The 52,190-nt window shown below is 53.7% G+C and overlaps 1 long non-coding RNA gene across 1 annotated transcript; it reads right to left on the bottom strand.

Moving 5' to 3' along the window:
* Positions 1-349: 349 nt before the first annotated feature.
* LOC118935598 (uncharacterized) lies at positions 350-31,320 on the bottom strand. The gene is made up of 4 exons (XR_005033912.2): positions 31,044-31,320; positions 14,840-15,391; positions 4,591-4,644; positions 350-716 (listed from the first exon to the last, which is right to left on the bottom strand). It is a non-coding gene; the product is annotated as an uncharacterized LOC118935598 (long non-coding RNA).
* Positions 31,321-52,190: the final 20,870 nt, after the last annotated feature.

Below are 52,190 nucleotides of genomic sequence, written 5' to 3'. Positions count from 1 at the left end.
GCTCCTCTTATCTGCGGGGGACACACTCCCCCCATTCAGCAGATGCCTGAGACCACGGATTATACCGACCCCTATATATACTATGTTTTTTCCTATACAGATACACCTATGATAAAATTTAATTTGTAAGTTAGGCACAGTGAAAGATTAACAACAATAATGAATAATAAAGTAGAATATACTGTAATAAAAGTTATGGGCCCATGGTCTCTGGCTGTCCCTAAACACCTTATTGTCCTGCACTCACCCTTCTTGTGATCATGTGAGATGGTAAAATGCCTCCACGATGAGATGGAGGGAGGGGCCTGGCATGCGCACTGGGACACAGGGTGAAGCTACTACTGACCCTGCAGGTAACTGAACCTGTGGAGAAGGGGGGACTGCTGCACCATGAAATGAACTTCAGAGTTACCAGGGTTCGGGTCTCGCCAGCTTTTCCACTGATGTCCCTTGTTCCAGGGTCCAGTCCAGGGTACCACACTGTCGCTGGCCATCCGGGTTTTAATGGATGAAAGAACGGAGGTGTCGCTCTTCATCAGGCAGAGCTCTCAGCGAAGCTGTCTCCACCGTGGGCACCAGATCACATGCCATCCGGCCCCGGCTTCAGAGTCTCTCCCATCAGGAGGTGGGTCCCCTCAGCTCATTGGTGCACGCACGTAGGGGCTGCCCTCGGCAGAGCTCTGCATTAATGAAGGATTTCAGTGGCTTCTCGCTAGCTTGGAGGTTGGAAGGGAGAGTTTCAGAGCTGTGGTGGACCACACAGATGGCAACTGGGGCCCCGAAAGCGTATGGGAGGCCCTATATCCCTGCTAGCTGGTGCAGGCACACATCCCCTGCCCTAAGTCAGGCCCTCCTGTAGCTCAGAGGGTGGCTCTGAAACCAGAACTCTCCCCATCCACCACCCCCAGTACTCGCATGAGAACCAGAAGGAGTCCCAGCCCGCCCCCCAAGCCCACACGGGTGACTCTCCTCTTAGATCCAGGTCATGGCATCTGACCCTGGGCACCTCTGGGTCCCAGCCTATCCCTGGAGCAGGGAGTTGGCTGGACCCCCAAGACCAGTGGAGGGAAGGCCCTGTTGCCTTGGGGGAGGACAGGACAATGCCCCCTTTTTCCGGCAGCTGGCAGAGCCTTCCAGGCCCTGCGCTTCTGAATGCCCTTTGGAGCCAGACACTGGACTCTGTTTCTCAGGCAGCCCCGTGCCAGGCCCGCCACCACCCAGAGAGAAGGAGCCTTTCTTCTCCGCTGGCCAAAGCCATGGCTCCCAAGAGAGCAGCAGCAGCAAGGGGGGCTGCCCTCTGTTCAGGAAACCGAGGCTTCCCGCCACCCCGCCCCACCTCCGCTTGGGAACCTCGGAGCTGGAAAGAGAAGTGTGTCACCCCCTTTGTGAGCCAGGCCTGCTCCCTCCTGACTCTGAAGCTACAGGATTCCCTCCCCAGCTTGGCTCTCAGCCTCAGCCCCCATTTCACCCCCTACCTATTCATCAGCTGCTCTGAAGACCTTTCACAAGGCTCATCCTGTTGGCCTGGAAAGGGGCTTGCGCTGAAGCCCGCTGAGGGCTGTGTTTGGAGGGAGGAAGAGCTTCCAATCGGAGCTACTGTGCCTTCTTTGAAGGTGGACCCGAGGCCCAGAGAGGTGACGGATGAGCCTGGGGGAGGAGCATGGATGGGGTGCCAGACCCAGTTCAGGACTGCAGTCCCATGTGGCTCCCAGGACGTTTTATCCAAGGACCCCCAGCTCCATATAAGGGGCTCACCAAGATAGCCTCCAGAGGGCTTGGTCACTGCCGGGGCTGTTGACAGCCCGATCTGGGGTCCGTGGATCAGCCAGGGCAGGGATTGCCGGGACTTCCCGCAGGACTGAGAGTCACTAGGAAGACAGTTTCAGATAGATTGTCAGAGACTTTTGAGAGAGCCAGGCTGGGGGGCACCCTCCACCACTGGGCCAACTCTGGGGACACCCTCGTCCAGAAAACCTGGGGCAGCACCACCCCTCGCTGTGAGCCCACCCACGGCAGCAGACCCTCCGGACCCCCAGGCCAGAGTGAGGTTGCAGGGATGGAGATGGTCACCACATATGGACCACACGCCCACAGACAGGAACTGGAGTTGCGCACAGAAGCACATACACCAGGACACAAAGACCCACAACCAACAGATCCGTGGAGACACGCAGATGAACCCCACAAACAGACACACAATGGATAACAGTTGTGGGGATGCTTGATCATCTCACAACACACCCCAGACAGACGCATGCCAGACACATAAAGAGACATAAAGACACACACACACACACACTGGAAACCCAAAGACAGACACCTCACATACTCAGACACAAACACACCCTGGACCTACAAAGATAAACATACCAAGGGGGTCCCAAGGGACCTGGTTTGGGGGCAGGCAAGTACCTCATCTGTAGAGAATTTAAAAACAATAATAAAACCCACCTTCAGCCTGCTTTTTTATTATTTATTAAGTCTGCACTGGAAATTATTTCCAGTGCAGTAACAAGATACTCCCTCCCCACCAAATTATCTCATTAATTCCAACAAATTAGAATTTGGGTCTTTTTTCACATTATTTATATTACAGTAAAATATACACAATATAAAGTTCGCTGTTTTTTCTATTTTTTTATTGTGACTATTTTAAGCACTTTTAGGTGTACAGTTCAGTAGCATTGAGTACATTCACAGTGTTGTGCAATCACCACCACTATCTATTTCCAGAACTTCTTCATCCCAAACAGAACTCTGTACCTGGTAAACATGAACTCCCATTCTGCCTCCCCAGCCCTGCCAACCTCTTTCTACTTGCTGTCACTATGAATTTGCCTCCTCTAGGTTTTTCATATAAGTCAGATCATACAATACATATCCTTTTGTGTTTTAACCTGTTGGCTTTAATAATAAATATGTAGACTTCAAGTCAGTACATTTTTATTATTTATCTCTATATTAACCCTGTGTTCTACGTGGACCTTAATTCCTGCTCCTAATTCCTATTCCAACTCCCAGCTCCACAGCTGGACCCCTCCATCCGGGGGCTGGAAATCACCAAGTGGCTTTCAGGAGCAGTTTGTGTCACCAAGCCCTAGCTCTGCGACACTCAATTTGTAGAAACGGAACTTGAGTTGCTTAGTTTTATTTGTATTTAAATTTTAAAACACTGAATCAGAGAGCAAGTTGTAAGGCCATAGTAATTTTGTTAGGAAAGTGCAAATTTTAGATGACACAGGAATTTGAATACTTTGTTTAAAATTGAAGTTTCTTCTTTTTAAGTTGTTGGTCTTTAATTTCTATTTAATTCTAATGTAATTTTATTCATTACTGGGACATATCAATATGTAGGTATGTGTTTCCCCCATTTTAAAAATAATGTAATTTAAAAGTATGCGTCCATCTTTCCTTTTTTTTTGTACCATAATGTTCATTGTATTTTAAATTTTATTTATTCTTGAAATGGCGTGAATGTATATACAAAATTCAAGAAAAGAAATTTTGGCTGTCCCCCATTTATTCTATTTATTGCTATTCATTTCATGATTATTACTGCCAATAATTTTGTCTTATAGAAAGTGGGTGGTGTTAAATATTGGCTCAGGGTATATGCTATCTGTGCCCTGACATACACAAGTACATCTCTCTCTCTCTCTTTCTCACACACATACACACGCACACACGCACACACAATATGTAGATAAATCCCCCTACCCCGCCACGCCCCCTTCCTCGTATTAAAAACCATTGTTAAATGCCCAAAGCCACTGATCACGAGGCGCTTAAGTCTCCCTGGCAGACAGCGTTCCTGGTGGTGGAAAAGTGGGTCACCGCCCACAGGGATCTGCCCAGGTTGGGCACCGCTGAGCAAGGCGGGGCCTGGAGTGAATGGGAAGGAGACCCCAGGAGATGTCTGGAGTCAGAACCCCTGCCCCTCGCCCCGAGGTTATCTTCCCCGCTGCACTTCCATGGTATACCACGAGGTGCCGCTGTGGCAAAGCGATCGCTGCCTACGGCCCTTTCCGAATCACTGGGCCAAGTTTGCAGAGCGCCCTCCCCGGTGCCTGGCACTGCGCCCGGCCCGGGGAATCCAGGAGAGTAAGCACAGCCTAGCCAGAGGGACTCACAAGGAAGCCAGCAGTGACGGTGGCCGGTGCCGGCGCTGTACACTGCATGCTGTGTCCAGGGCCAAGGAAGCTGTGCCTTGAGCAATGGCAGGCGGAGCCAGACGCCAGGAAGGATGCCCGGAGCAGAGGCAGAAGTGTGCACAGGCCTGGAGGTGGCAAGGAGGCTGGGGAGCGGTCGGAAGGGGGCTGGTCACCAAGGGCCTTTAGTCTCAGCCCGACCCCTTGGGACCCTGGGACATGAGAGGGCCACACAAAGACGTGGTTGGACGTAAACTTAGAAAAGTACTCAGCTGTCATTTGTGTTCAAAAAATGGAAGGGGCCCCACAAAAGAAAGAATATGTATGCATACACTCATGGGTATCCATAAAATATATCCAGAAGATACACAACAATAATGGACGTTAGTTTCCTCTGAGAATAGGACTCCTGGCTACACACAGGGGTGGAAGGAAAACTTACATTGTGTGCATTTTGTTTATTTCACCTCTTGAGCCATGTGAACGAACCACCTTTCTGAAAAATAAATGAAAATTATAAACTTGAAAATTGTCAAGTCTTTATAATTAAAAAAAATCAAAATCACTTTGGTTGTCTTGTGTTGGGTGAGTTGGAGGACAGAGACTGGGGGCAGGGTGTCCTAGGGAGAGGTGGAAGGGACCTGGGCCAGACAGGGAGGCTGGGGTGCCCGTGGAGGTGAGCTGGGAATCTCCAGGGTTCCACTTATGAGCTTTTCTGGGGCTACAAAAATACAAGGGGCATGCAAAAGTAGAAACCCAAATAAACAAATGTTTGAAGATATCTGTAGAATGGAACTAGTGCCAACCAGCCAATTGCCACGCAGCTCGCAGAGTAACATATTCAACGTGAGTGGTTGTTAACAGGTTCGACAGGCTGAGGAAGGGATGCATGGCTGTGGGGACCCCGGTGGGACTTGCCATTCTATACTCCAGGGCTGAAGCCAGGCACCAAGGGGCTCGGAAGTCACACCCAGACCAGGAGCAAGTTTCTGGGGCTACAGGTAGTCCTAGGCATCCTCACCCTACTCTGCCCCAGGTGAGGAGTCTGAGCAGGGGCAGGAGGAGGCAGCTCCCAGCAGTGGGGCGCTCTCAAGGAAGGGTATGTAGAGAAACAGCGGTGGAATATCTGCAGTGACAGAGAACCTGGACACCATGATGGTCAAACTTCCTCCTCAGACAGAGAAGGAAGCTGAGCACAGAAAGGGATAGAGATTGCCCCAAGACCCCACAGCAGTTAGCTGCAGGGCTGAGACTCACCCTACCTCCTCTGCCTCCCGACCCTCAGTGACCTCCACAAGGCCACACTGATACCCTACACCCCCATTCCGGAAGCCAGGAGGTGACTTCCAGGGGACCCATCAGGCAGAACGGTCCACCATTCACAGCTCCAGAAGGATTGTTGGTAGGGGTCACAAAGAACTCCACATCCCAGGCCCTGCAAATGCTGTGCCTTCTGCAGAAAGGGGTGGAGGGCAGGTCTTGCTCTAGACCTCTGGACATTTGCCCGGCCCAGGAAGGCTCAACCACCTGTGTCACAGGCCTCTGAGCTGGCCGTCCCCTTGCATGCTTCCCTCACATGTGAAAAACACCGGCTCGTCCAGCCTCACAATCCTGATGTACACAAAGGAATGGATTTCCAGATTCGATTACTTAAGCATTTAAAACTTATAAGGCAAAAATGCCTTATATGAAGTTAAAACAAAAGAGATAATTGGAAGAAAATGTTGACAACATAAAAAAGAGGAATAATATCTATATGAATAGTTCCTACAAATTAATTTTTAAGAGACGAGTAACCCAACAGAAGGCAAAGGTCCAGTGAGATAATAAATAGCAGGAAAGGGATTTCATATGGTGGGAGGAGCTGAATAAACCTGAGTATCCATGTCCTGGAAAAAATCAGGGAGACGGGGCTTCTTCTCTCTGTGGGCACAAGACCAGCCTGCCATTCTCTGCCTCCTTTTTCTTTCTGGCTAAGAGATGTTGAGTATTTTCTGTGCCAGTCAGAAACACACACACACACACACCTAAGAAAACTCTTTTGAGAGCCCCTCTGTGCATCTGCTAGGATTTTTCATTCCCAAGAAGGGACCCCAAGAGTAGACCATGAACCCTGTGAGAAACAGCTGAGCTTGAGCTCTGACGTGGCCACTCTTGGTCACCTCCCCTACCTCTGCTCCCTTCTCCTCCTGCTAACAGAGCTCCAGTTTCGTTCAGGCAGCCACCCTACTCCCAGCCAAACAAAGGACACCTGACAGAAGCAGACAAGAGACCTGCCAGAGGGGCAGCAATATCCTCAGGGGCATTTACATTTCTGTGGGACATTTTTGCTTGTCACACTATGGGAACACTGTGCTTATCTGGTGGACTGCGATGGGACTAGAAATCCTGATAGTCATACGTAACAAAGCTCTGGCCTGAATCCCACATGAACAGAGACATAAGTGAAAAATCTCCGCCTAGAACCTAGTCCCCCTTTACATGTTAACAGAAAGGTTTTTTTGCACAGCTTTAGGACAGCCTTGACTATATATACCACAGCACAACAGCCACTGTGTCCAATGAGGAAGCTGATGCTCTGTGTCATTTAGAGACTTCCCGAGAATTAAACATTTCAACATGATGACTACCTGTGGCATTTTAGTCACCAAAGCAATCCACCTGTATCTGTCTGCATCCATTGCTGCCACATTAATGGAGATTTTATATGCAGGGGAAGGCATCTGAGTGTTTCATTATGTCCTCTAGAATATTTGGGCCTGAACATATATCTTGAAATACATATTATTTTATTACACAGTTCCTTTCGTTCTTCCTTTAAAGTTAAGGCCATGTATTGATTTTTTTTGCAACAGGATGTGTAAGTGGGTTCTATTTTCCCACAAACATCATGAGGATAGTAATATTTGGTACGGAAAGGGTGTGCTGGGCCTGGTGAGGTTAGAAACAGCTGGTCTGAGCCAGTCAGTGCCATCTGCCCTGGTGATGAGTATGGGTCCATGGATGGGGTGAAGCATTTTCTCTCATCTCTCTTTGGCATGAACAAGCAGGCAATCGCATAGCCCTGGCAGCCACCTTATGGGCGTGAAGAGGGGATGTTCCTAAGGATAAAGCCCATGTGCAGGACAGAGCTGGAGGGCCCGGCTCCCTGTGACCTCACTGAGCCCTCATGCTACAGGGTCTCAGGGTGCCCTTCCTCTGGGCCTCTGGCTCTGTGATGCTCATGTTTCTATGGGGAAGGAGGCGGCAACCAGCCATGAGGTACAATGGCAGGAGCAGTGTGGGTTAAAACAGCACTACAGCCTCGTTTCCCCTTCAGGAGGGAACCACAGGAAGCAAGGCTACACCCCCATCTCACTGTTGTTACCAACAAGGCTGTTGGTGTTTCTGGCCTTTTAAAGGCCACCAGAAGCCATATCTCAGGAGAGGCAGCCGCTGCTGAGGACTCCTGCCCTAGGCTCTCCCCACCTCTCAGAAATGTTCATGGGGCTCAAAGGAAGTCTAGCAGATCCATGAGTCTAGATCTGCATAAGAACTTGAGCCTCATTATCACTGGGTAAACCAAGAGTAAACTGAGACCCAAGCCACAGAAAAGCCAGTTCGGCAGAAATGTGGCATGTTACACACATCTGGAAAGGTCCTGGGAATTGCTCGGTCCAGTTTCCTTGTGTGTCAGTCAGGATAGGTATTGTTATATGCTACAGTAACAAGCAACCCCTCAGATCTTAGTGGCTAAAAGCAACATCATGTATTTCTCACTCATGTCTACACACTCACTGCAGGTTAGGTTTGGCAAGGGGCTTCTGCTCATCAGTCACTCAGGGATGCAGGCTGAAGGGAGCCCCACACTGAGCTCCATACTTCCACAATGGCCAAGGGAGAGAGAAGTGAGAGCATGGCAAACCCCAAATTAACTGTCCTTTAAAGTTGCTCCTGAAAAATGTCACCTGTCTCTTTCACTCATGTTTCATTGGCCCAAACAAGTCCCATGCCGTGCCTGTGTTCACCAGGATCGGGACGTATAATCCTCCTGCAGGAGCATCAGTGGAGGGAGGGACCTGAACATGGGGGAACAGTACTACAGTCTCCTACACCTGGTTTGCAGTCCATGCGGCCATCCTGATTCTACCTGGGCTCCCAGAAGAACATTTCCATGACAGCAGATCTGACTGTGCCTGCGCCCATTTGAAGGCCTTCAGGGGGACCCCATCCCTGACCTGACACAGTTCAAACCCTCAACCTGGCTGCCAAAGCAGTGGCTCCTGCCCACTTCCCCTCCTCCTATCCTTTTCCCCCCACTTATTAATTGATCCTTAAATATTCACTCTGGACCTCTGTTAAACTGACCACTATGCCGAATGCTGGTCAGGAAAGCATACCCAAGACCACTCCTACGAGCCCCTTAGGGGCCAGGACCACCTGTTCATACCTAAAGACTCCCAACTCCAGCAGCCTCCGAGAGCTTCATACCTTAGGGCTTTTGCCTAAAGCCCTACCACCCTCCCTCCTCCCACATCCAGCCTGTTTCCTCCCTGACTTCTGCAAGCTGAGCCGTGCCATTCCTGGACACACCACGACCACAGAAGCTATGCAATGTGTTATTACATGAACTGTTTGCTTGTCTGTCACCCCAAGCAGATTGTGGGCTCCTCAAAGATTATCATGGGTAATCCATTATGCAAAATGACAACAATGTAAATGTTCAACCATAAAGGATTGTGAAACAGGTCATGGCCATTTATATTCTAGAACATTACAAAACCATTTTAAATGATGAGGTAATATTCTTTGAATTAGCAAGTCTCCTTTAGAACTGCAACCTCAGATTCAGCGGTGCAGCCTTATCTGCAGCAATAACCTAAGTGTCCACCAATAGGATACTGGTTAGACGCATTAGAGTCCAGAATTGTATAGAATGCAGCTCTTAAAAAAGAATGAGACAACGCCATACAGGCTGGTGTGGGACCATCTCCAAATACACTGTAAAGTGAAAAAAAATTAGAAGCAAAATGGGGGTGGGAGGGCAGTGTGCTAAATTTGTTGCACAAAATGCATACATGGAAAAAAATCTGTGTGCTTATACACACACAGAGCATGTCTAGACAGATACAAAAGAAACTTTTTGGGAAAGTTTGGTTGCCTCTTGGGAAGGGAACCAAAGGTAGGGGACCCAGGCAGGAAACATACCTTTTCTGTCTAACTTTTGTACAGATAGATTATTTGACAATGTGCTTTAAAAAAAAAAAAAGTCAGGAAGAAAATTTAACATCCTAGAAAAGCATTCAAGATATCTTGTTAGTTTAAAGAGATAAATTCAAATTTCAAAATCACAGGTACATTATGACCCTTTTTTTTGTAGAGTAAAATGCATCCTCAATCTCAATATATAAGAAAATGTTGCATTCTGTGCTATTTTAATTTGGCTTTATTTGACATCCTCCTAATAAAAGTTCAAAGAGAAGAAAAGGGTATAAACAGAAAAATATACACCCCTCTTCCCTCACTTCAGCTTCCTGGGCTTCTGCTCACCTCCTGTCACACCAAAAATATTAAGGTTTTAAGCCTGGGAGCTGGGTTGCAGGGGATATTTTATTTTTTGTGTGCTTTTCTGCAAGTTCTATTTTTTCTCAATAAGCCTAGATTACCATAGAAATAAGAAAAAAAAATACATACTTTTTAAGTGCTCAGAATGAAGCGAGGCCTTGAACCTCCTTCCTTCTCTCAACTCTAGGAGACAGGCTACTCCCGCCACTGCCCATTCAGACCACCCTCCCTCACGGTAAGAAGCTGAGTGGGGGGCAGAATTGAATTTCTAAGTTACAGGAAGGGCCCCCAGACCCATTTTTAAATAAAATCCTCCTTCCTTCCTTCCTGCGCGGCCCTTATCACCTGCACCCTCCCTTCCTTCCTCTCTAAACCTCCTTTCAGAGGCCAGAGTAGCACCAGGCAGAAGAAGCCAGTTGCCCTGTTGATTCTTCAGAGATGCTGAACCGAGGAGCTCCCCCCTGGCTTGTCCTTCCTCGGGGACTCTCTAGAAATAAATCGGAAGCACAGGAAGGGAGCAAGGGCACCAAAGTGAAGAATTCCTCTTTCACAAGAGCTCAGGTTAAAAACAAGGGGCCTTGTTAAAACCGCACCTTAATGAGGCTCCTTCTCGCCTAATTGTCGCCATGGCAATGACCCCTAGTGGCCATCTGTAATTAACTCGGAGTCAGAGCCACGGAATGAGCCCCTCCAGTAAATTGCCCGCCTGCCCAGGCAGTCACGCGGCCCCTCCTTGGTCCTCGGCCTCCAGCATAGGTGATGGGGCAGAAAATTCCCAGCCGGGGCTTCCCTCTCTACCTCCTGATTCTCCCTGGCACTGACAGGGGAGGGGCTCAGACCCATGGAAATAATAGCAGCGCTACTAATAGTAATAGTAGCTATTATACCAAGTACTTATGCTTTATGCCTTTTCATCTTTGCAGTAATCCTATGAGGGATGCACTATTACTGTCTGCCTTTTTCAGATGCGGAAACTGAGGCACAGAGAGACTAAGCCAGTGACAGAGCTAGGATTTAAATATAGGCACTCTGGCTCCAGAAACACCCTCATAATCCCTCGTCTAGAGATGGAGTTCCAGTGGGTCACCGGCTTCTCTTGAGGGCAGTAAACACCTGGAGTTGCCTATTGCTACTTTCCAGCTGTGCGACCTTAGACCACTTTGTAGCTCTGAACCTTGCTCCTTACCCAGAACAGGGAGAATGGTTGAAGTGAGTCAGAGGTTGGGGCAGGGGTCTGAACAGCCTCATCGGTTCTATTCAGCAATGAACTCCCGACTCCACCAGAACCTTCCTGTTGTCTTCATCCTGGTGTGGTTTCAGAGGGAAGATGGCCTGAAGGTTAAGAGATGATAAATGTGACCATCCGTGAAAAGCCCTGGGCACAGTGCCTGCCCACAGTAAGTGTTCGGTGAATATTAGCTGCTCTTATTTTCACTAAGTGGACTAAATGGTCTCAGCAGTCCAAGTGTGCAGATGCCCCTGAGGAAGACCTCCTACATAGAGCTAACAGTTGGGAAAGTGAGGAAAGAGAAGTGGTGGGAAAGCCCAATTTCCACCAGTTTTATAGAATACATGGACAGAAAGATCAGACCTTCTTGTGCTCAGTGTATTCTGTGAAAGAATACACTGGAATGGCAGAGAATAGCTCTGACCAAAGGTGGTAGCCACCGTCTTCCCTGGCCCTTCTCACTGAACACACTTACATAAACCTAACCAGATCAGGTCAGAAGGCCCAGGGGCCAGCCACCAAGGCACATTCCAGTCAGAAGGAAGCAAGAAGGATTAATAGGCACTTCCCTTCCCCCAGGGGCATCTGCCAGAACTTAGTCAATGTCCACACCTGGCTCCAAGAGTCCATTCCTTGCTCCTGGAAAGGCAGGCTTCATATGGGGCGGCCATGGGGATGGGGAAAGGAAGACAATCTGTAGGCTTTGCCACAAACCTCCAAGTCCTCCTCCACACCACCCCAGAGTCATATTTCTAAACTGCACTTCTGACCATGTCTAAATCCTTCAATGGCTCCCACTGTCTTTTGCATGAGCTCTGAATTTATTGGTATGGATCATGAGGTCCTGCAAGTCCCTTGCTTTCCCCTTTGCCCTTCATTCTAGCCACACTGGACCACTGGCCATTCTCTAAATCAGCCTTCCATGGTTCCATGCCTTTGCCCATACTTGGAATGCCATTTTACCTTTTTTTTTCACTTAGTTAGAATATTACCTTCTCTCTAGAGCTTTCTCAGGGACAGAAAAGAAGGGGTAATCACAGTGGACAGGAAATGCTGTGCATTCAGACATGGGCTGAGGAAGCATTCTGCTGTCCAGGAATAAAGAAAAGTCTGACCCGGGGATGTGCCTGCCTTATTTGTGCCAGCAGGAGGCCAGCTGGGGCTACCTTAGAACTTTGAGATGGGACGGAATCACAGATTTAAATTTGTTCTTCTACCTCCATTTGACAGATGAAGAAACAGACCTATAGACAGGCAGTGACTTATTTTAAGGTCACACAGTGGCAGAGTAGGGACTCCTGGTCTACCATCAATGCTCACTCCACACTTGCATTTCTAGGCTATAGCCTATATGCAGATGTTTTTATGGGGAGAGGGCATCACGCCAGGAGACATGGTTCATGCAGAGGCAGGATCAGCAGGGGTTGTTCAGAGGCCTCAGTCTCTCAGCAGCTCCCAGGAAAACATACACACACGTATGCACACATGAACCCACAGGGACTGGGATCAACACTTGGTCCAGCTCTGCAGTTCCCCCGTGACAACAGGAGGGGGAGCAGAGCACCTCACTAGAGGCCAAGGAGACTGGGGAGGCCGAGAACTTTCCAAGGAAACCATTTGAATCCATCTCCTGTCCTTAATCTACTTCACTTCTGCATCCCTGGGTGCCTGAGAGGGCAAAATTCACCCTTGTTTCCACCCTTGGTGCTTGAGAGGCATCGTCCTCCCCCAGTGGACAGTGAACTCTCAGTCATTGTTCCAAAGGTGAGCACAGAGTGAGACAGACTGCCTTTGCTTCTCGGGGCTGCTCATCAGGGCTGCTCAGGGATCACCCTGGTCCTAGGGTCCCTGCTGGCTGCAAAGGGACATGGCATTCCTGCTGATCCCAGGGTCCCTGAGAGGAAGCCTACGATCATCGGCATGAGCCACCAGCCAGGCAGAGCCAAGCTACGTTCTGGGATATTGTATCTTTCCCAACTTGAAAAATAAGTTGCAAAGAGGTATCCAGTGCTTTCTCCAAGGGCACACTTGGCAAGGAAGATGGTTCTGGGAGGCCTGGAGTCCAGGCATGTGGCCTGTCAAAGGGTATGTGATACAAGGCCACTCGGACTCAGACCCACTTGCTGCTGAGAGGCAAGAATGAGCTCTGGTGCTCCTAGTTCCAGTCTCAACCTGTTCCCCACAAGGTCAAGGGTCTGCAAACTTCAATCCCAGAAGGGTGAATGTCAAACTGGGATCCTGAGTCAAAATTAAGAGAAAAATGAAAATTCCCTAGAACATGTATACCCTGAACAACTTATTCAGTCAAAGAGGTTCTGAACAGGAATTTAGAGGCATGTGGAAGATTGAGAGCATCTAAGATCAGAGCATCTAAGAGACAGGTAAGTGTATGCCAAGAGGACACTTATCCAGAAGAAAATGTTTAGCCCAGTGCTTCCCCACCTCTTGGGGTTCCTTTCCTTTGATCTGCTTGCCAGCTCCCAGTCCAGTTTTCTCTTCCTTTGCCTGCTAGGCTATGTCAACACCAGCTACCATTTCCTCCCACTCTCTCTTGGTCTTCCCTCTAATCACCCCACTGTGTACTCTCATTTCTCAAAAAGGGCCTCCTTGAGGCTATGTCCAAGAGTCAATGCTCAGTGCTCATCCTGCTTGGCCTGTCACTGTATTAGACACTTCTGATCTCTTCTTGCTTCTGAAGACATTAGTTCCCCTGATCTCAAGGATGCCGCTTCCTTTGCTCTTCTACTCAGAGACTTACCCTCTTGGTCTTCTTTACTGACTCTTCTCATATTCCTCCCCTCAAAATCAAAGCACCCAGTGTTTGGCCTCTAGAACATTTTTTTTCTGTCTACACTTACTTCACAGAGATCTTATTTTGCCTCAGGGTTCTAAATGAGACCTACAAGGTGTGAATTACCAGGTTTTAAACTCCAGTCTGGACCTCTCCCCTGAATGCTAGGTTTATATATCCAGTTGCCTATAGGACCTCCCACTCAGCTATCTAATAGGCCTCTCAAACTCAACGTGTCTGGAGGAAAGCTGATATCCCCATCCCCAAACCCTGCTCTCCTACTTCCTAGTTCAGGAAATAGCAACTCCATTCTTCTAGGAGCTCAAGTTAAAACCCCTGCGGTCTTTCTTGACTCCATTGTTCCTCTCGTACCCCATCTTCAATCCCTCAGCACATCATAGCAGTTTTGTCTTCAAAATATATGAGAAATAAGTCAGTTCTCACCAATCTCTGCCATCCTGACAGGTATGTGAGTGCAGGCAGAGGCTAGATCATTGAGTGGGAGAAGAGGTCTCTTGACTGTGGCAAGAACTTTTAAGTTTTACTCTGAATTATATGGGAAACCATAGGAATACTTAAAAGTTGAGAGTTGCCTCTTTAAAATGCCACTCTGGGTGCCGATGAGGAATGGATTGAGGCGGCAGGCCTGGAAGTGGTGAGACTGGTTAGGTCGCTGTTGAAGTTTAGAGGCAGAATGATGATGGCACGGGCCGCTTTCCTTTCATAAAGAATCCCCCACCTCGATGACTCGGAGGAGCCCTCCTCACAGGTGGGAAGGCGGGCCCGAAGAGGCTGGGCGAGCGAGCTACGTCCGCGACCCCCGCAGAGGGGGCCCTGCGTTTCAGCACCACAGGGCGGACAGCTCCTGCCCCACCTCGGAGCGGAGAGCCCGGGGATTCCGCCCGCGCCTGCGCAGGAGCCAGCGGCTAGGTAAAGAGGCTCTGGACCAGGCTTAGGCGAATACCCTCCCTTTGGAAACCTCCTTTTTGCTACCCTCTAAAATGGAGGTAAAAGTGCCTCCGCGCCGCCTCACAAGGCTGCTGTGATCGCGGATGAGCCAGCCACCCATAGACTTTAGAAACACCAACAGAAGGGGCTGTCCTAGAACAAGGCCTCTTAAACAGTTACCTTCACAGACTCCAGAGTTTATTTCCACAACTTCAGAGAATAAAAAATAAAGCCAAGTCTGCACTGGGTTGGGCGAAGGGGCGTTTGGAAGCCTAATCTCGGAGCGTTTCCTGCGAAGCCCCCAGTCGCCTGCGCTACAGAGCGTCGCGTCTCTGCTCTGAACTAAACCGTTTCTCCGAGTTGGACAGTCAGTCTGAACCGTCCCAGATCCGGGGTAGATTTTCTCCCTCCAGTAGCGGAGTCCCTCTGGATGGGGTGGCGAGAGCCCGGCGCCCTGCTCCTGCCTGCCCCCTCAGCGCATGCTAACCAAATCTAGTTTCTCTTGACGCCTTCGAACTGGCTTGATTTTCTCATTTGGAGCTCGGCAGGACTCCTCCTGGGGTTGGGGAGCACCGACTGGGATCCGCAAACTGAAAGGACTTCGCTGTGCCAGCTCAGGTTCCTGAAGGTGTCGTCTTGCTGGGTCAGGGAAGACAGGCGGGGCCTTGGGATTTCTCTCTCTGAAATGATCTGTGTTTGAGGTCCCCAAAGAAGAGCTTTCTCTCAGTTTCCCTGAGGGAAAAGGGAGCAGAGAGTCGGATCCTGGCCTTAGGGATACCAGCAAACCACTGTGAGAACCCCCTGGGGCTCCCGCACAGGACCCATACTGCTACACCCCCTCCACCTCCTTCCTCTCCACCACTGCCCAGGTCCACGCGGCCACCCCACACCCACCTGGCCCTCTGTCCTTCCCTTCCCTCCAGAGTGGCCTCTGGGAGCCTTCCCTTCCCTCCCAGGAGGCCTCTGGGAGCCTTCCCACACGGGGAGGGGATTGTCCTTAGGCCTGCCTTTCTCTGAAATGGGGCAGGAGGCCAGGCTCCTGCAGGACCCCTGCTCATGCACCCCAGCCTCAGAACCACCCTGCACTCAAGGGGCAATGAAGCGACTACGGAGGTGGGGGGTGGGGAGGCGGCCTGGACTAGATATCTTGGCGTGAGGACGCCCGGAGTCAGACCTCCATCCTCCAGCTCTCTTCTCCCTCATTCACAAGGTAACTTCGAGCAAGTCACTTTTCAGTTTACTGCCCCCGGCCTCAGTTTCTCCACCTGTGAAAGGAGGGTAAGTCGTTCCTCCCAGGGGGGCTGCTGTCAGGAGTCACTGAGACAAAAATAAGCCTCTTATCACAGCCTCAATAAGTGTTGCTCTATAATTAAGTGGGTGACCTCCTTGGAAAGGGGGGTGCCTGAGAAGACTTCCCAGAATTAAGGGAGACGTTCTCCATCCCCAAGCGTCCCATTTTCTAGTATCTCTCTGGGTCCCTGAGACCTCAACCCACCCTCTCTTGGGGCGCCTGGAAGACAGGAGCCAGGCTCAGGACGAGACTGCTGGGCCAAAAGCCACGGCTGGCAGCCGGCAGGGCGGGCGAGGCTCCGCGGACCTGCGCTGAGCTGCCCGGGTTCCGCCGCGGGACGGCGCCCTCCCAGCGGCGGGGCTCCCGCCCGCCCGGTAGCCAAAAGAAAACTCTTCGGTGTTCAGTCCTCAACATCTTTCTGATTCGTGCATCTTCAGGACGAGAATCAAACTGGTTTTTAATTAGCCGCACTGACGGACTGTTGGCAGCTCTGGTATTTTTAAAATATCTATGAAAACAACTATTACGTACACATATATACATACATACCAGGGCTCCCGAATTAGCTCTTCTCTCGTCTGCAGAGCCGCCACCGCCTGGTAGTGGCGGAGAAAACGTGGCGCGGCCGGCAGCGGAACCAGGAATGTCACGATCGAGACCAGTTCCGCTGTGGCACCCCCGCTGTACCTCTTTCTGGGTCGGCGCAGGGGTGGTGTGAAGGCTGGGGGAGGGGCACGGCTTTCACCAACCCCTCATACCCACACCTCGAGGCTACATACAGTCTCCCCGCAACTCTAGGCGAGAAATACTGGGTACCTACGCCGAGCTGGGTGCTGGGTGCTGGGAGCGCCGCGGAGAGGCAGAGTGCTCTGGGCCCGTCACCAACTGGGCTTCCCGAGCACAGGCGCCTCCAAACCCGGGCCCCACTACAGCAATTCAAGAAATCAGGCCTCCAAGTGTGCGTTCGTTCCAGGGCGCCACACTGCGGCCCCCGCGCCCTCAACTTACTGGCTATTTTACGGATGCGACGACGCCCAGCTCTTGGCGAGTGCACTGCACACAGTAGGTGCTCTGTGGTGGGTAACTGCCTCCAGCTTCGCTTGCCCTAGCCCGTCACGCTGCGGCGCCTCGGGCTCCCCCTGCTGGCGCACGCGGTAATGAGCAGAGCCAGCACCTGCTGGAAAGCTGGAAAGCCTATTTTTTTTAGTTGACCCTCCAATGAGTCTCTGGCTATCCCCGCCCCATCCCCCTCTCCCGCAAAAGTTACACGCGAGAGCGTTCCAAGAAAATCTTATTTCCCGGTAGCTTTATCATAAACGCAAGCAAAATGAAAAAATGCATTCATTTACCCAACAAATATTTACTGAGTGCTTCAACCCCCACAGCTAACACTAAGCACTTACTGCATGCAAGGCATTGTGGGGCTTTTCTGTGTGTATTGCTTACTTAACTCTCACAACTATAGCAGGGTGGCACTCTTGCTATCCCCACTTTACAGTTAAAGACACTCAGGCCCTAAGAGAGGAGCTCAAGGTCACACACAGTTGTTAAGTATCTTTGAGCCTGGCTTGTCCCCAGAGCGCAGAGCCTCCTCCACTACATCACATCATGGAGCACCGTGGTTAAAGAAAAAAAGCATTGGAAGGGGCTTCAAAGCATCCCTTTCTCTAATTTCCCTGGGAAATTTCTCCTAGAAAAAGAAACAGATGAATGTTTCATCTAGAGAGAGATGTTAGGGTTTTCCAGGTCATTTCCTGGGTATTTGACCCAGGTGTTTGCTTGTAGCACCAGCCATTGCCAGAATAAGGTGGTTTCCCCACATTTTGAAGGAGAGGGAAGGTAAAAAGAAATAAATAACAGCAGGCAAATGAGTAGCAGTTTGAGATTCCTACCCTATCCCCTGTTCCTTCAAAACTGTACTCCTTCCAAAAGAGAGAAGCATGAGACCCCATAAGATTTAGTGGCCTGTTCTTCATGCCTGAGAAGCCAGAACTGTGAAGGAAGCTGACCTACTACGGTTTGACCAATCCCACCACCAACCAAGTGGACTCATCATACCGATTCTGAGCCTCTCGTTTGTTCTGGGGCCTGGAGTGGGCCTCAGCGCTGCCCTCACCTGGGCCTGGGCACAGCTTTGGAGCAGGGTGGTAGGTACCATGAGACAGGCACATGTGGGGAGTGAGTTAGGGAGGGGTTGCCCACTTTGGAAGGAGTGCCACAGCGAGACAGCCATGGAGCCAGACCAGGAATTGGAGAATCTTAGAGTGGAGAGAGGCCTTGGAGGCCAGTTGATCCATCAACACGAGGACTTTCAAGGTACCTCGGGCACAGGATGTTAGATGGGCCATCTTAGTTCCTGATATGAATAATCTGATGTGGAAACTGAGGTCATTACACCACTTTCCACTCTGCCCGCCCCATCCCTGTGCCCTGCCCCAGGGTAGTGGGTGTGTCTGGTTGCCCCTTTTGAGACTCTGCATGCCTCTTAAGACAGGGTTTCTTTTTTTTTTTTTTTTTTGGTATCATTAATGTACAATTACATGAGCCATGTTATGGTTACTAGACTGCCCCCATTATCAAGTCCCCACCACATACCCCATTACAGCCACTGTCCATCAGTATGAAGACAGGGTTTCTGCTCCTCATCGCTGTACTCCAAGCTCTGAGCACCAGCTCTGACACAGAAGAGCACCTGACTTAAATTCTCCTTTAGCACCCTGATGGGTGATCACCCTGCCCCTATCTGAATGCTCCCAAAAACGGGGCACTCACTACTTTCCCACCGGCTTCTCCTGTGGATCAGTTGGGTAATTGGGTTCTTCTCCCTGTAGCCTTACAGTCCTAGTATTACCCTCTGAGCCTGTCCTGAGACCTGGGAAAAGCTATAGATTACTCCAGAGAGCCCAGTACCTGCCTTCCATCTTTAGAGCCTAGTCCAAAAGGAAAATCTGGAAAAGGGAGATTTCTTATCCCAAAGGGCATGGAATGACCCATGTGAGCCCCAGAGGAGAATTCAGCCCACCTAGGGGCTGAGATCACAGCAGAGTGTATAGTTGGGTGGAGGCTTCCCCTTCAAGCCCACCTGCATATCTGGTCCTGAGTGTCTAAGAGAGGCTGTCCTGGAAAGGCCAGAATGCTATCATGCCATTTCAGTTCCATGGTATTTTCCTGAGTTTTCATGTGTCAGGGTGAGCTGGGGTGTGAATGTGTCCATGCATGTGTGTGCATGTCAATCTCCATCTTTCAACACAGGCTAGGCATGGACCCAAGAATGTGACCAGAAGTAAGCTTGTATCCTGGAGGGAGGGGGGAAGGGGAGGGCATCACCACCGTGTGCCTAAGCTGGTGAATGTCCTATAGCCACAGAAGAAATGGAGTCCAGATGACCTTAGGGATGCATGCATATATGAGTATATAGAAGTGTGTGTGCTCACAAGCAACCCCGAGTTCGGGTGGCTTGTGTGTGTGTGTGTATGTACACACAACTGCAAAGACAAACTGTGGCCTGGTTCTATGTCTAGGTGACAGTGTGTGGGGTATGTGTATATATTCACAAGCATTTCCCAACCTGGTTCTGTGACACTGTGATCTTGAGGCTGAGCATGCTTGTATGTATGCTTGTGTGTATATGTGTGTTTACAATGTAATCCCAAGCCTACATGTGAGTGACCGTGTTTGTGTGTTTAGATGTGAAGCCACATCTGAGTCAGGGACTGGATGACTGTGTACGTGGGCATTTTATGTGCACATCCCGCTTGGTTCACTATCATCAGAGCCCATGGGCACAGATGGGTGCTCTGACCACAGAGGCTGGGGCCAGGTGGTCCTGAGGCTGGCTAAGCATGTGGGGGACACGTACAGGTGACTGTTGCTTATGGGCAGCCTTGTGGAGCCTGTGGCTGGTGTCCACTCCCTATGGCCTCTAAAACTCCCCGTCCTGGAGCATCTTGGCTGTCCTTGCTCCCAGACCACCTTCCCTAGGAGTCCCTTTAACTCTCAGCCCCTTTCCTGGCCAGGGGGCTGAGAGTTGGGGGATATTCATCTCAGGGAGTTTTTGTTCCGCCTCATAAAAGGCCTCAATGGCTGGGAATACCATTCTAATTACAGGGAAACCCAGCTTATGTGGGGGACACAAAGGGCTGTGGTCTCATAGCAGCTCCTCCATCCGTCAAATCTGGCTGTCTAATGACGAGGTGCGAGCTGTGAATGCCTAAAACAAACTCAAAAAGGAGGGAAAATAAAGCTGCCGGGGGCTTAAAATATATTAAATTACCCTGATTAGGAGTCGCGGCTTTGCAGGAGCTGTTTGGAGAGGCCGGGGAAGCTGTGAGTCGTGCTATTCACGTGGGGGTGTGGGGGTCAGTAGGTCGGGAGGGGTTCACAGAGCCCTGGCCCATTCTCATGCTAACACCAAGGACACACTGCAGGCTTAGTGGGCTGGAAAATAGAAATGAATTTGCCATAATCCTCCTCCTCCCGCCAAGCCCAGGAGAAGTGTTGCCTAATTGTGGCCCAGAGCCTGCTGGGCATTGAGACAGGGCCACACCCTGGAGCCTGTGCCCTTCAGCCTTCTCACCCCATCACTCCTTTTGCCTGTGGGGCAGGGTCAGGGGATGGCAGTAGGTTCCAGTGTGTGTATGTGAGGTGGGTGTGCCAGGTGCACGTGCATGAGGGTGCACACATGCTCACCCCTTCTGAGGGTGCATTATTTAACTACCCCTTTACACAAACACAGGCCGTTCACAGATGCAGATACCCCTCACTGCTCCACACACACCCCTGCATAAACACATACATTTTGTGGACACAAATACACCACATACTTTGCAGACACATGTACCCCTTCGTGGAGGAATACACACTCCCCACACAGTCCTTCTCAGCCACATGCTGCCTCCCAAACATGGACACCCATGTGCATATCCCTTCAGATGTGCTCCAAAACCACAGACCTAGTACAATGTCAACATTTTACAACAGAGGAAACAGGCCCAGAAGACAAGGGACAGCCCTTTCCCAGAGCCACCGCCATCAGCCTTGTCTCTATCTGCTGCAAGACCTTGGTCCTTCCTCTACCAGGCCTCAGTTTCCTACTGTAAAATGAGGTACTTGGACTAATGTTCTAGAAAACCCCTTTCAGCCAGGAAATTAGGAGAGAACGAGTGTCAGGGGCTACTGCTCCTATCCCATCCTCCCTGCATATGCCTGGGAGTGTAAACAGACACACACCCTCCACAGGGCACATACGATGCTTTTCTCAAGTGTTTGCAGGGCTACAAACCAGATGATAGGTCCAGTCTTTGTGGCCTGCATCCCCACAGGTCCCGCTGCAGGTGGCGCCCCCACCCAGCCCGTGCTCCTTCAGCCACACACGTCTATGCGGTTCTGTCCCGGCCACACTCTGAGACGTGGGGAGTCAGGTGTGGCTCTGAATCACAGGGCAAGACAATGTGGTCCCTGGAACCCAGGAGAGGCATCCAACCACAGTCCTCCCCCACCCGGGGCTCCCTCTGCCAGCACATCTAGAACAGGTGAGCCCGGAGCAGATGGGGCGAAGGCGTGTGACCCTCTGACCTGATCCCACAGCGTCAGCGCAGTACACCCTCAGCATACTCAGCTCAGCCGTAGGAGTCAGGGAACTGTTCCTGGCTAGACTGGAACGGACACTGAGAGAGTAAACTGGGTAGGGAAAGGGAGGGAGGCAACTTCAGGGCCCTGTTCCCCTTATGGTCCCTAGGAACACCCCTCTCCTTCCAGCACCCTGCAGAGAGCCAGGGGCGTGGGTGCATGGAGGGCACCAGGGTAGGCACACCCAGGCCCCCCGCCAACCTGTGCCAATCAGCCTCAGCATTTCCCTCTGAGCCATAGAAGAGGGAGGGCTCCGGCAGCCAAAGAGTATGAGGGCAAAGTCCCAGAAAGGGCAGGACCTCCCTCCCCTCCAGCCTTCCCAGGCAGAGAGGCATGAAACCTGGAGTCCCTGGGCGGTGCTGGGGGTCAGCTGAGGCTGCTTTCTCCCACTGATCCCTGGAGGGTGGAGTCAAGGCTAGCTGCCAAAAATAGCGGTGGGACCCCTGGCTGCAGCAGGGGAAGAGGGTGCAAACGAGACCCTCCCAGCTTGGGGACCCAGGTGTGCTAAGTAGTAGTTGAACATCATGGAGGCAGAGCAGGGGGCTGGTGGGCCAAATGCCGGGGGCTTTAGGATGGAGGCCCTGTCATGTAAGCCGGGATTCTTTAATGAATTGAGGGGTTTCATAAAGTGGAATGGTGCAGAGATGGCAGATGCCACCCCACACCCTCCATGAGGACCAATGTGAAACATCCAGGGGCCACCTGTGCTCCAGAGGTGAGATGGGAGAGATAAAGCCTAGTTATGAGGTCAAATAACAGTTTCCCTCTCCCTCAGCTTTAGACAATCGCGTGGCTCCTTTCCTGTCCTGCACTGGATGGCCTTCACCAGAACTCTCATTTAGGGGGTTATCTAGATCAAACCCCACAAGCCCTCTCCAGGCTTCCCAGCTCCAGGCCAGGCAGCTCCACACACTCCCGTCATAGGGAGCAAGAAACTCCTGTGGGGCCACTTGTCTGGAAGAACCACAGTGAAGTGAGGCAGGAAGGAGACTGGTGGGGGGGCAGGTGGAGGACAAGCCACTGAGTGTGGACAGGGTGGCAGGGTTCTGCCCTTCAATGCAACACAAGTCAGGCCTCACCTGGCTCCCTAGAGTTTCCCAAACAGCTGCCCAGGCCTCAGGCCTGGCTGTGCCTGGTGGGTAAGGAACCACATTGGAGCTGTGGTGCCCTCCTCCAGTTTGATTCTGCTCCTCTCCGATTTTGTGGGGGAGGTCAGGTTGCAGCCCCGAGGGACACAGAAATTGAACCAAGGGTGTAACTGATGAGTAAAAATGGGAGCGCTGACAAGAGTGGCTGAAGCCCTTATTGATCCCCCCCACGCTCCAGCCGTGCGTCGGTGGCCAGGCCCAGTGTTTGGGGAGGATGCCCAGGCCCCATCCTCTCCTCCATCCCTCAAGACCTTAGTTACAGCCAGCCGAGCTAAAATCCATAAATTCCTGCGGAAGCACACACACCAGCCGCATAGGTATTCACCACAAACATACAAGAGCAACGAATTCGAATTCCAGAATTTTCTCCATATAAAATAATGCTTCATGAGGCAATGTTCAGCCTCTAGACCCTGAGGTGGGGAGAGAGTGCCCGGGGCCCGAAAGGGGTCTGTTGGCTGCCCTGTTCGGGGAGAGAACCCCCTCCATCCAACCTTCCCAGAGACGCCCAGGAAAGGGCCCTGCGGACTCCGTGGGCACAAAATGAGCCTGCCTGGGCTGGAGGCCGCCCAGGATGCAGAAACGCCAGAGATTTCCCAGCACAGGAGCCCCGGGGGTCTGCTGTGTGGCTTCGGAAAGGCCGGAGACATTTCTAGTTTAACATTTCTGGGAATTTCGAGCCATTCCTACCTAGTTTAACGCGTATCTCCCAAGGCCACCCTCACCGTCCCTGTGTCTGCCCTCCTGCAAATGGTCCGGCGCATCACTTACCTCCCTTCACACATAAAGAGAAACGGGAACGGGAACTTTTTTTTTCTAGCATATTCCCAAAATGAACGCTGTGCTTGGGCCAATTCCAGCGGAGTCGAGTTTTCTTTGGCACGATGGCGCTGCCAGGGTTCGGGAAGGATCTCCGCGGGGCTGGCGCCGGCACGGTGGTGAAGACCGAGAGGGGCTGGGGACTCGGGGCCACCAGCGTTTCGGCGGAGAACCGCAGCCCAGGGTTCCTGCGGCCCGCTCCGCTTTGGTGTCGGTTCTCCAGCTCAGACCCAGCGCACCCGCCTGCCTCGCGAAGAGAACCGAGTCCCCGCTGCAGGCCTCCCAGACCCCGAGCCAGGCACACCCGCCAACACCCCAAGGCCTGCCCAGGCTGGAGGCTGGATTTTCAGAAGCTGCCTGCGTTAAGAGCAAAGGAAACTGACTAGGAGAAACTCCAATATGCAGCGATTTTTCTAAATATCCCGATTGCCGAACCCCGCGTGACCACCGCCAGGAGCCATGCAAGGGCTGGGCGGCAGAGCCGGGCTTTCGGGCCTGGCTCCGGGCTTCTATTTGTAAAACACAGAATGAAATCGGGAGAGCGAATATAGACAAAGCCACTTTAAAGTGTTCGATTGGCGAAATCTCCACACTTAGCACACACTTTCATTTTCGAGCAGCCCTTGGCCGTAAGCAGGTCCAGAAAATCGATTGTGTTTCGGGGCGAATTCCACCCAGGGAGAGCCCCGGGAACGCCGCGTGTGCGTACGTTGGAAGGAAGGAATGGATATGTTAGCCCTCCGGATGCAAACGCACTTATAACCCCCGGCGCACCTCTGTGGGCATCTACAAATGTATGCCTGTTTACCCTGTTCTACACTCTCCATGGAATTGCCACAGTTGTGTGGGCCAGGCCGGCCACCCTTCTCTTCCTCCGCGCACGCAGAAAACTTAGCTGCATCGGCCGAAAACTACCGTTCGGCCCAGCCGGGACGAAGAGCCTCTGGCCTTGCGCTGGCCAGGAGGGCTGCAAACTGAGTTGTCCGGATTCTCATATCCTCTGTCCTGCACGTCTATGCCTTAAAACAGACCGGTTTGGAGCACCTACTGGAGGGACAGGGGAGCCCAGCGCAGGGAAGGAGGGTGTGGCTGGGGCCCACCCAGACAAGGTTGACAGGCTCCACGGGCACTGTGGGCCACCGTTTCCAATATTTTGCCAGTGTTTGGGGGCACCCATGGGGCTCTGCGCAAGTGTGTCCACAAGCCCCTGCAGCCCGAGCACAGGACGAGGCTTTTTGAAGGCCGTGCATTCCTCATGCTGACTTTGCCTGTCAATGGAGAGACGTGGGCTATTGACCCAGCGGCCTCCCCCTCTCCGTCTATTGTCGCGGCTCAATCACGCATTTACCGGGAAAAAAAGCGAGTTTATCTTAGCCTGGAGGAGCCTCGTGTTGCGAGGGGTGGGGAGACTATCCGGGGGAGGGAGAATTCTTCAGTCACGACTGTGCAGATGGGTTGAGGAGAGACATTTTCAGAAAAGCGCCAATTTCCCCTTCACAATGAGCGCTAAGTACCTGATAAATGGGGCTGGTGTTTATTCATGAGCAGGTACTTTGGAGATGGCGATTAGAACAGCCGCCCGCGCTGCCTCGCCAAGGTACTTAAAGCCGGGCAGGTGCAGCGCTGCGCGCGGCCCGAGCGCACAAAGCCCGCGGCCACAGCGGCGCGGGGAGGGGCGTGAAGGCGGCCCGCGCCGGGCCCCGAGGGGCGCGCAGCGCGCAGGCACCTTAGCCCTTTGTTCCCCGGCCCAAGGCAAGGCCACTTCACCGAGGGGCGTCCCGGGGAAACCTCCCCTCTAATTACCAAGAACTTCCCTTCGTCCCTCCGCCCGGAGCTCAGCCTGGCAACTGTGGGTCTGGCGGACGCGGGGACGCAGCGTGAGACCAGGCTCCGCGGATACGTAAATGCTGCTTTTGCGAAGTAACTAACTCGACAACTGGGAAGAAACAGAGCCCGGGCCTGGGAACCGCGCGGGCAAGCGGTTCTGGCCGCCCCGCCGCCGAGGCGCCACCTCTGGCAGTGCGGGTAACCTCGGGCTTTCAGGTTTTGTTTCAACTCCAAGGGGAGAAAATTGGGGTCTGTCTCTTTCCACGGCTTCCCGGCGCCAAGGTCGTGGGACAAACCCGATCTCGCCCTCAGAGCGGCTCCGGAATCCCTAGGAACCCCTTTTTTCTTGCCCACGATCGGCGGCCTCCGCGGGTCGCGCGCGGAGAGCGCCGCTGGCGCCCCGGCCCTACGGGACCGAGGGCAGCGTCCTCTGCGCAGATGCCCGTGGAGCTGCCCAGAGTTCCCCCGCGGCTCGGCCGGGCAACCCCCAGCCCGGCAGCTTCGTGGGTGCTTCGTGCACGTAACACCCGGACGCCCGAGGCGCTAGTGCAAGCGGGCACTCTCGGTCCGACTCCTGGGGCCTGTCCGGGTGGCCTTTTTTCTTTTAAATCTTTTCGAAAAACAGACCAAGATAATTTTTTGAGCAATTTCAGCACGCAGAATCAGAGACAAAAAATCTGTTTCAAACCGGCTGGATTCCTCTTGGGAGTGGGTGAGGAATTCTTTCAGAATGACCATAAAAAAGCGGGCAGGGACCCGAGGTGACCCCCCCACAAAGCAGGTCCCCCCACCCCCATTCTCCACCCTGAAGAACCCGATGGCTCTCCCGCTCGATCAGATTGACCAGAAGATTATAGAGATTAACGTTCCTTACAGATTTTTCTGGAATCTTAACTTTTGGGTTAGAATAAATTGCAGATAACAATAATCTCGGTTCCCGGGGAAATCTGACATCTAAAATGTGAGCGAAAACTGAAAGTAGTAACCCAGAGGCCCGGCAGAGACGCAGGCGGAGGCCAGCCGGGTGCCCGCGGCCCGGACGCCGCCGCCCCGGACGGGACCCGGGGCCAGACCCGCCGACCCCGCGATTAGTTCAAAGGGATCGCAGGAGAAGCAAGGCTTCCCTCCTTGTCTTCTGCCAGGACCTGAGTTAGGGTTGGAGGGTGAAGCGTTCTCCCGAGTAATAACAGTCTGCGTCCCCAGCCCCAAGGACACACCGTGGTACTGCGGGGACTGCCCGCCTAGCCGCGCGGGCCTGCGACGCCGGGTACGCCCCCCTCCCGTGCGCCGCCGCGTGGCCGCCACCAAGCTAATGGCTTCCCTGCACCACGGCCTTGGGTAAAAGTTACCGCGGGGCAGGACCGCGCCAATCCCCACACCCGAAAGGCAGGGAATCCGGACTTCTGGCTCTGGCAGCCAGCATCGTCGTGAGCTTGGCACGCACAGCGCGGCCCCCCTGGTCCCCACGGCAAGATGGCTGCCGGCCGTGACAAGGGGGCCCAAATTTAGGCAGGAAGTGAAAGATAAATTGGAATAGGTGGGGGGCAGGCGGCTGGAGATGACGCATAGCAAAGCAGTTTTTATATTTTCCATTCCACAGACCTTTAAGGCAAACCGAGAAGCCGCTCGTGGGATTAGGAGAAGGGCAGTCAATACTAACGTCCAGGAATGATTTCCTTCACATTACAGATTTAGAATAAATCATAAAAATGTAATGAATACGATTCTGGGGAAGGAGATAAGCCTGGGTGTAATCTTTGGCCCTAGAATCCGCAGGTCGGCTTCCCCAGCTGAAAAGTTTTTGTTTTTCTAAGAAAGACATCTGGACCAGTGCTTGGGCATCCCCAGTTTCTGACTTGTGCATCTCACTCTGGCGAAGCCCCACTGACCTCCAGCCTCTCTCAGCCCAGTGAGTTAGGCCCTGAGGTCTGCTGAGCAGGGGTCCTGGGTGGAGCTGCCCCCAGGTGCCCTGTTCAGACCTCAGACCCACCAGCGGTACACCCCTTTAACCCATAAAGAGCCTTATCTGTTTTTGGAGTCAGTTGGGCAGGAATGTCCAAAGGGCTTTTATTACTCCAGCTATTATATCACAAATGGCTTGTATTCACTTGGTTGGTGATAGTCTCTACCTCCTGAAAAAGCTGGGAATATCTCATCAACTTGATATCTTTCTCATCACCAGGCCAGTGACTGACGTAGAGTGGGCTCTACTGAATGTCAGTTCTGACCAGAAGGCTTCAGGCTAGAAGGCAGAGCCCTCACCCGGTGGGCTCGGTGGGTGTCGGCCACCCCACCCCAGCTTCCTCCTCACTGCAGCGAGCCCCTCCGTGGAGCACACAGAGGCAGCGCTCAGGACGGAGCCTGCACGGGAACACTCAGGAAGCCCGTCCCAACCTGGCTCTCTTTGATCCTCTCTCTGGGTTTGTGATGAAAGGTCTAAGGTTACACGGACTCGGGGCCTCGAGGAGTCACCAGTAAGGGCAGTTTTCACCCGAAAGCTTTGCGATGCAGCCCCAGGGGGCCAAAGCTCTACCAAGAGACTACAGTTCTGGGGTCCACTGCATCAGAGGTTCTGATGACCTTCTGAAGTTCCTCCTTACTATCAGTTTCCTCCTCTGCAGAGGAGGGAGGGTTGTAAAAGAAGGCTCCCAACATCTAACGTGGAACCCCAAGAAGTGTGAGGGACGGCAGCGCGAGGAAACTCCTGCAGAGCTGCGAGGACACTGGGGGACACTTGTTTTCACGCCAAGGAAAGTGTGCATTTCTTCCTGAAACGTGGCCCTTTGATGAGCAGTTCATAGACTCAGGTGCACAGACCCTGGAGCCAGACTGCCTGGGTTCAAATCTGCAATTTACTATTTATGTGGCCTTGGGCCACTTTACTGTCTCTCTGTGTCACAATTTCCTCATCTCTGAGCAAGATTGATAACAGTACCTATCTCACGGGGCCCTGGTGAGGATTAACTGAGCTAATACACGGGAAGCACTTGGAAGTATGCCTGACACAGGTGAGCTCTTAGTAGGAGTTGCCCAGCCCCCGGGATGCAACCCCACCCCTTCACAGTCTCTTCCACCAACCCGCGCACACACACACACACATGCATGCACACACACATCTCTAAGTGGCTGGGCTCTTGGAGAAAAAAGATTTCAAGGGTCTGTATTTAATTCATCACCTGCGAAGACACTGTGGATCTCTGTGACCTCTGGGGGGTTTAAGTCATTTGCCTAAGGAGCTGCTGTCTTTCCACAGTCCAGGCACCTCCTTGGTGGCTTGGTTCAAGCATGTGGAGACCAAACTGGTGTCGGTTTTTTCTTTTCTGAAGGAGGCGGGGCATTGTTTTTTGAAAATGCAAAGTGACAGTAACATTGTCATTAAAGGTGAATGTTGTTAAAAATAATAATAGCTTTCACTCACGGATACATTTACAATGTCTCAGGCACTGGGCCAAGCACATCTTATTTTATCCTCACAGCAAGCCCACGAGATAGGTTTGCAAGCCCATTTTGCAGATGAGGAAATGAAGATTTGGCAAAAGTCATATGGTTTACAGGAGAGAGAGCCAGGGTTTGAACACAAAACTCCAAAGGCTGGGCTGTTCACCACCCCGTCTCCTTCCTGTCTCTGGGTGACACAGAAAGCGAGAGAACCACGTGAAATGTGATTTGGGAGGCATTGCAGCAACTAGCTTAGCAACAAAGCTAGAGTGTTGGTAGTATAGTCAAGCACAGAGTCTAAATTAGCCTGCCTAATTTCAGAGCCCACCTGGACCTCATTCTAGCTTTGCCTCTAAAGGCAATTTACTCAACCCCTTCACACCTCAGTTTCCTCTTCTTTAAAAGGCGGCTAATAACAGAACCCACCTATTTTAGCTGGGAAGACTGAGTTAATATATAAACAGTAAATTATTATTCCCTCAGCCTACTATAGAGTAGTATTTCCATCACCCTTTACAAACTGCTGCCTTAAATTTCCTCAGTCTACCCATCCGTGAGTTGAGAACCTTGGCTATTGGGACAAAGAATAGTGGTTTTTCCAAGATGTCACAATAACGCAGGGAGAACCAGATTAGAGCTCAGGACAGCAGTTCCCAAGAGGAAGAAGAAGGGTTGAGAGCAGCTTTTGCACAATTTTGCAGAAAAAATGTTTGTTTCCCTTTTTAAAAAGATGTAAACATCTTTCCAGGCTCCTCTGACATCGGAATGTCAGTGATGAATCATGGAAAGCATAAAGACATCCACTAGGTAGGTCACGGTCTCCATTTTTAGTCAACTTCCTGGTGGCCCTGCTGAGACGTTCCAGGAGGCCTAAGGTTTGATGCAGTGCATGAAACCTCAGCCCACCCAGGCCCTCAGAGTGGACAGTGGAGCCTTACAGAGGCTGGGGTGGGGGGGGGGGCTTTTCTGGCATTTCTTCTTTTTAAAATTTTAAAGCAATTTTTGGCTTAAAAACATTGGACCAGCCATTTCCTGCTGGTTCTTGCTTTTGAACAGAGGGGAAAGCTCCTGGGGGGGTGTTATTGCAATTTGAGCCAATGTTTAAAAACAAAAACCCCTCAATCCTCAGTGCTTTTTAATTTTATTTGTGTATTTGTTTCTTTGTTAATTCATCTAGAAACTATTGCCTTTATTGAGTGCCTACTAAGCGCTTAGCAGTGAAGTTGCAGATCATAAGAGGGGAAAGAAATGTAGGAGAACTCTGAACAGACCTCCTGGAGGAGGAGATCATTGTGCTCTTGCAGGTAGACACTTTAGCAAGAGTGAAATACCAGAAGTGAGATATCTGGGGCCTACACAGAGATGAAGAGGGACAGGCACACAGAAGGGAGAGCATGGCTTCAGGAAAAAGGGCCATCTCCTCCCTTTTAACTTGCTGCTTCTAACTTGCTGTGAATTTAGAAGCCAAATATCATGGATGTTAGAACTGTGTGTAGAGCATGAGTACATGAACGACCCCGAAGTGAGCACCCGCGAGTGGAAGGCAGGGATGGGGGACAACGTTTGGGTCCCTCAGAAGAAGCCCTCGGTGCCCTTTCAGCCTGGCAGCTTGCTGGTTGGGTGAGGTACAAGTTACCATCTGTCCCCACACACACAGGAACAGAAAGGGCCTACGAGCAGAGACAAGGGTCCACTATGACCCCTGCACTGCCACTGAATCACAGTCCACTCCACCCACTACCACCATTTGGCCCAAGCTGGAGATGGGCGGTGGGGCAGGGAGGGAATGTCCACAGCTGATCCTCCTTAGAGCACAGCTACACACACACACACACACACACACACACACACACACACACTCGAGAGCAGCCTCAGAACCTGGGGAGCGGGATTCTAACTGGGGGTGCCTCCAGCCAGAATCTGGGAGTCACGAGTCAGAGCCAGAACCAGCAGTGTAGAAGTGAAGATCATGAGGCTGACCAGGAGAGGCGGGGGCGCTGGGCCACGGCCTCGCCCAGGAGTGACTGGGCGGCCTTGCCCTGTGTCCCCCTCCCCAGGCCTGGGGCCCCCCAGAGCCCTGGAACGGCAGCGCGCCCCCCGGAGGCCCGGCGGGACCGCCGGCCTCCCTGCCTCTTTGCAGCACACCGCCCTCCGCCCGGCTGCGCGCGGTCGCCGAGTTCCGAGCGGGGGGCGGGGCACCAGGGGTGCAGGCGAACCCCGCCAAGGTTCTTACCTCCGCGCGAGCGTCCGTCCGACCAAGCTCGGTTTGCTGCTGGGACTGCGGGGCTGGGGCGGCTCCCACGGACTCGGATCGCCTCCCCCCGCCCTGAGCCCCCAGACCCTTCGGTGGCCCCGAGCGGGGGCGCCGAGACCCGGGGACAGGCGCCGCGCCGGCGGGAGGAGGCGGCTCCTGCGGGGTGCGGTGAGGCGGGGCGGGGGCGTCTGCCGGGCCCCGCCCGAAGGGACTTGGGAGCGATTATCTCAAAGAACAAAGGCAGCTGGGGAAGGCCTGGAGCGCCCCCCCCACCCCGGGCCTGGCCCTGAACTTGAACTTGTACTTGACACTTTGTCCGGAAGGTGGCGAGGGAACCCCTCTGGGCCAGGACGGGGCTCCTGCGCGCACCTCCCGTGCCGGGGCGCGGGCGAGCACGCCCCCCTCGGCGCCAGGAGGGAGCCCGGCGTCCCCAGGTGCCCCCGGATGCAAGGGTTCTGGGGTCCCTTCCCCCTCCTCGGAGGGTCGGGGTGCGAACGAGGCCTGGGTCTCCGGCCGGAGAAGTCGGCCGGGGCCCTGCGCCTGCCGCCCCCAAGCCCTACCCTGGCCAGGCCCGCAGCCGTCGCGGCGCTGGGCCGGCCGGATTCTCTGCACGTCGCGTCGGCCGCCGCTATTCAGCCGCTAATTGAACGTTAATGGCAGGTGCGGATGAGGTCAGCGGAGCTGGCTTTTCTCACACATTTTTCATGCAAATTCGTGAAACTCTAAACAAATTTAAATAAAAAGCTCTTTGTGCCGCGCGCCCGTCAGTCCTCTCCCTCCCGCCCGGGTCCGAGCTCCTCCCGCGGCTCTGGGGCCCGAGCCTGCTGTCCGGCGAGCGCGGTCCGCGGGGGGAGCCGGGCGCCCCCAAGCAGCGCCGCCTGCCGGCCTGGGCCGCACCCCCTCCGCAGCGCCCACCGCGCCGGGCTGCCTGGGGTCGTGGGGCACCGCGAGGCTGGCTGGGTGCCAGGGCCCCTGGGGAGGCAGCGTGGGCAGCGCTTAAGTGCCCAGCATCGGACCCGTGCACCTGTGCTGGCCTGCGGGCTGCTCCCACACCCACAGCCCTTGCAGCCAAGGGCCGCCTGGTCAGCTTTCCGGGCCTCACTCTCCCCCTTGGTTAAACAGGAATTAAGATAGTGCCCCCAGGTGCATACGGATGTCTGAGGATTGGCCCATGATTTAGGACAGGGGCACGCCCGTAGAAGAGCACCGGCACATGAACGTGCTGATTATGATCTGGGGTCCAAAGGCCTTGTGAAAATGAATGCTGTGGTTTGGCACATACATGGAAAAACTTGTCAGCAGCTTTCAGGGGATTTACCGCCCCCTGCATCCCGTTCTGGTCACAGAGATGAGATCTGCAGCCCAGCTCTGCTGCTTCCCAGCTGTGTGGCCTTTCCTTCCCTCTCTGAGCCTCCGTTTCCTAGTCAGTCTGTGAAATGGGATTATGTCATATGCAGTGATTGTGAGGATTAAATAAGACATTGGTGGAGCAGCCATCGGTTTAGAGGAGCTGGGGAGCTGCCGCCCAATCCGGAACCTCAGAGCCCCTCTCCCAGGTGCAGCACACCCATGATTGCCTCAAGGCTACGTACAGGCCTTGGGCCAGCCGGCAGCCTTCCTCCTGTTACCCAAAAGACTCTAGCCCAGGTCAGAGGGACATTTTCCAAGGCCTTGGGGGGCTTCTTGCTCAGCTCTTCCCATCCATACTAGGGTCCCCTCCACACCTGGACAGTGAATTGTCTTTGCTAATGGCTAAGTCTTACTTTCCTCACCCATGTCCTCCCAGAAGAACTGACCAGAGACATGGAAAGCTTTGAAAAGAAACTTTGTTGTGGGTTGGGAAGAGAGAGGCAGGGGGGCTTCCAGGATAGGAAGAGCCCTCTCTCCCTGAACCTGCCCTTCTCCTCCCTTGGGACCATCCAGGGTTCCCAATGGCCTGGGAAGAATTCCTGTGAGTCAAGCTGGCTGGGTGTAATCTCTTTTCTCCCACTTCTGCTCCCAGAGAGTCAGCCTTCCCTTCAGGCCAGACTCTGGGAAGTCCCCGGAGCAGGCCTAGGAGCATCCTCATCTTCCTGCCAGGCCTCTTCAGGTCTGCAGAAGTACAGATGACCTGCAGCCAGGGGACAAGGAGGCTGTAGCATTTAACTGCCCACTCCTGCTTCCCACCAGGGAAGACCCAGGGACCTACCCCAGGACCCAGCCCCTTCTCTCCAGTGCTCACTCAGGCTTGTCTTGACCAGCTGGGCTGCATCCTTGCCTCTAGGCCACCACCTCCAGGAAGCCCATCTGGATAACCCTGCTGTCCCTGGATAACTGGAGGAGAGGCTATACTAACCAGACAAAGGCCCCAGTGGGTAAGAGGCTATGTAATACTCCCCTACCTCCACTCCACTGCCCAGTCCGGGGCTGGACACACTGCAGGAGATACATGGCATTGGGTGAAATTGGGAGAGGACCCCAGGCAAAGGACCATTTGAGGTGATCTTACAAAGGAGGGGTTAATTTATCTGTGTAGGGTTTGGCAAGAAGAGGCTGCAGCTTTGGGGCCCTCCTTCAGGTAGCCAAGCCAAACAGGATCTCTCCGGGGTTAAGAGTACAGACTTTAGAGTCAAAGAGACTTGGTTTTGAATCACTTCTGGTCCTTGCCAGCTGTGGGACTTGGAACCTGTAACTTTTCTGGGCCTCAGTGTCCTCATCTGTAGAACAGGTGCACCAGTAATACTGGCAGCCTGTAAAGGTATAAGGAGTCACTGCTGTCCTCTGCACGTGGCCACTCGTCATACTTCTTTCCTCTCTCCGCTGGCCCCCCAGCAGACTTGAGGTGACTGTAGCTGCCCCTAGGCCCCCAGGACCCCTGTGGATTTCCCAAGTCCCTCACCCCTCCGAGGCCTTCAGAGTTCCAATGTAAAACTCATCAGGTGGCTGCAGCCTGGTGGGGCCTGCTGGGGTGTTGCCTGACTCCGCAACCCCCTGCTCCGCGTCGCCCCTGAGAGACACTTGCCGGGTCATGTACTTTTTGGGTGAATAGAGCAGGTAGGGGAGGCAATTGGCACTGGGTGCCTAGTGTGCCCCATTCAGCAGGGTACTGTCTCTCCCAGGACACACGCTGCTTGTATAAATAGGGCTTTTCACAGCTTTGCCCACTCTTCCCTCAGGCCCAGGCCCAACACGCCCCAGCACCATGACACCTCCCCTGTGCAGTGCAGACGGGGGCACCTCCCCACCCCCAGCCCAGCCCATAGTCCCGATCAACTGCCCCGAGCAACTGGCTGGGAGGGAGGGTGCCACAAAGCTTTCAAGGGTCCCCCCAAAACAGGTAACTCCTGAAGGCAAGGGGCAACATCTATTCACAGTGAAGCAGGAAGCTCTGCCCTCCAGCCCCTCTGCCGAGGAGCTCCGACAAACCATCGACTCAGCAGCGGCGCGGTGATACCCACCTAAGGAAGACCCAGAGATACTAAGCCTGGCACTTAGCAGGCTTTTAATTAACAGTAGCAGCCATGATGATGATCTGTGATTATTAGGCCCAGAAATGGCCAATGGCAGAGTTTCTGGGATTTTTTTCCTGCAATATCACCACCATCCTTTTGGAGTGCCTACCCCAAGTTGGTCAATAGAAGTTAAGCCAATTATAATAAACAGCCTCCTTAAATTTTTCAATAAAAATACTCCACAAGCATGGAAAGAAAACATAACATTACAGAAGAGTACATCCACCCATCCCCACTCTCCAGAGGTGGTCTTCCAGTAACTATTTCCAGGAACTCTTCACGCATAGTTAGGACTGACTTTTAAATACACACAAATAACAGCATATACTCTGTTACCTGTTCGGCAATTTATTCTATTCACCCATCAATATGAATGGTCATCCTTCCATATCAGCTTATACAGAAAGAACTACATTAATTTTGGCAGCTGCGTTGTATTCCACAGTATGAATGGACCACTGGTTCATTACCCTTTCTTTACATTCTTAAAAAGAAATGCTCTGATGAGCATCCTTGTACATACTTCTTGGAGAACATTTACATATATAACCATCGAGTAAATTTAGTGCAATTTGTTTATATCCGAGTATGTGTGCCTTTTATATTTTGATATTGCCACATTTCAGAAAATACTGTAGAATTTACACTCTCCAACTAACAGTGTTGATGACAGAAAAAGGCACCAAGATTGCCAGCCGTGTGAGACTCAGGCCACGGAGGTATCAAGTAACCTGCTGAACATGACACTGGTCTGGCTACCGTCCCGAGGGCAGTGCCCAGTGGTTTCCTCCTGCCCAGGTCTGTGCAGGCTGGTGGCTGTGGGGCACCCTGATCGGAGAGGTGCTGGGGCCGGGGGACCAGCCAGCATGGCTGGAATCCTCCCTGAATGGTTTCCTGGGGTGTTATTTCTGCCCTGCCCAGTCTCCTTTGGGGTAGTTGATCCAGAGGCTTCTAGAGAAGGGGTTGGGCAGGAGGAAGACAAGGGTGTTCAGTCTTCATCAAAGGTACCCAGGCTGTGTCACAGGAGGAAGAGAATGTGGAAGGCGGGACTGTCCCTGGGAGAGATGGGACATCAGGAACCCCCGACTAATGAATAGTGAGTGTGCCCTTGAACCTCACTGGGCTCCACCATTCTCAGGCACAGAACAAGAGTTGAGACATGTCTGAGCCCAGCTGCACGGGGACGGTGGCGGCTCATCTCAGACCCTTTGACAGGCCAGGCCTTTTCCCGCATAGCTCAGGTCTGCCTCCCGACTCCCGTGGCAACAGTGCGGCAGCATAGCTGCCGGTCCGGGCCCTGCCTGCTGCGAGCAGGAGGGAGGCAGGGGCACACCAGAGGAGGACAGCTGGGAAGAGCGGTCCTTAACTCCTAGAAGTCTGCAGCCCCTTGCTCTGTCTGGCAACCTCCCGGCATGCTGCCCTCAGTCCTCCGGGGCGGAAATGTGGGTGGTAAAGAGCTTCTGTTGGCTGGACACCTGGTCACAGAACCCCGGACTCAGAAGAGGCATATGGGTCACCAGGGCAGAAATGATGGCTGACAGGCCAAGGCAAAGGGCCCCACAGGGTGGGTTGGGGCATGTCTCCCCAGGCCCCCTGACAAGTCCCAGATGGGCAGGAATGGGAGCGGAGCCTGCATGATGTCCTCCGCCCAGGCCCTGCTCCTCCATCCGGGCCCCAGACTGCGGCAGTCTCAGGACACTGGCTACTGCGTCTTCCCCTTCTGCTTGGCTTTTCCCCTTCTGATGATCCCGAGTGTCTTGCAGCAACATGGCTCTGTATTCCAATCCTGTGACCTTGACAACACACACAGTTCCTCTCTGTCTCCATTTTCAGAGCAGCTGAAAAGAGGTGGTCCCATCGCACTTCACAGAACAATCTAAAGATAAGAGAAAGAATATGTGAAAAGGAGCTTTGCACTCTGGGGAGGAAGGTGTCCTATAAATCTCATTCAGGTATTATTAGGGCTGAAAGTAGGTACTTCTGCTCCCTGGGGCTGGGGGAGGAACTCGCCTGAGGTTGTCTCAGAACCTCTCCAGCAGAGCAGGCCTGGAACTCAAAAACAAGAGGTCAGGGAAGACAACGGTGTATGTCTGTGACCTTTACAGCCTCTGGGTTCAGCTGGGACAAAGTAGCACTTCCCCCGTGTGTTTCTTCTCAGGGGTTGCAGCCTCTGAGTCTAAAGGCCCTCGCTCAGGGAAGCAGGACAGAGCAGGTCCCAAGGAGGACATTGCAAAGCCACGCTGAGGGCCACCTGGTGGGAAACAGAGCCACTTGGGCAAACACCACTCAGAGCACATGGAAGCAGGAGGCCCCAGATCAGAGGCTGGGAGCAAACTCACCCCGAGACTTGTTGCTCTCTGCCCAAGTTGTGTTCCAAAACAGGTCACTTCCCAGCCTCAAGTCATTTGCCATCAGTGCACTGTGTTATCATTGCCATACCCCCCTGCATTCCAGGGCAACCTGAAGGCAAGATGGCTGGGTTTCCAGTGAGCCAGGGGGCGAAGGGCAGAGGTTACTGGAAGGTAATAAGAGAAAAAGAACTTTGACATTGTAAGATGTCACAGCTACAAGGGAGCTGAGACACCATCCTATCCCATGCTCCTTTTCCAAGCCCTGAAGGGTCAGGGTTCACCGAAGACCACTCACTGGGAAGGTGGCCTGGAGTCCAAGTCTGACTTCCAGCTCGATGGGGCTGTCTTCCTGTGCCCTTGTCCCTCTGCCAGTCCACCTTGGATTCTCAAAGGCAGGGAGGTCAACCAACAAGGCAAAGAAAAGGGCCAGGTAAAAGAAGCCACTGCTGGCAGAGCACACCAGGTGTCCCAGGGCGGCTTTGGGAAGCTTGGGGTTGGGGGCAGATGCTACCTTGCGGCCAGAAGCCTCCCTGGAGGACAGAACACAGCTCCACACCAGCAACACTATGCTCCTGCTTCCCCACAACCAGACCTTAGGAACCGTGAACCTCCCGTCCGTGGCTGATGACGCAACAGGCAGGAAGAGGGGAATCAGGACGTGGGCGGGCCCTGGGGCTGACCCACAATGCTTCTGAGAAGGGTCAGGAAGCAGGGGCAGCTCCAGGGGATGTGCAGAGGGTGAGGCCCTAGGAAAAGCTTGTCCCCTTCAGAGCTGCAGACTTGCAATCAGGGCAGGGCCTGGAGCTGGGAAGGACATCAGCTCACTGCCCTTTGCTGCTGGGTCCTCTGCCAGATCTGGGGATCCCGCATCCGGCAGCCTCATCGGAAACTGCCCTCCAGGTAAGTCCGTGTGCTTGCTGATGAGCAGACACGTGATGGGGCAGACAGACACAAAGACAAATGGACTTATTTTGGCCCAGTTGTGCCTTGCTCCCCGGGCTGATGATCTGGGCCAGGGCCCACGGTGGAATACACTGTGTGTCACTGCTGTCCTCACCCCGAATCACAGCTGCATTACTGGTCCTCAGGAGCTCAACTCCTTCATACCTGCCCCGTACCTAAGGGCAAGGACAAAGAAAAGTTAACCTGACTTAGTGTTTTGCATGTGCTTATGCTTAAGCACTCGTCACAGCAAATCCACAGGTATGGATTATTATTCCTACTTACAGATGAGGGTTTAGAGGCTCTGAGACATTCAGGGGTCTGCTGCGTAGCGATGCCAGTGGCAGAGCTCTGATCTAGGTCTCCACTTCTCCTCCTCCACCTCCCCTCTCCAGCCAAGGTCCTGGGCGTGGACCACCCCCACCCTGGTGGGCCAGAAGCCTCTGAACCACTAGGCTCATGCTCAGCATCCCTGCCTCCATTTCCTGCCTCCCCAGGGTTCTCACAGGGCTGCTCAGTCCAAGCAGGGAGTGCACACTGCCCAGCATACAAATCCTCACCCCCCAACCAGCCTCAACAGTGCTTTCCTGGCTGACCAGGGGGAGGAATATCCGCAACTTACAGACAGCTTCCTCTACTGGGACAGGGACTGGGGGGCTGGGGTGGGGGTGGGGGCAGCTACCAAGCAATGAAAGCTCAGCCATGCAGAAAGGGCTGGAGAGCCTTAATCTTAGGAACTTTCCTCCTGAGGAGCAGAACAAGCTTGTGGGCCTGAGCCCAGCCCTCCACTGGGTCCTGCCTACGCAGGGTGGTACCCTCCTGAGGCTGGATGGGCAAGCGCGCTTGGAATGCGATTCCCTGGCTTTGCGTGATGCTCGGTTAGCAGAGTGAAACACCCGTCACCTCCTAAAGCCTCTGCCGGCCCACCCAGCAGCTCCACACTGATCACCAGATTAAGGCGCCTGCTTGGGGCTCCAGCTGTGGCAGCTAGAGCCCTGCAGGGAGGAGTCGGGAGGGGCCGGGAGGGCACTGGGCAGCTCTCCCAAGGCCTGCCTGACTTGCCTCTCCCCAGCCCCGGCGTGGGCCCTCGCCCTGTGTCTCTGCCACGAGCTCTGACTCTCTACTCTTCTCCTCACGGTGCATCAGACACCTGGCTGGACTTCCCGCGCATCCCAGGAGACAAGGAAAGGGGTGGGAAAGGCGAGGCGGGGCTGGCTAGAGCAGGGTGAGGGGCGGATGGTGAACCTGGAGGGAGGGCCAGGGCACCCCTGCCAGGACAGAGCGCCACCTGACCGTAATCCCAGAGGCTCCCATGGGTCCCTCCAGGCAGCTGCCTAACTCCAGAGCAAGGTGCATCCTGCACACCCAAGGAGAGGGCCAGAGGGAGTCCAGAGATGGGCGAGGCTGGCAAAGAAGGGATGAGAAGGCACCTGGGCATTCAAAGCTTTTCCCTGAGGCCCCAGCATTTCCTGAGCCAAAGTCAACCCCAAACCATTTAAAACACGAACACAGAAATAGAAGTTCCCTCTGTCTTTGTGGAGTCACCAGATCTGTAAGCGTGGGTCCGTCCACGATAAAGATCCAACAGAAGGAACGGGGGTTTTGACACAGGGCTTTTAGGACTGTGACTGTTCCGTGCTTGGGCTTTCAATTACCCAGAAGCTGTGACAAGAGGGAAGGGCCAGTGGACTGAGTGGGAAAAGGTCAGGAAAGAGCCTGAGAGCCAGACCTCCTGGTCCCTGGAGCCAGAGACCCTGCCACCTGAGCATGAGGGGCCGCGCGCCCTGCTCCCGCCCCTGCCTCCCAGGATCATTGTGAGGAGCAGCGAAAAGCTGGAAACTCTGAAAGCACAGCCCAGAAAGTTGTGTAGAGGCCCAGTTCGGCAGGTGTGCAGCCCCTTCTGAGCCCTGTCCCCAGGCCAGGGCCTGCAGGGGGCGACCAGGACACACCTGGGGCCAAGACCAGCAGCTGCTCTCCGGCTTCTCCTTTGCCGCCACTGCCAAGCTCCCTTCTGCTGGGCCGGGGCCTGCCTCCCGCCGCCGAAGGGCAAGGACAGGAGGAGAAGGGCTGGGGCTGCGGCGGAAGGGCCTGTGCAGAGCAGATGCGGCAGACTCTGCCGGCTCCTCAGCCTCTACCCCCTCAGGCCCGGAGGCCCCCACTCTGGTGTCAGGAGGGATAAAATCCTTCCTACAGCACCCCTGCCACCCCCGCCAGAACATGCTGCCCCGCCCCTGTCCCGGGGCTCACCGAGTGCTAAATCAACCCAGGTCTGAAGTGATCGCCACTGTCGCAGACTTTCAGAGCTGGAAGGGACCAAGAGGTTCCTGAAGTTCAACTCAGTCATTTTGCCAGTGGAAACATCGAGATTCTGGGCATAGGGGAGAACTGGCCTGCCCGAGGTCACACAGCAAGTCAGTAGCAAGGACACACCTCATGCCCTGTCTACCAGACCCCTTCAGACCGCTTTCCTGTTCGGAACCAGGTCTTTGCAAGGGCTTAAAGACGGCTTCTCCATCATTTCCCAAATAAGATCCTGGTCCAACCATGGGCGATGGGGGTCTGGGACCAGGGGAGGCCATAATGCGATAAGCAGACTGGCCATCTGGCTTGGGGACAGAGGAGAGCCCAGACTGGCCACTTCTGCTGCCCGGTCCCGGGGGACCCTGTGTCGCGAGAGACAGACTGCCAGATGGACAGGCACTGGCCTGGGTCTGGGTAGAAGCCAGTGAGTTCCCTGTAGTCAGAGCTAACCAACTTTCAGATATGATCGGGGAGGAGTGGTGGGGGCACAAGATGCAGAGCCAGGCCCCCTAATGGGTAGAGAGACAGAAAAACCGAATGGGGGAGCCCAGATTCCCACCCAGGCTCAGCGCCTGACTCCCCAGGTAGGCCCAGCCTTGTTCGGCTCCACAGCCACAAACAGGTCCCCCTCCCGGGGAAAGGCAAACACGTCTCCCCTGGCACCTTCTCAGACATGCATGCAAAACTAATTAACATGGGGAGACATGCGAGCAGCCGACCCGCTCCACACCCTCGAGTCCACGCAAACAAGGCGAGCCCTTGTCCGGGGGACGTGCACAAAGCTTTGTTGCTAATTTAGGCATCTGTCTCTGTCTGGTCTGGTCCTCCTGCCTGTGCTGGGGTTTTTCCCAGCCCCTCGGACAATGCTGGGAACAGGCCCGCCGATCCCTTATTCAAATCACACCCAGGACAATGAGCTCATTGTGCAGGCCACAGAAAAGGGGATGCTGGGGTGTGTGTGGCGGGGGGCAAACTGGGCATCGGGAATGGAGAAGAGTGGGGGGTGACAAAAATAGGAACCCAGGAAAGTGTTTACTAACAACCCCTGCAGCTGCTTAGGACCCCTCTCCCTGCCCCCGCCTGGCCGGCAGCTGGGGAGAGGTCCCAGGACCCAGAGGTGGGGGGCCCCAGAGTGGATGATGGCCAGCAGATACTAAGTCCGGTTCAAACCTTCACCTTGTTGCCCTCTCCCACCTTCAACAGTCCAGCGCTACCCCTCACGTCCTGGCCAGACATGTTTTGTTGTACATTGGTTTAGGGGTTTTCTTCCTTACTGCGGACTGAGCTGTGTAATGTCCAGATCTGGACTGAAGAGAAGACAGGGCTTGGGGGAGAGGTGCTGGGGGCTGGGCAGGGTGGGACCTGCTGTCTTGGCCATTGTCTTCAGGCAACGTTTCATTTTCTCCTCCTTCCCAGCTAATAAATTAGAGAGGAGATGGTGAGCTGAGCTGCAAAGGGACAGGCTCCCCACGGATGGCGGGCAGGAAGACTGAGCTCTCAGCAGATGGGGCTTACCCAGTTGGGCTGCTGCTCACACTACACCTGGTCAGACACTCGCATGTTGTCCCACACAGTGATTAGCATAAAAAAACCACACACACACACACACACATATAAATCTCCCAAGATCCCTTAGGGGGAGATCTGGGGCTTTGAAATACCCTCCCTCCTACCAACACCCCCGAGCTCCTTGTTGCACTGAGCGCGCCTAGACAGGCCGACGTAAACAGACATACACAGCCTGACACTGACACGCAGACACAAAAAGAAACACACACACTCAGAGGCAGCCCCAGACACACACACTAACAATGGTGTGATGAATGCAGGATGGCGAATACATTCAGTCAAAAGCCCACACTGCTGGCCGCCCAGCACCAGGGTGGCTAAAAGGTTATAGAGAGGCTGCAAGCCAGCTCCCCGGACAACCTCCTCCCCTGCATCCGCTCTCAGGCCTGCTGCCTACGCAGGAGGTGGAGTAAAATACCATTTCAGGGATCCAGATGGAAGCAAATGCCTCCTGAAACAGAAAAGTTTGGAGCTGGTCTGCCTTTAGTCAGAGTTGTCTCAACTGCCCCGAAGAATTTTTTATTTAATGCTGAAAGAAAAGATGTTTAAAAATTATCTTGTCCTGCCTTTTGAGATGACATGTCTTGAAGTTGGAGCAAAGCAGAGACCGGCTGGGTTGGTTTTCCCTTAAAGTAGAATCCCCAGCTTGGAGTGATTTCTTCCTGTAGTTAAAGGTAATTTAGAGAAGGGATACCAGGACAAAGAGGAATACAAATGGTTAAAATCTAAGAGACCCTTTAAAATGTACTTCTGGGGATAAAAGAGAAGGAGTGGCCCCTTCTCCACTGGCTCAGAGCAGTGGAAACATATTGGGTTGAGCCATATGGAAATTGCCAGTATTTGACTGTTAAGGGTCTAACCAAAAAGAAATTTCATATGGGTCAACCTAATAGGTAGCAAGCTCCAAGAACCACCAGGGGAATTTTCCTTTTTTTATTTCCTCCCAAACTGTCTTATTTGATCCCTGAAGAAGAAAAAAATAACAGTAACCAAAGCCCCACATCTGCCCTGGACCATCCAGCCACAGCCCCAGGTCTGTACATCATACAGAGAGGTTGCAGCAGGTGCTGGAAGGAACTGTGGACACACAGACACACACACACACGACCCACAGCGTCGGTGAGGCCAGGACCCACCTTGAGACTCCTCCATCAGGGCTCATGCCTCCCCTTCCCCAGTCTTCTGACTCTGGAACATGTCCTGGAGGGGACAGAAGGAACAGAATGGGAAATGGGACAGTGCTCCTGGCCTCTCTGGAGGAGTGGCAGGGTCTAGCATGGGAGTCTATGCACACACTTTGTCCTGGAGGAAACACCGACCATGCAGCTCTGGGACCAAAGCAGCTACCAAATTTAAACCCAAGGGCCAGTCTCTGTGCATAGGACCTTCATTCAAACTACTTCTAAGGGAACTGCACCAGGGAAGCCAGAAGGGTGCTGAGGCCACCCGGTGTAGGGAAGGTGACTCCTGGCCAGCGTCTGGACATCCATTTGGCTGGTGCACAGAACTCACTGCATCTTCCTGGGAAATCATTCCCACCAGCTCTCTGGGGTTTCCCAGGGAAGGGAAGGCAAGGTGGGAGGCTTTGGAAGCAGAGTCCAGGCACTGTTCTGTGTCTCACTAGCTGCTTCTTACTTGTCCACAGAGGAAAGCCTGGTTCACGTATGTTGGCTTAAGATAGAGAACAGTTACCAAAACTCAGAGCTGCAGCTCTAGCTGGCTGGTCCATATGGGAGCTGAGGGGAAGAGACATCCCTGAGAGTCTCCTAGTGACTGGCAGACCTGGGGCGCCATCAAAGACCTGAAACAACCTTGCATGTAGCGGGAAATGGCCCGGTCCCTCCTACATGCTTGACAAGTACTTTAACCACAAATGCCATGTAACTTCAGAGCTTTATCTTTCTAAAGACACACACAACACACACATACCAGACTCAGCAAGAAAACCAACAGTGTAGTTACAATAATATGAAACTTGTTTGGCCTTCCTGCTCCTGGGAGGCATGTGAGAGAAAGACTGAGTCTGCCGTCTGGCTGTTGGGGTGGGTGGATTCACTTGCAGGGTGGGCCCCGACCTAGGGACTACATGGAGGATTCTTCCAAACTGCAGATGTTTCACAGAAGGCAGGTGGGTGCCCACTGCTGCTAACTTACGAAGCTCACCTGCTAACCTCTGCATTCAGGATCCAGATGTAGCAGGACCAGGATAAAATTCTGGCCTTGATGTCTTAAATTGCATCTGATTTCCTTCAAGGAGGAGAAATCTGCACATGAATTCTTCCAGATGTAATTTATTATTTGATTACATTTAAGATGTTCCCTACCAATCGCACACGCAAATCTTGATAGGTCATTGCCATTGCTGATTCCTAAGATCGAAGTTGTTTTTTAAATGAAGAAAATGAAGAAAAGGCTATTGAGATGCAGTTCTATACAGACCCAATGGAATCCGGAAAATTAAAGTTCTAGCCCAGGCTAAATGGCAGCCTGAGGTGACCATAGGCAGAGCATGAAATGGCCTCTGACCCTGCTCTCCCAGGCTCTTGGGGCATGGAGAGGGGCAGGGAAGCCAGGAGCCTCAAACTGGTGGAACTGTCCTATTCCCAGTGCCCACCAATCCAGCACCCCCTTTCCTTAGCCTGACCTTCCATCCTGGATGGATAGACGAAAATCCTTATCACACAAGCTAGAAGTGCTAGGCAAGATTCTGTGGTTTCTTTCTCTGTATCCCCAAGGTCTTGCCCAGAGCCAGACACATAGTTTGTGGTCAATAAATGTTGAGTGAATAAATGAATGTGGTAAAAAAAATATAGTCTGGCATAGGAAGATTTCCAATTCCTGAGCCCCACAGTTCCCACGTAATCTGGGATAGAGCTCCACCGCATAGCCCGGGAGGTGTTAAAGTCCAGGCCGAGAGCCATCAGACGTGAGAGGCCAAGGGTGGGCATGCCTGCTTGGCTCAAGCTGACCTGGCAGTCCCCTGTCTTGCACGTGGTGCCAAGACCAGTTCCCTTAGCCTGCCCTCCACTCTTGGTGTTCTCAGCCCCTACCACCTGATCTGCTATTCCCTTCCCAAATCTCTGGCCCGGTCAGGCAGGATTCTGCACTGCCACTCCATCCCCACTTCTAAACCTTTCTTCAGGGAGGCCTCCTCCCTCCTTCTCAGATGAGGAGAACTGCTCAGGTACAGTGAGCCTTCTCTGACGACTCCACCCCTAATGAGTTCCTCCTCTCAACTCCCACGGCCTGAGTCAAGCTACCAACCTGTTGAATGTGTGCCTTGTAGGCAGGTTGCGGCTCGGAGGGGTCAGGGAGCAGGTCAGGGGTTTTCCTAGGGGTCTCTTGGCACCATGGAGCCTGGAGCTTATCCATGGGCCATCGAAAGCCATGACTTTTTGTAGCAACTGTCAGAGAACCGAGCCCAAGCCCTTGCTCGCTGCCCTCCCTGAGCCTTCCCTCATTATAGAGGTGAGATGGGCACCGACAGCACAGCCTTGCTGGCTTACATGTGCTCAGCCCTCTGCCACCGCCCAGCACCCACACACACCCATTCTAGAGCAGCAGCTGGGGGACACAAATGGGCATTTCCTGAGTACCACAAGGTAAGTATTGCTACCCACAATTTTACAGATGAGAAAACTGCCTGAGAGAGAGGTGAAAGTGTGCCTGTGGATTCTAAACCAGGTCAGACGGACCCCCACATCCCCATGGGCTGCATGTGCTGCCTCACACTGCTGTGATCTTGAAGCTTACAATGCAACAGCAGAAGAGCAGATGAGAAGCAACTAAAAATGGGGTACAGGAAGCTGTGGGCTCAAAGGGAAGGGGCAGCTGAAAGCTTGAGACCCTCCCTCTCTTTACCCCCATTCTCCCCACAGAAATGCCCCCCTCAGAAGCATTCACCACCTCTTCTGTCTTGTGCCACCACACTGGATGGATAGGAAGGTCTGTCATTATCTGCTTAAGGACCAGACAAGACTGGACAGAGGATGGGTATCCCCTTCCCTCCCCCAGAAGACTGAAAACTTTCTCAGGGAGATTGACGCTGCAGAAAGCAGAGGCTAATGCTTGCCCCGGGCAGGTGCAGTCCCTTGGCACCGTGGGCAGCTGGGTAGGCTTGGGCCAACCCTTGATTGCACAGACTGAGGCACAGCCAGGCTACAATCACATTGACAGTTAGGAGAAAGCCAGGACTGGTGGGATGCTTCTCACCCCTCCTGACACCTCACCAAGGCTCCCAGGGGCCGGCACTGAGCCCTCCTACCCAAATTCTCCAGAAGTATTGCCACCCTGAAGCAGCAGACACTACACAGCCTTCCTGTAGCAACCCGGATGAGCTCATGTTGCTTCCCAAAGCCTGGGCTGACTGCTCAGGAGACGAGGACCCACAGGGGACTCAGACGCCCACCGATCCCAGGACTGTAGCTTCTGAGACGGACCCCATGAAATCACCCCAGTGGCATCTGGCTTAGAAAAGAAGGGTAGACCTGAGATTCCATCTACCAGTCTTTCTGTTCCCCAGGAGATGGGTCTTAAAGAAGACTGAGTATGCCAAGTATTAGCACACAATGCGGCCCAGCCAAGTGCTCGAAGAAGGCTTCCTTTCATCGTCATGACACCATCACAGTTTCCTGGCTGCCCATTCCTCGCCTCCCAGGCGCATGTGAGGGGACCTCTCTTCATAAACTCAAGGCTTGCCGCAGCTCAGAGGCCTTTAACCCAGTCCAGGGTTTCCAAGGCAGGAAACGGGAGTTTCTGGGAGGAAAAGGAGGCTGGAAGGAAGGCTGGACCCGCAGCCAAGAGTCCGAGGTAAGAAGGCCCCTGTGCCCTCGGGCAGCAGGATGAGCCCAGCACCTCCCCAGAAAATCTCTCTGAACACCCAAGTGTTGGCAGGGTGCCAGAGCAGGGGGCCTCTCCGAGCAGATGCCGCTCTGGGCCAAAGCGCATGGCTGAAGCTTCGGTTTGCGGAGAGCAGCGGGGGCTGAGCCGAGGGGGGCAGCCAGGAAAGGGGCAACGAGGACCCCTTGGGCCACAGGAACCCTGCTCGTAGTGGGCTTGGCACGAACCCGGATGCACGGCTGCCTTCCCATTCTCTGGGGCCTCCTCACATCTGGGAGACTGTGAAATCACTGGGAGGACAGGGACGGGGGTGGGGCGTGGGGAGGCGCTCCACCCTAGGGACCATCCCCCTGTCACCTACATCTGTGCCCACACAAGCCCCACGGGGCACTGCTAACCCCCACGCAAGGGCCTCTGGGACTGAGGGGTAACTCCCATTTAAGGGGCCGTACGAGGCTCCCCTAAAAGAAGGCCTGAGTCTCCTTTTCAGCCCCCAGCCTGGCTTGTCCAGGGCCTTCTAGAGGCAGAGCTCTCTGTGGCCATAGACCTTCAGGGGTAGCCCAGGATTAGTTACTGAGCATCAGGGCTGTGAGAGGTCTTGGGTCTAGACTAGACCAATGAAAATATGAGCTACATGTGTAATTTAAAATGTTCCAGAAGCCACATTAAAAATTAAGAAGGAACAGGTAAAACTAATTTTAGCAATACATTTTCTTTAACTCAGTATCATCATTTCAGCATGTGGCACTGGCCACGTCTCGCGAGATCAATAGTGGGCAGTGGACTGTGTAGCCCAACTACCTCCCCCGTTTTCAGATGAGGACAGGGTCCAAGTATCGAAAGAGAGGGCACCAGGGTGGGAAGGGAAGCCCTGAACTCCACCCCTACACTGAGGCTCACCAGCCTCTCCTTCTAGCCTCCCAGTAAACACTTGTGGCCTGTGAAATAGGCCTTTTCACAATAAATCAAATTCAGGGGGACTGCAACAAACACGTATTTGAAATAGACAAACTGGAGAGGAGTAGAAATGGATATAGTTGACATCACACACTCGGGAACAAAGACCACCCGAAAGGAAGAGGAGGGAGGTGCTGGGAGACCTTTGCCCTCGAGGCAAGCCTGGATGAGGACCTCTGTGTGCCACCCGGGATCAGGGACACCTGGCTCCTCTGGGTTATAAACACCCACGCGCCAGCACTGGGTCTGGTGAATTTTCTACCACGTCTCCCTGGAGGAACTACCCACAAAAGCTCCCCTCTGCTTTAGAAGGCAAGAACAAGTCATGCATTTACCCAGTGCTTCCAGTCTTCTCACTCCGAGTCGCCATGCCAACACACAGTCATAATTACCGAGGAACGCGCCCATAGTGGCAGCATTGACAAAGACACTGTATCAGGGCCTGTGAGCTAAGCAAGGTCAGGCTCCTCGCAGCCCCCCAGCTTCCTGCGCACTTCCTTTATTCCACTCTGATCCATCTCTTTCCCTTCATTCTCTCTCTCCCACCCAGATGGTCTCTTATTATATTTTCTCTGCAAAGAAAGGCACTACAGCTCAGTGTATAAAACACTTTTATAGCAATCAGGAGACAGGTTCTCTTTTGAGTCTTGATTTTAACTTGTGGGAAAAGTCACTTTAGCATCCAGGCCTCAGTTATTGTGCTGTGAATGGGGAGAATATTTTGGACGGTGCCTATTCAGCAAGTGAGTGCCTGTATTTAATTCACCTACTAAATTCAGGGTCTGATGTGTGTCTAGTTGACTCTAAGATCTTCTTTATGATCAGCACCAGAGATACCAGAAGCTCAGGGAAACAAAAGAAGGTTCAGATCAGAGAAGGAGTTGGTTCTAATACCCTGAGAACAGCAGGGCCTCTATCTCCCCGGATGAAGGGGACAAATCTCAGAAAAGGAGCCAGGAGCAGCTGAATTACCATTCAGATTATAAAAAGATGAGTGGGATGGATGAGATCAGGCTAAGTGACAGCATCCCAGGCCCCCAGTGAGAAGGAAGACATGCACCCATTTAAAATGAGAGGTCAGAAAAAGAAGGCAGACAGCCATCACCCAAGCCCTACACAAGAGCGCCCCAATTTCAGAACACCCAGTGCACCAACATCTGAACTTACAAAGGAGATAAACTGGAGGCTGATGATTAGCATCACAAAATGATTATTCCCTTTGTAAAAGGCTTCACTGCAGGACTGCTTTAAATAGTGCATTTAAACCATGATCTGATTTGCTAAATTCGATTTATACACATCTACTGCCTAAGCTGGCGTGCGGCTGTATTTACATGTCTTCCCTTGGCACGGAGGAGGGGAGAGGCCAGCCATTATTTGGGGCCTTTAATCCTTGTAGTCAGTAACTAATCTGGGGAGCTGAACCCTGTTTTTCTTCCACAGCTGGGGCTTAGCTATAAACTGGCCTCAGCTTTCCACTGTGCTTTGCCTGGGCAGAGTCTGCCCAAAGGTGATGGTCAGGATTTGGCTAGGGTCTGTTGGGGCCTTTCTGCCAATAGGGGCTCCTCACCAAGGAGGAGACCCCCTCCCACACCCACGGGTGACAACGTCCCAGTACAAATTCCCAGAGAATCTGGTCTGTGGCAGGCTCACTAAATGTATTCAGCATGTAGAGTTACCATGACAGGGTTCAAAGGCTGCCTTTTGGGAGTCACAGAGATTTACTAATCTATGTAAGTTCTGGGGATCTGATGAGACACATTCTGCAATTTGTACTTAGGCCACAGGAACCGAATCTGGGCAGACACAGAAAGGCTGGCTCTCCACCCAAAGAACACAAAAGAATGGGTCCACCAGGCTCATGACTGTGCTGGTGAGATCGGGAACCCTCCTAAGTTCACCTAAGGGGACTTGCAAGTCTTACTGATAACACAGTCCTTCAAGGGAGAAATGATCCCTTCTCATGAGGTCCAACAATATGATAAGGCACTTAGGAGCCAGACCACTACCAAAAGAGGAAATTACCCAGCTCACACCATTTGCTAAGAGAGAGAGGTCTAAGAAATTCCTGACTCAGGAATGCAACATTCAAAAAACAAAGTCCAGAGAACTCAAGTCAAAGCCTCTCCACCATTAATTACCCCCATCTCCTAGTACCAGAAGAACGACTCACTGGTTTATCAAATATTTCAAGGTACCCACAAAGAAGAGCCCCCCACCCCACCCCACCCAAGCCCTGGGAACTGGGGCAAAGAAAAGAACAAGACAGCACACAGGTCTGAGTTTATAGTAGGGGACAAACACAACTAAACCATTTCCCTGTTGAGAAGCCCACTAAAGTCAGCTCATGAGCGGATGGGAGTCCGACTGGGCATCAGGACCCAGGGTCCCAGTGCCCGCTCTATTAGCTAACTTTACGACCCATGGTGAGGGAAAACATCACTTAACCTCTCTGGGCCTGGTTTCCCCCTGATCTGTGACATGAACAGTTGACCTACATAATAACCAAGCTTTAAGTTTTCTATAAATCTTATGGAGGAAAAAAATGTTCCTATCTCTAAAAATCCTGATAACCTTCCTTCTTTGAACAAGGTTATAAACCATCACATTTTCTTCTTTTCTTGGCTGCCAGGAGGCTCCGACCGAGTAGAATATTATACCATAGCATCTATTTAGGCCAGGGCTTTAGCTCAGGCATTTGGGGAGGTGACAGGAGAGCCCTCACATGTAGGGCTGTATGGAGCTGGAGATTTGAACTCAGGACAGGATGGGCTCGCCAGATGAGTTCACAAGGGTGATGAATCCCTACATTGCTGTGTATAATAAATATATATGCATGTGCAGAGCCTGCAGTTAAGAACTCAGGCTTGGGGGTGGACGGCCCTGAATCTGCATTCAGGTGCTGCCACATCCTAGCTAGGCCCAACTCACAAAGAGGGACTCCTCACTGTACATGTCATGCTGAGGCCCGAATTCTAAAGCGTGTTAAGTGTTTAGCACGAGGCCAGGCACAAATCGAGATTCAATAAACACAAGGGAACATTACTGGAGTTTCTTAGTCACTCTGTACAAATGCATACGAGTGAGGTCTGCTCGGGTTAGCCCTGAGTCAACAGGGGCCGTGGGAACAGCGACTGCGCTTAAACTCTTCACCCAGGTGTAAGGGGGGCAGCGGAGGAGCCCACCCCTTGCCCTGGGGCCGAGGCCCCGGAGAGCGAGCTCGACGCTGCTGCTCCGCAGCGCCAGCCCCGCCTGCTTCCTCCCAAACTGACCCGCGGCGCACGGGGATGAGAACAGGGCCTCCAGGCCGGTCCTGGGCGCCAGGCGCACCAGGGGGCGGAGGGCCTCGTTCCCTGGGCGCCGTTGGCCTTGCGCTCCGGGCCACAGCCCGTCCTGGGAGGCCGCCACTCGGCGTCGCGGTTTCCGGGGAAAGCGGGGCCTCAGCCACGCGCCCGACATTCGCACTCAGAGTGCGAAGCGCCGGCGGCTCCCGACTCCGAAATAACGCCGCGGCTCCCCCGGCCGTGGGGAGGCCCGTCTCCGCCCCTACCCGGGGCGGGCGGCGGGGCGCGGGGGGCCCGGGCCCGGCGCCGCGTCCTCCGCCGCAGCCTGGCGCGCCCCCCGGGCTCCCCGCCGGCCGGCCGCCCGCAGCGGCTGGGGCGCGGGCAGCCGACGGCGGGGCCCGCTGGGGTCGCTCAGGCGCCGCCGCCTCCCCCGGGAGCCCGGCCGCGCCTTCCGCCTCTGTGGGCCGCCCGGCCGCGCCGCGACCTACCTCGCGCCCACGCAGCCATCTTGCCGCCGCCGCGCTCTCAAAATGGCCTCCCAGCCCCGCCGCTCCCGCCCGAGCCGCGGCGGGGGGCCACGGCCGTGGGGCTGCCGGCGCCCTCCCGCCGCCCTGGGCCGGCCCGGGAGTCCCGCCCGCACCCTGCGGCCGGTGCTCGTCCCGACGCCCCCGAAGTGTGCGCGCTCGGAAAGGCCGCCTCCTGGCCGAGGCTCGCGCCCCGCTGCGGCCCCCGGGCCTGGGCGGGTCTCCCCGTTTTCCGGAGCCCAGGGGGTGGGGGCGCGGGCCCAGGCCCGGAGCCTCCCGGACAGGCGGCAGGGGTGCCGGCCCGGCGCAGGGAAGAGGCTCCGGCCGCTGCGCCCCTCGAACGCTCGCGGGACGCGACGGCAGAGCCCAGGTGTCCACACGGCCGCGGCAGAGGCCGGAGGCAGAGCTGCCGTTTACGGGGCGCCTGCTGCGTGCTCTGCGCCCTCTCTGCTGAACTGTATCGCGAAGCATAAGCCGGCAGGAGCCTTGTTAACACCGTTCCACGGGCGCTGGGTTGGTAGGGAGATGACACCGGATCCGGGCCTGGGGAAGCGGGTCGCCTTTCTACTGACTCGGGTGGAACACAGTGGCTCCACCGAACCGATCCTGGGGGCAGAGACGGGGGCAGGCAGACAGCTCCCCCTTCCGCACCCCAGCTCTGGCCACTCACCTTCCTCCGGCGCGCCTTCCCGCTGACCGTGCCGACAGCAAGTTGGTGCCCGAGAAGAGGGCTCGGAGGAGGGAGGCGCCTGCAGGGGAGTAACTGTAAAACAGAAAGGAGACATCAGGCGCCCCCCACGCCCGCCCGGAAGCACGCCCCGACCCACCTGAGGGCGGACAGGGGCGGACAGGGGCGCACGCGTCCTCC

The sequence above is a fragment of the Manis pentadactyla genome, chromosome 18 (genome assembly GCF_030020395.1).
Source record: "Manis pentadactyla isolate mManPen7 chromosome 18, mManPen7.hap1, whole genome shotgun sequence".
NCBI lineage: Eukaryota > Metazoa > Chordata > Mammalia > Pholidota > Manidae > Manis > Manis pentadactyla.
The sequence above is the reverse complement of the archived record's forward strand: the minus strand, read 5'-3'. Positions and strand labels throughout refer to the sequence as shown.